The sequence below is a fragment of the Castor canadensis genome, chromosome 15 (assembly GCF_047511655.1).
Source record: "Castor canadensis chromosome 15, mCasCan1.hap1v2, whole genome shotgun sequence".
Taxonomy (NCBI): domain Eukaryota; kingdom Metazoa; phylum Chordata; class Mammalia; order Rodentia; family Castoridae; genus Castor; species Castor canadensis.
Window position 1 is genome coordinate 48,248,731 of NC_133400.1, and position 67,165 is coordinate 48,315,895.

At 50.6% G+C, this 67,165-nt stretch overlaps 1 protein-coding gene across 1 annotated transcript; it reads left to right on the forward strand.

The window, feature by feature from the left end:
- Positions 1–11,909: 11,909 nt before the first annotated feature.
- On the forward strand, positions 11,910–40,110 carry Wnt9a (Wnt family member 9A). Its single transcript, XM_020186068.2, has 4 exons — positions 11,910–12,106; positions 33,185–33,441; positions 34,270–34,532; positions 37,130–40,110. Exons 1-4 carry the CDS (start codon positions 12,012–12,014, stop codon positions 37,610–37,612), a joined length of 1,098 nt encoding a protein of 365 aa, XP_020041657.1. The 5' UTR covers positions 11,910–12,011; the 3' UTR covers positions 37,613–40,110.
- Positions 40,111–67,165: the final 27,055 nt, after the last annotated feature.

Here is a 67,165-nt window from a genome sequence, read left to right on the forward strand (position 1 = left end):
TTTACTTTGATAAATAATGCTTTGATCACAGTCATTGATCAGAATATTTGTGCATTTCTGTTACTTTTCCAACACAGATGCCTAGAGTCAAGGTTTTGATAAAAGTTAAAACATTTCAGGTATATAGCCAGATGGCTTAAAAAATTTGTATCATTTTATTCTGCTTTCTTCTTATACTTACAAGGAGCTTTCTCACTCTGCAATTGACTGAAAAGCTTGTTTGTATTTTAATTACTTTATAGTCTTTCAAATATATCTGAAAACTGTTTATGGCATAAAGTAAGGGTGAGACTTGATTTTTCTTTCTAAAACCATTGTTTCCCTCAAAACTGTTTTAGATCAGCATCTCTCTGCTGAGCTTTTTAAAAAAACCATTTTAATTGACACATAGTAATTGTACAAATTTATGAGGTATGCTGCATTTTTTTTTTTTTTGCAGTACTGGGGGTTGAATTCAGGGCCTCACAGCAGGTGCACTACCACTTCAGCAACCCCACCAGCCCTTTTTGCAATGGTTATTTTTGAGATAGGGTCTCACATCATACTGGCCTGGACCACGATCCTCCTATTTGTGCTCCCTGAGTTGCTGGGATGATAGATGTGTGCCACTGTACCCAGCCATTGGTTGAGATGGGGCTCTCATGAACTTTTTGCCCTGGCTGGTCTCGAGCTGTGATACCTCCTGAGTAGATAGGATTACCAGCTTGAGTCACTGCACCCAGCCTCAATGATCAAATCAGGGTAGTTAGGGTAGTTGAGTTATCTCCTCAAACATGTATCATTTCTTTGTACTGGGAACACTTTAAATCCTCTCTTCTAGACACTTTAGAATATACAACAAATTGTTAACTATAGTCACAATGCTGTGCAATAGAACAACAGAACTTATTCTTTCTGCTTAACTATGTTTACATACTCAATAATCAACCTCCCTCTATCCTCCTACCCCACCTCTGGCAACCCCATTCTACTTTCTTATCCCAAAAGATCAACCTACTTTTCTTCAAACTGAAGGTTGGACCTCAGTACTTGAGAGGGGGTGCATGACAAGCATAAGATGGGTTTGTGGACCTGGGAACTCACTGGACTGGGGAAGGGGTCTCCCTAAGACAACTGCCCTTTTAGATCCCTGGTTTCCCCCCAGTTTATGCTGATGGCTCTGCGGTAGAATGTTAGTGTTGGTACAGCAGCACCCTCATGCCTACCTACCCTAGGTGAACACCTTTGCCTGCTGTGGATGTCCTAGAACATCTTTGTCATCATTCTCAGGGTATCTGTCAGGGTTTGATTGGAGATGTAAACTTCTGAAAGATATGTATATATTTATGACAGACTTAACTTCACACCATTTGGGGAGCTGCCTATATCTTAGTATGTAGGAAGCTGTGGATTTGGAAGCCATCTTAGTTCATTTTCTGTTGCTATAATTGAAAACTATGTACTAGGAAATTTATAAAGAATAGAGGTTTTACTTGACTTGTGCTCTGGAGGCTGAGAATGTGACCCTGGCATCTTGTGAGGGCCTTTTGTTGCATCACAATTTGATGGAAAGCATCACGTGGAGAAAAACAGCAGCTGCTAGAGATGGCATGCTTTTATAATGAAGTTACTCTCACCTTAAGCTATTATTCTTCAGTGTGTGGATGGGTTAACCCATTCATGACATTCATGAGGGACTCTCCTCTCAAAAATCCTGCCTCTAAATGCCATTAACATATGACTTTGGGGATTAAATTTTCAACACATGAATTTTCAGGGACACTTCCCAGCCATGGGCGGATGGGAATGGAGGGTGGAAATGAGGTGGAGCTGGAGCCCACACGGTGGGCGGGACCTGGGCATGCGCTCTCTCTCTCTCTCTCTCTCTCTCTCTCTTTTTTTTTTTGCTTCTGTTTTTTACTTACTTACTTTTATTTTTTTACATTTACTCACATGTGTATACATTGTTTGGGCCACTTCTGCCTGGTCCTCCTCCTCCCTCTAGCCTTGGCCATTAGTGAGGGACCCATGAAGGAGAGGCATTTGTGCTTTGTCCTGCATTAAATACACCCTGGCAAACCAGAGGAGAAGAGCCCTGGCATTCAGGTGGACCACACTTGCCCAGTACTGGCCATGTGGAGTCTGTGGTTCAAGTTTTGTACAGTTTCTTCTAGAAAGTAGAGATGAAAACAGATCCCAACTCATTTTATGAAGTTAAATATTCCCATGATACTAAAACAAAGACAATGCAAAAAAGGAAAACTGTAGATTAATATTCCATATGAATTTAGAAGCAAAAATACTCAACAAAATATTGGCAAATTGAATCCAACACTTTATGAAAAGAATTATGTACCTTGAACAAATAAGAGTCATTATAGGTAAGCAAAGCTGGGTCAACATTTAAAAGTCAATGTAATCCATTGTATCAACAGGTTAAGCAAGAAAAGCAAATGATCAAATTTATTGATGCATAAAAAGCATTTAAAAATCAAACATTCATGACAAAATTCTTAGCAAACTATTGATAGAGGAGAATTTCCTCTATTGAAAAGGAACATGTGAAAAACCCTTACATCATACTTAAGGGTGAAAGAGGAACATTTTTGGCAAAGGATCAAGGCAGGGATGGCAGTTCTTACTACTCTAGAACTCCAATACAGTACTGGAAGTTCTAGCCCATGTACCCAAGCAAGAAAAGAAAATAGCATCCAGCTAGAGATGAAAAAATAAAACTGTTTCTACTGGCAGATGACATGATCATCTATGTCAGAAATCCCAGCAGATCTTTGTTTTTGTTTTTTTATTTTGTCAGCACTGGGGTTGAACTGAGGGCTTCTCTACCATTTGAACTGTATCTCCAGCCCTTTTTTGCTCTGATTATTTTGGGGATAGGGTCTTGCCATTTTTCTCAGGTCAGTGGGGCCTCCTATTTTAGGCCTCCCTCTGTAGCTGGCATAACAGGAATGCCACCACACCCAGCTCTTTTCCGGTTGAGATGGGGTCTCACGAACATTTTTTGCCTGGGCTGGCTTGGAACTCTGATCCTCCTGATCTCTGCTTTCCACATAGCTTGGGATGACAGACATGTGCCACTGTGCCCAGATATTGGTCAAGATGGGGTCTCACAATCTATTTGCCTGGGCTGGCCTCAAACTGCAATCCTCCTGATCTCAGCTTCCCAAGCAGCTAGAATTACAGGCATGAGCCACTGGTGCCCAGTTCCAAGTTTAAATATTTTAAAATATTTAAAACTGGTGAGTTCCACAAGGTTGCAGGATACATGCATGATCCACAAAGCCAGGCACAGTGGTGCACACCTGTAGTTCAGGTACTTGGGAGGTTGAGGTAGGAGAATCACTTGAGCCAAGGAGTTCAAGGCCAACCTGGGCAACATAGTGGGACCTACTAAAAAAATATCAACACATGAAATTTAATAACATTTCTATATACTTGCAAAAAACATGAGGAAACTGAAATAAATGTAAGACAATTTTTAATCACACCAAAGAAGATTAAATACTTAGTTATAAACTTAATGAAACATGTATAGGATGTGTATGTTGAAATTACCAAATGATGTCAAAAGAAGTCAAAGAAAACCTGAATAAACAGACAGGCCATGTTCATGGATTGAAAGACTCAGCATATCAAAGATGCCAATTCTGTCCAAATTGATCCACTAGTTTAATGGAATACCTACCAACATTTCAGCAATTTTTTTGTAGGTACAGAAAAGTTTATTCTAAAATGTATATGGGGGGCTGGAAGCATGGCTGTAGTCATAGACTGCCTGCCTAGCATGCTCAAAGCCTTGAGTTCAAACCCTACTACCACCAAAAAAACTACCTAAAACAATCTTGAGCAAAGAATAGTAAAGTAGGAAGAATCATTCTACCTCTGATACGACTTACCACATAGATACAGAAATCAAGACACTGTAGTACTGGCCCAAGCATAGACTCATAGATCAGTGGAACAGAATAGAGAATTCAGAAATAGCCCTACTTAAATATGCATAAGTGATTTTTAAAAATAAAGCTACAAAAGCAATTTAATGGATGAAAGACAACTCTTTCAACATATGGTTTGGAAGCAAGTAGATATTCACAGGTTAAAAAAAAAAGAATTTCGAAATGAAACCTGTTAAAACTGCTCCAGGAATGTCAGGAAGGGGAATAAAGGAGAATAATGGAAGAGGTGAATGCAACTATGATATAGTGTAAGAACTTTTGTAAATGTCACAGTGTATTCCTAACCCAACAATAAGATAAATAGAAATTTAAAAAATTTTGACTTACATATTACACCTTACATAAAATTAACTCAAAATAAACCACAGACTTAACAGTAAACTTTAAAACTATAAAACTTTTATATAAAAATATTTAAAACTTTTTCTTGGCAGCACTGGGGATTGAACTCAGGGCCTCATACTTGCTAGGCAAGCACTCTTACTGCTTGAGCCACTCCACCAGCTAAAAATATTGAAAACTTTTACAAAAAAGTTTTATGTAAAATGTTTGACAATTTTTGTAATTCATGGCTAGGCAAAGAGTTCTCAGATTTGAAATCAAAAGCATGATGTAGCTGGTGGTATGGCTCAAGTGGTAAGAGTGCCTACCTTGTAAGCGTGAGGCCCTAAGTTCAAACCCCAGTGCTGCCAAAACAAAAGAAAAGCATGATCTATAAAAGGAAATATTGGTGAATGAAACCTCGTCCAATTAAAAAGGTTTTCTCTACAAAAGTTCAAGTGAAGAGGAAGGCATGTGAAGACAAGCTACACATTGGAGGGGCATATTTGCAAAGGAATTATACCTACAATGTATAAAGAACTTTCAGAACTCAATGTTAAAAAATGTAACTAGAACTAAATATATCCTCTTTAATTCTAATTAATTAGCCATTGGGGAAATGCAAGTTAAAACCACAACACACCTGTCAGAATGACTAAAATAAAGGATAAGTGACAACCCCAAAGGCTGGTGCGTATGCATAGAAATTGTATTATTCAATTTACTGCTTCTGGGAATGTAAAATGTGCCTTGTGGCAAAGCCACTCTGAAGAAAGTTTGTAGTTTCTTACAAAACTAAACCCTTATTACTATATGATTCAGCCATTGCACTCCTGGGCATTCATCCTAGAGAAGTGAAGCTTAAGTTCATTTCTCTGTATGTGAATTTTTATAGCAGTTTTTTTTTTGTATTAGCCAGAAACTGGAAACAGCCCATATGTCTTTCAATTAGGAATTGTTAAATAGATTTTGATCCATCCATAGAGTAGATGCTATGGTTTGAATGTGTCTCCAGATTTTATGTGTTGGAAACTGAGTCCCAAAGTTACACATTAATGGTCTGTGAAGGTGGGACCTTTGGGAGATGATTGGGTCTTCAGAGCTGTGGCCTCATAAATTGATTCACTTATTCATGGATTAATGGGGGATGGTGGAAGTTGCTTTGCTACAAAAGTGAGCACACTTACTCTGTCTTGCCACATGATACCCTGTACCACCTTGGGACTTTGTAAGGTCTCCATCAGCAAGAAGGCTCTCAGCAAATGCAGCCTCTCAATCATGTACCTCCAAGATTTCAGACTGTGAGTCAAAATGAACTTCTTTACCAGTCTTCTTTACCAGTGTTATTCAGTTAAGCAACAGAAAATGGACTAAGACAGTGGAATATAGTTGGCTATCTTCATCTGCAGGTTCTGCCTTCTCAGGTTCAACCAAACATGAACCAAAAACATTAGGAAAAAATGGTGTCTGTACCAAACATGTGCAGGCTTTTTTTCTTATCATTATTCCCTAAACAGTACACCATTTACATAGCATTTACACTGAGTTAGGTATTTTAAGTAATCTGGAGATGATTTACAGTAGGTATATGCAAAATACTATGACAGTTTATAGAAGGGGCTTGAGCATCTGCAAATTTTTGTGCCCATGTGGTGTCCTGGAACCAATTCCCCCACAAATAGTGAGGGACAACTATATTATGAAATAATGAAAAATAAGGAATGTTGATAAATGCAACAATTTGGGTAGATCAGAAGGGAACTATGCTGAATGAAAAAGATGATCCCAAAAGGTTATATACTGTTGATTTCCATTTATACAGTATCCTTGAAATGACAAAATGATAGATGGAGAGATTAGTGGGTGTCAAGTGTTACATAGCTATAAAAGGGCAGCATGAGGAATCCTTCAGTGATGGAAATGTTGAATATCTTGACTGTAGTGGTGGACACATGCACTTCTGTGTATGATAAAATTGTATAGAACCAAATATATCACACACAAATGAGTCCATGTAGTAAGTCACTGGATTGCATCCAGGTCAACTTTCTGGCCCATATATTCTCCTGTAGTTTTGCAGGTTGTTATTGTTGGGAGAAAACAGGGAAGAGTACAAGTGATCTCTGCATTATTTCTATTCAAATCTCCACGTCACAGAGGACACAGTGGGGGTACACATATGTTGTTCTCATCATGAAGAATAAGCTCCATGTCTGTTTGGCATCTGTCCCAGGCCAGGTCCTGTTCTGGGTGCTGCCCATAGGGTGTGTGCATGCTAGACAAGATTCTGGCTGGAATGCTAGTCTGGGATAGTGACTAAGGATGATGGTCAAGAGGCTACTATGGGATGCTGGTTGGGATGCTGGCTCCTTCTCTCACTGACCAGCAGGGGGCAGCCTGGCCATGCAAGGACTGGGGCTCTGTTGCATTGTCTTGATTGGGCTCAGCTTCCCAGGCTTGGCTGTGTGAGTCTTGGGGTTCCCTCCCCCTCCCCCTCCCTTCCTCCCTCCTTCTCTCTTTGTCTCTCTTCCTGTCATGGCCCAGGAACTCATTCCGCCCATGACTGGCAGTGTGGATGGGTTCATTTCTCCTTTCACTTTTTGTATAGCTCCATTTCAAATGACTTGTGTGTTTTTTTCTTCTCCCCCAGGAAGACCCCCTCTCTGACCATCTCAATTAGACAGTATTTCTTGATAAGTGGCCCCTCATCCCACACCTCCCAGACCACCTGAAATCAGCTTCCCCTTCCCCATGCTGCACCCAGCAGCCACCTGGTACCCCGAGCAGGGACTGCTGAGCCTTCTGGACCCCAGTTGCACACACACACCCTATGTGCTGGGAAATCAAGACCCAGAGGGGCAAAAGTGAGTGGGTGTCAGCTGTGGGGAGGTGTGCTCCTGTCTTCTGTCCTCCCAGCCCCAGAGAGGCCTTTTCTCATCCATCTCTGACTGGATCTCGCTCAGTCTTGGACAACCTCCCTCTTTCTCACACTTACTCTCTATCATTCATTCATTTTCTTTCTCCCTTTCTGTCTCTTTTTTTGCACATTCTTTTTCTCTCATTCATTCTGTCTCTGCTCCTCTCATGCAGTCTCTTCCTCTCACTCATTCTGTCTCTCGGTATCTTCGTCTTCTCAGTCTCTCACTCTATTTCCCTCTGATTCTTATTCATTCTTTTTGTCTCTCTCATTCTGTTGCTCTCTCATTCATTTCCACTTCTCATTCATTCTCCCTCTCCCTCTCTCTGCCTCTGGCCCAGGAAGCAGGGACCTGAAGCAGTCACATAACTGGGCTGACAGGAAGGAGGAGGGGTAGGAGTCACCGCTGATCCTGGTTGTTGTGTACAGTGGGGTCTCCATCAGACACTGAGATGAGACCTACAAGAGAAGCCTTGGGGAAGGAGCATTGTGAGCATCCTGCTTCTTTTCTGAAGGGCCCGGGGAACTGAGCCTTTGCTTGTCATGAGTGGAGCAAATCCAACTATGTAAGTTCATTCTGTCTGATGGGGGTATTCTGGCTTTTGAGAGGGATCTCTAGTTGGGGAAGCAGGAGCCTGGAGCCACATCACACCCCACATAGCCTCCACTGCTGCCCTGAAGCATCCAAAATCCAGACCAGACCTGAAAGAGACGTCAGAGTGGGCCTGACCTAGGAGATAGGTTGCCCTTGCCAGGCCTGGTGTCCCTGGAGTACCCTCGCTACTGCAGGGGCTCATGCAATGTGCTGATCTGCTAAGGCTCCCAAAGTCTCCTGTGGCCCCCCCACCCTGCCATAAGCAACCTCAGATCATTGGAGTTGTGTGGATTCCAGAAACTCATAGGGCAGGGTCTTCATAGAGCTGGAGGTTTGCAAAGACTCAGATGTGGGGAGCACTCACAGCTGGCTACCTTTCTGTTTTTCCTTCCTGGAGGGGATTTGTTTCAGAGAATACACCCCCTCTCCAACACTGATAGCACTCTTTTGGACCTGTCTTGTCCCTTAGAAAGCATTTCTTGTTCCTCTTCTCTGAACACTGGGTGTGCAGGGCAGAGAGACTTGAGCTAAGACTGCTTTGTCACCCTATCCCTCTCACCCGACTCCCTCCTCTCCAAGCCTGTACTCTTACTGGAGGGCCATAGTGACATTGCAGCTGTCTGGGAATTGATGTTAGTTTGAGCTGGAGTCCAGTGGTACCCAAAAAACCTGCTTCTTTCTTTCCCCAATGAATAGTTACACTGGCAAAAGACCCCTGAGAGGAGGGCTTAATGGTATACATTTTGGGAAGTTACCTTTCTCAAGAGAGCCAAGTATCGCCTTCATTCAGGGGTTCTGGGTCTGTAAACTGGCTGAAGTCTGGGGATGAATTGAGAAGCTGTTTATGATTCAAGATAGACTTTTGCTTCCTTGATTGTGAACCTAGCAATATCTGGCCCAGACCCCCCACCACTTTATTTGGATGGCTTCATAGGCCTGGGTGGCTGCAGTAGGGGATGATGAACCTTCCAGTCAGGGAAGCCCTACAGCCCCACAAGATAGCCACTTGACCATTGATCACAACACAGTATTCTAGATAGAACAAAGTCAGCCTGTCCTGGAAGTTGGCCTCTTCAAACTATGTGCAAGACCAAGAGCTTATCTGCCCTGTGGCTTGGCTGGAAAAAGCTGGAAGGAGGGAGGGAGGTTTGTCTCCTTGGCCTGCTGTAATGGCCTTGGTCAGGTAAGTTTTGCCAAACCCTATGGGCTCAGTTTGTCATTCAGGGAGGCAGCCTAGTTGGTGTTTGCCAACAACTCTTCCACGGGAATTCACCTTCCACCTGTTCAGTGACCTCATGGGCACTGCATTCTGTCCAGCATTAGAAAAACCTAAGAATCCAGTGGTTTCCTACCTCTTTTCTCTCCTGTTCCATCCACACTGGCCACTTCTCTCAGCTTTTGTCACCTTTGCACTTTCCTTCAGCAGAGGCACAGGGAATGAATACACAGGTATGGCTACAACTCTGCAGAACAGGTTCCCTCTGCCCATGCTGGCACTGGGCCAATGATAGTAATTTGAGCAGGTAGGCCACTGTGCACTCTATGGATGAGTGTGAACAGGGAAGGGCAGGTGGGGCTTGGTGTGTCACTAGGGTGCAGGCTCCATAGGTACCCCAAGAGCCTGTGGGGGACAGAGGAGAGCCACCTCCCTGCTGTTGAGGAAAGCTACCACTGTCCTGGAGAAGGCATAATTCAGGCAACAGTGGGGTGAGGGCAGCCAGACGTGAAACAGAAAACTGAGGCCTAGAAGATTCATGACACAGGGAAGGAGTATGTGTCCTGAGGTCTACTTAGCATGGGAGCAACTGGTAGCATCACCTACATTTGCTACCATATCCCTAAGTATGGAGATTTGGGTGCTAGGGTGGCCCTCCCAGACCTTCAGGTATAGCTCTGGCATTTCCTTATGTTGGACATGGGTCCTGCTAACACATGCCCTGGTTCCCTAGGGTTTTTGATAGGTTACTGTTTGGAGCTGAGCCAGGGCTTCAAGTGGGGATTTGGTGGCGTCACTCAGGGCTAGTTGCTATGACATGACATAGATTTCTTCAAAGAAAGAGGAACTCTTCCTGAGCCCATAAACTAGTATGTCCTCATACCAAACGTGGTCTAGGGGTCTGGGGCTGTGACCAGAGCTCTCTGTTCAGAGCCTCCTTCCTCTTTTCTCAGGACTTACTGGGTGGCCGATGTGACAGAGCTCTACTCTCTCTGGAAGAGAGCTTTGTATTGCCCACAGCGCCTTGTGACACACATTACAATCTCACACATCATTTTTCTTGGAAGCAGCCTCATGCTTTAAACATGTCATCACTCTGGGTCTCCCGTCCCCTGCCTCCTGCAGTTGCCCCTCCAGTGCCTCTCTTCCTCAGATCTGGATCCAGACCTCCAGGTGGAAGTCTTGGAGGCTGCGCTGTGCTCTTTTCACTGCAGGAGCCCCATGAAGTGGCTGACCAAGGTGTGAGCAGAAGAGGACCTGGGCAGGGGTCCCAGTAATGGGAATGACATGAGGCTGTTCACACCCAATAGGAAGGCAGACCATGGGTTACAATGTGATATCACAACTTGGAAAGAGCCACTGCTCACTGGAGTTAGATGGGTCTTAGATGGGGAAACCAAGGCCCAGAGAGGAAGTGATTTTCCCAGGCTCTGTCTCCTCCCTGTCCCACCACACACTCAGCCACACACCCACAGTGCGCTCTTCTGGCAGGACAGGACATACTCACTTGGGTGGTCCACACACCATGGAAAAAGTGACTTGCTTGGAGAGATGCAACTTCCTATTTCCTCCTTTTCCTTGCCTGGGACTGCCCTTCCTGCGACAGGTGGCAGAATTTTCACAGCCTAACACCTCAGCCTTTCCGATGTGCTGCAGCCTTCAGACTGGAGGTCTTTGTGCCAGAATCAGACCCTCCAAGTTCAGAAAGTGCTAGTTAGTAGGTCCGTCTGCCTTCCAGGGAGCCCAGCTTGTCCTGCAGACCCAGTCTTGGAGGCTCACCAGCCGTTTACTGACTGAGCTCTGGCAGCTTGACTCCAGTGGGGGGTGTCCCTGTTCTGAAGTGGGTCTCCAGCGTGGAAGGCCAGCATATCACTGGTCTCTACATGCCTGAAACTCAATCCCTGTTCTCTAGCACCTTGTGTGGCCCAAGTTCCACTGCCCAGAGGGCTTCTAAGCATTTTCCTGGATGCTCTGGTCAATATGGTAATTTGTGTTATCGCTCTATTTTAATTCAGGTTTGACTTTCCCAACACCATCTTGCTCCAGAAGCGGATACACAGAGATGAGTCACTGGGCAGCTCTGTGCTTCCAGCCACACAGGGGCACCTTCATCGCAAGGAGTCCCCTTCATTGTCATCCTTAATGAATGGCGAGGATTTGGGTTCTGGGGACGAGGTTGCTTGGTGGTCAGCGCTGTTAGTGACTCCAGCCTCAAGCTATCCTTCCTCAGTTCAGGGATGGGAAGACAGAACTCCCACGCATCTTTAGTTTCCCTCTTTGAGGGGTCCGGTTTGTTTCCTCTTCTCACCATCCTTCCCGAGGAGCAGCCCCAGAGCCCCAGTTCCTAGCAGACAGCAGGGGTCCTTGTCGCGACACCCCCGCACGTCCTGGACTCCTGCTCCCGCGCTGCAACGCAGCGGCCGATGTGCCTCCTCCCCCAACCCAGCCACCACTCCGACGGCACAGGCGCTCAAATTCCCTACACAGCCGCGCCCGGCTCCGCCTTTCCCTGTCCGAGCACTCTAGCACCGGACTGTAAACACCCCGCCCCAAATCCTCCTGGAGGCTCCACCAACGCTCCCGCCCCACCCCCGGCCGTCTTGCACCGACTGTAGATAACTCGCACGGGCTCCTACTCTACACAGGCGCTGAGCCCCCAGCTTCCTGCAGGTCCCTTCGGCCGCCCAGATTCTGGCTCCTCAACGTCCTCCCACTCCGGTTGCCCCCGCCTCCAGTCCCACAGCTCTTGGGCGCCCACCCCCCTTTCACCCGCGGGCGCCCCAGACCCGCCCCGGGAGCTGCGGGCCTGGAGCTGCGGCGGGCGGGGCGCGCAGCTCGGATTTCGGCCCGCCCCCGGCGCCGGCGTGACCCCTCCTCCCGGGCGCGGGGCGGGCCCGGCCCAGCTGGTCGGCGCGCGGCCGCTGCTGCGGGCGCTATAAGAGGGCGGCGGCCGCGGCGCGCCCTGCGCGGAGCTGGGAGCGCGATGGTCAGCCGCCGCGGCGCGGCAAGATGCTGGATGGGTCCCTGCTGGCGCGCTGGCTAGCTGCGGCCTTCGGGCTGACGCTGCTGCTCGCCGCGCTGCGCCCTTCGTCCGCCTACTTCGGGTAGGTGCCCTGGGCGGGCAGCCGCGCGCGGGCGGGCCAGGGCAGCGGGACCGGGGCGGAGGCGCGGGCGCCCCGAGTCCCGGGGACAGCGCCCGCCAGTTGCTCGGTCGACGTTCGGCTTGGCCGCCCGGTTGCCTGGAGCTGTTTGTTTGCGGCGCGCGCGTCGCTCTGTCCGCGGGTCGATGTCCCCGGCTTTGCGCTTGGGGTAGAGAGGCCGGCATATTCTACGGGCTTGCGCGGGGCTGTGGTCCTTCGTGACTGCACAGTCGTCGTGGTTGCCCCCGCCTTAGGCCGCCGTGTTTCTGCCAAAAGACTGGAGCCTCCCCGTCCCTTGCCCATCCACCCCCCTTCTCTCCTGGAGAAGTTAATTTAACAACAACAGAAAAATACGTACAAAATCCAGATGTTCCTCGCATTGAGCCCCAAAGGGCGGGGGGACCCTCCAAACTGGAGAATTTTTAAATTTTTTATTCTTTGCGCTTTGCTTCTGGTGCCTGCGGGGTTCCTCAGAAGCGCGTCTGTGAGACTTGGCTAGGGCAGTGGTCGCCACTGTCCCGCGGGGTCACTGCCTGCGCTCGCTTGTTTCTGCGCTAGTAGTTTGCGTTTTGTTGGCGCGTCTGTCTCCGTTCGTCCTTCCCTCTCTCCTCCGGCTTTCCCAGGTTTGGGATGCCCAAACCCAATGACCTTTAAAGGAACCCTGCCCGTTGTTTGAGTACTCCGAGGTCCAGGGTGGCACCTTGGAAGGCAGCACCCCAGCTTTCTCCACTTTCCCTCCCAACCCCAGGCGCCTCCTCTGGGAGTCCTGACAGAACCTTCGGGTCCCAGCCCGGATTTAGGGCGCCCTGGGCCGCTGGCTGGGCCGCCGCCCTCGGCCAGTCACCGTCACCGTCACCTGTTCCCTTGCCCCTGGCCCGGGCGCCCAGAGCGCAGCGGCCTGGCCGGCAGAGGGCCCCGTTGGTCTAGGAATCTGGCACCCGCCAGGGCAGGGAGAGGCTGACTGGACTGAGGAGCCCTGCAGGTGTATCCTGTTCTCAAAGAAAATAAAATATTTTCATGGGAAACTTTCCCTTTGTGTTTTTCTTTCTCCTTCTTTCTTCTTTGGTCCTTTCTCTTGAATTGTCTTCCAGGGTCAGCTGGGTTTCTGGGTTCCTGGGAAACCCCAACTTTGGCCTTCTTCTGTCTCCCACTATGTGCCAGGCCCTAAGGCCTGGGCTGGCATGCCACTGCACGCCATCTGTGCAGCTCTGAGCCTCACCCGCTGGGCAGGAGGGAGGGCCTGAGGATGGCTGTCTGGCTACAGGTCCACGGTGAGTCACAGCCCGGGCATCAGCCAGCTGTGCCTTCCTCTCACTCGTCCCAGCCAAGAGGCTCTACTCATCAGGCTTCTGACACACCCTGGGCTTGTCTGGGCGGTCACTTTGTACCACCTGGGATCTGCCACTGGCCTTGTGGTCCCCAAACTCAGATCCTAGGGGAGATGAGGGGGCCGGGTTGTGACCATTTCTTTCTGTGAATTGTCTGTCTCTGTGCTATGTATCTCTGGAAAGTCTTTGTGCTTTGCTGTTTTAGATGTGTGTATGTATGTGTGTGTGTGTGTGTGTGTGTGTGTGTGTGTGTGTCTGTGTGTGTGTGTGTGTGTGTGTGTGTGAGAGAGAGAGAGAGAGAGAGAGAGAGAGAGAGAGAGAGAGAGAGAGAGTGTAGGGAATATGCATCCTTCAGTTCACTGGTAGGAATAAGTCCTAGCTTGCTGGCTCTGTGTGTAGTCAGGGCTTCAATGCTGTCAATGCTGCTGTGGCCCTGTCAGTCCCCTGCCCAGCTCAAGAAGGCTAAGTGCTGCCTGCTAGTACAACTCTCTTTGTAACTGCCCTGTAAGGGTGTGCTGCCCTGGAGACAACCAGCTCTACCAAGAATGGACTAGTGGGTGCCTCTCAAAACTAGGGGTTGAGGTGGGAAAGCTTGGGGAAGGCTAAGTGACTTGGGTTCCCCTGGAGTTGATTCCTGGGGTGGGGGGGCATGCAAGATATGCCTTAGACTGTTCCGTGTCCAGAAGTCCTGCTCCTGGCCCAGCCAAGGAAGGAAGTCAGCCCCAAAGCCCCGAAAGGCCAGGCAAGCTGGCAGCTGGGGCAGCTGAGCAGGGGGGTCTGCTGTTCATGTAGGGTGTGCTAGGGCATCCTTCCACAGCCTGATTGGAGAGGGAGAAGGAACTGGAATCTAGGGCTCTCCTCTCCCTTCCCCCTCTCCAAAGCTCTGCCTGGCACGGAGGCTCCCAGGCAGGAACGCGGCTCCAGTTACAGCCCAGGAACCCAGAGAGGAGAGGCAGGCCCCGGGGAGGGTCACGTGGCTGCAGGAGCCCTCCCTACCCCCTCCCTGAGCTGCAACCCAACCCTGCCCGCTCAGGCCGCTCTTCCCTTCTAGAGGCCTCTGGTCACCCTGCCACTGGACCCCTCCAGGCTGGCAGCCAGCCATGGGGAAGGGGCTCCTCTCTCTTCCTCCCTTGGCCTAGCTCTACATCCTGGCCTGATCAGCAGGTGGCATTTCCTTCTGGTTCTCCCTGGCTGCTGACTGCTTGTGTTCCTGGTGCTTGGCTGACAGGCCAGATATGAGCAGGAAGGGGCCAGCTGGAGGTCACATGTGGGTTGGGGTTATAGACCCAGGCCTTACCCTAGAGACTGTAAGGGTTGATTTCAAACTTTGGCTTCCTCACACCCTGTCCTTCTCTGGCAGTTCAAAGGTGAGAGGATGGATCTGAAGGACGGAGCAGCAGAAGTCTGGAACAAGTGTCTGGGTTTGTTTGTCTTTTGGCATTTAGAAGGGAGGCCCCAGACCCTGGTGGGGGTTGGAGGATAAAGGTCAAAGGACTGCTTGTGACTGGGCCTAGGCACTGCACTTGCAGCCCTTTTCTTAGGAATTTCATGCAGCAGTGAGCTAGCCCTAGAGAGGCTCTTGGGAGGCCTGGGGCTCCCAAATTGGTTTCTTTAAATGACTAGGAAGGCGTGTTGTAAACCCCGAGACTGTTTTCATTTTTCTGTTATGGCCATATGCATTTCACATCACTCAAGAAACATTTGCAGGTCTGTTTAAACAGGTCTGAAAGGCAAGCTTTGGGTACTTTGTGCCACTGTGGATTGTTTGGGGCTGAGATGTGTCAGGGCCTGCAGAAGCCCTCTTTTTCTTATTGCATATAACTCACATCCTGTGAAATTCCCCCAGCTCAGTGGATTTTGTGTATTCACAAGACTGCATAGCCATTACCACTATCTAATTCCAGAACATTTTCCTCACCCCAGAAACCTCATACCCGCTAAGCAGTCACTCCCCATTCCTCCTCCCTACAGCCCCTGGCAACCACTAATCTTTCTGTCTCCATGGATTTTCCTATTCTGGACATTTCATATAAATGGAATCATATACTATGTAGCCTTTTGTGTCTGGCTTCTTTCACTTGGCATCATGTTTTTGAGGTTCATCCATTTTGTACCATGAATCAGTGTTTCATTCATTTTCATGATTGAATTATAACTCAATTGGATGACTATACTACATAGGGTTTTTAAAAAATCTATTTATTGGTTGATGAACTTTTGGATTGTTTCCACTGTTTGGTTATTTCATTTGTTGCTGTAAACCTTGCTGGTGCATAAGTTTTTTTTTTTTCTTGTAGATATGTATAGATGTGTATTTTTGATTCTTTGGGAATAAATACCTAGAAGTGGAATTTCTGGGTCCTATGATAAATCTGTGTTTAACTTTATTTATTTATTTTTTTGGGCAATACTGGGGCTTTGGGCTTGTGATATAGGCACTCTATGGTTTGAGCCATATCTCCAACCCTATGTTAACTTTTGAGGGTCTGCCAAACTCTTTTTCCAAGTAGCTGCACCATTACATTTCCACTGGCAACGTACAAGGTTTCCAGTTTCTCCGCATTCTCACCAACACTTAATAAAATTCTAGCAATGTAAAGTAGTCTCATTGTGGTTTTGATTTGCATTTATCTGATGTCGAGCATCTTTTTGTGGACTTTTAGCCATTTGTATATATTATTTGGAGAAGCATCTATCTTTTGCCCATTTTTAAAGTCAGGATACTTGTCTTTTGTTGTTGAGTGGTAAGAGCTCTTTACATATTGTGGATCTGTCCTTAGAGGAGAACTTTATCTCTTGACCAGTCAGGAGACAGGCTTTCATTCCTATCACAGAAGTGGTAGCATCCTACAAGTGAGCTTTCTTGTGCCTGGACCCCAGTCACACAGCTTATGTGCATGTGCCCTGTTTATGAGAGCCTTTGTGGGGTCTTATTCTGGGTGCTTAGGGGTCTTGAAGAAGAAGACCCTCTGGTCTTCCTGGGTCAAACAGGGCATGAAACTGGCATACTCCTTGTCCCTACCATTGTGTCTCTGTGTGCAATCCTAGGGTCTGGTGGAGGATGATACTCTGTGGTCATGTGCGTAGGTCCAATAACTGCTGGGACAAGGGCACCCATCTGACCCCTGGAGTGATCAGAGAATACTGGGAAGAGTCTCAGGGGAGGAAGGTGGGACTGAATGTACAGAATCACCACTGTGGCTGGACAGAGAGCTTGTTCTTGGGCAATCAATGCTGGCGAAGGGCTGGCAGAGGAGGGTGTCAGGGCCTGATTGTACTATGAGCTGAATGGGCAGGAGTTGGGGATGTCAAGAGGAGGTTTGCGCAGACTGTAAGGTCAGGCCTGGATTAGAAGTGGCTCGTATAGTTGTGGGCAGCTACTGTCTGTGGAGACCTGTCAGCTCTGGACTCTCCAAGAAGCCTGTGGATCCTGGTGCTTGGAAGGTCAGAAGGGTGTGGAGCCAATGGTGCCAATGGTGAGGTGAGGACCCAGGCAGTGGGGCTCATGCAGGACAGTGGAGGCAGCAGGCAGGTCAACCATGGAGGCCTCTTGCAAGAGGCCCTGTATTTGAGATCTGGACAGTAAGCATAGGGAGACCAGGGGTGGGTCAGAGGGGGAGGGCTTGCTGGGCTTGGAGGGATGCAGCTGGGGCTGGCATGCCTGTATGATTCCTAGGAATGCTGGTGACCAGCTTCTGTGAGTGGGCCCATGAGGGCAGGCGGGGAAGGCAAGTGGGAAGAACTCAGAGCAGGGGCTGGTTCATTCTCCTTCTTTTCTCTGCACTAGGCCATCTTATACCTGCCCCTGCATCTCTGTCTATAGGCCTCTGAAGTTGGCATGGGATGGAGGTCACTCAGACCCCTGATTTGGGGTCCACAGGCTCCCTTGAGGGGATGGAGAGCCATGTGGTAGGATTTGAGGTGAGGCGGAAGCAGCCACCACCTGGCCCCCCTCAGCTGTGTGAGCAGATGTCCTGTCCACAGCCGGTGGCTGTCTGGACAGGGAGACAGCTGGCCTAATCTCACTCCTGTCCTTGTCACACACTCTGCCTCCTGCTGCTGTGGCTTTGGTGCCCACACTGGCAAGTCCTTGTGGGTGCCAGGCAGCACCTGGGTGGCCCAAGCCTGTAGCACCTCCTGCCTGTGTCTGCCTCCCCCTGCCCTGCTGCCAGTTCCTGGGGTTTGGCCATCGTGAGTGAGGCATTCTTGGAAAGAATGCACAAGTAAAGATTTTTCCCAAGGAGGCCCTGAACCCCAGGGAGGGTGATGAACTGATAAGGGGTGGGCGGAGGGAGGCAGCAAGGCCTGCCAGGCTCCTCATTGCTGGCTGCGGAAAAGCGACACCTGTTGACAGGCCTCCGGCACTCGCCCCTCTTAATCTCAGCCTGCCAGGCACCCGGCTGCTTTTGTGCATTGTGCTGGAGGTGGGGGTGCTCTGTGGTGCCCAGCAGGCTGCTGCAGGTTTGGGACGAGGCCCTGCTGGAAGCCAGGGCAGTTCCTGGCATGAGCTCTTGGGTGACTGTGGATGAATCTAGGCCCCTGAAAGCACACGAGGTAGCTTGCTTGGGTGATGTCCTTCTGGCTAGGAGTCAAACTATAATGGTGTCAGGGTAAAGGGAAGCCATACTGCCTGTCCAGGCCTTACCTATCCTGTAGGGTCTACCTGGGTTGCCATCTCTTCTGGTTAACCTCATAACAGCTCAGATCTGTTGCTCTTTCCCTATTAGATCAATTCTGGGGCAGGCAGAAGGGTCCCCGTGGGTCTCCTTATCTTCCACACTGTGCATTCTCTGCTAAAGGCACCTAGGAGCCTGAATCTTTTATGTGTGTGTGTGTGTGGGGCGGGTCCCGCTGCCACCTTTGGGGTCCATGTGCTCATTCATCTTACAGCCTAGCCTAACCCACCTCCCTTGCTAGGGCCCTGACTTTAGCTGGCTATGTTCACACCTGCTGGATGTGGCTCACTAGAGGCCTGGCAGTCTGCTCTGATCTTGTGCCTTTCCATTCCCCCAAACCTCCACTCTCACCCCCACCCCTGCCTTGACTGCTAGACTGTCTACCTTTTGGTGTGTGGACTGTGGACCAGATGTAGTATGCCCAAGACCACCATGAGGGAGGCCCCTGAATGTGTGGATGGGTATGTGTGAGCAGCTGTGCAGTGCATGGCACCACGTGGGGGTGACCTGAAAGTACACCTGTTGGCCAGTCTGGGCCCAGTGGCAGGTGTCTGGAGACACCTCACTGTATCCGCTGATCTTGGTGGCACTAGGCTGTTCTGAGACGGGCCTGGCCCTCCTCGTGAGGTCCCTGCTGGCCCAGGCACACCCACAGGAGGAAACCCAGCCGCCCAGCTGGCAGCCCAGCACCTTGGGCCCGGCAGACGGACAAGGCAATGGAAAAGGCAAGCCGCAAGCTGCGTTTGTTTTTCTTAGCGATACCTGAGGTCGAAGCAGCCAGGGGAAGTGGGCTGGAGGTCTGGCCCAGCACAAGATGCTGCCAGACACTCCTAGAGCCTGAGAATGTCAGAATTGGCTCCATCCTGGCAGATAGGAATGTAGAGTCTGTAGCTCCCATGGCCACAAGTCTTCTGGTCACAGCCCCAATGTGCTACTGGACACCTAGGGCAAAGCCATCTCTAGGGAAGAAATGCCTCATGGTATCATACTGTTGATCACCAAGGGCCCCACAGTGATACTTGACTTTCCTACCTGCTACCAGCCTTGGGGGTCTTCAGCTAGCCCTCTGTGAGCTGTGGGTGCTAAGATGGCTGGGTACCCATTTTCTCCCTGGGGGTCCAGTGCACTGCCTTAGGGCTTAGAGACCACCATGGTAAGGTCACACCCGTGGTAGATGGGGTCATTTGTGTTAGGCTCAAGGATATCAGGTCTACTGGGTAGCACCTTGGGTCTTGGGGGTAGTGGCTGGATGTGGTTATTCCTCTGTCCAGCTGACCTCCAGGAACCTGGCATCCCTGAGGGCAGCAGGCAAGCAAGTGAGGGAGGCAAGCTGGGCCGCACTCCATTGAGGCTTCTTAGAGTGATCCCTCCCTGGCATGCATCTCCAGCCTCATTCTGGACATTTCTGGGCACTAGGTGACATTGCATCCCCAAAAGACATGGACGTGTTCCATTTGGAAACTGGGCCTGAGCAGAGTTCAGTTGCAGACAACAGGGAAGACAGAGGGTTAATCTCAGCCCTGGTTTCTCAGTGCTGGAATTTGTTTTGATTTTGTTTCACACAGAAATTAAACGCTGTCTGGCAGAGTTGAGGTTTCCTCAGCAGGGCACTGTGGCTTTTGGAACTGCACCCTTGGCTCCCTCCACCCTGGCCTGAGGAGAGCTGGTTCCCAAACAGGGTGGCTGAGGGGGTGACAGGGACTGCTAGTGGGAGGAAGGGCCTCTCTATATAGGGGCTACATGTCTGCCTGCTTTATTAGTGGAAGGAGCTTGTGGCTCTGGTGATAGGGCATACTGCCTGCATAGGTAGGATGGCTCTGGGGTGGGCCAGTTTGGACTGTTCAGGGACACTGTGACTCTCCAGATCTTGCCTGAAGACAAGGATCACCTTGTTGGTGCTCAGAGGAGGCACCTTGGTGATAAGAAGCCACAGCATAACAGTCTCCAGTCTAACCCTTGGAGCCAGGAGCAGTCTCTAGACTTGACTCTGTCCCACTCCCTGCAGGGCTGGAATGGGGTCTCTGCTAAGCTTGTACAGATCTATCTGGGGGTGGAGTTCTCAGTTGCCCGCCTCTCTACACAGGCTTCAAGGGGCCAGTGTTGACCACTCTAGGGCTCAGGGAAGTGGTCCTATGACCCTTTCCATGACACCTCTCAGAGTCACAGACCAGAGCTATGCATGAACTTTGCAGGCTGGAACTGTCTATGTGCCATCTCTATGACAGCCCTGGCCATGTGTGGCTGTTGGCTCCACTATGCTAGAACCTTCTTCCTTCTTTCTAGCTGGTCTCACATCTTCTGGCATGGCTGAGATGTGAATGATGGGGAAGGAGTGGGAGCCAACTTGAGGAAGCCTGGGGTACTGAGTGTTGTGGGCATCCCTTGGAGACCACACTAGGCTCCTCAACAGGAAAGCAACTTTGAGTCAGCACTGGTTGTGGGCCAGGCTGGGGTCTGTGGCTGGATCCAAGTTTGGGTTTACCTTTGAGGAGCTGGTTCCAGTCTGGCCTCTCTATCATGGGCTGCATGGCCCTGGCCAAATCACTTAAGTCTCTGATCCTTGATGTCCAGCCAGTGTGTGGAGGTACTAACACTACCAGGTAGCTAATAATGACATGAAGATAATGAGGACATTCTTGCGTGTAGGTACCCTATTTGCAGTGATGGGGGCCCACTTGAGTTGGAGAGTCCTTTTGCTGGAAACAACTAAAGCTAGATATATATGAGTTTGCATGTATACATATACATGTACATTTTTATGAGCTTATGATGGATTTGTGTGGATATGTATGCACTTGCATGTGTACACAAATGCATGTTTCTTTACCTATATCTCAGTGTGTGAGTTTGTAGGGGCTGGTGTATATACAAGTATGTGTGTGCGCTTTTGTGTGTGTGAATGCATGTGTCTGTGTTTGGGTATACCCATGAAGATGGACATATATATGCATATATAGATACACCTATGAGTATGGTTATATGTATTTCACTTTGAAACTGTCAAAGAGCTGATGAGATGAAGGTATGACAGGAGTCCATGGAAATAACAAGATCCTGAACAAGAAAATATGAGTGTGGTTTAGATTATCTCACAGGATGAAGGGATGGAGTGAGGCCAGGGGCTCCTCTGGTGGGAACACTCAGAGGAGACTGTCCTATGCCAGCTGAGCACAAGACCACAGTCTCAGGAGCCCCCAGAGCAGGGCAGGGTCTCCTTATTCATGGAAATGGCCTAAGTCACTGGGGTGGACCAGGACCTCTGGCCTTGATTTGGCCTTGGGGACTCTCAGTCTGGGACTGGCATGGACACAGGAGCCCACTGGCCCACACATAGAAATTCATTGTGATAGCTGTATCGGCATTCTGGATCTGCTCTAACAGGTTGCTACAAACTGAGTGCCTTAAAGCAACAAGAATTTGTTTTCTCTTGAGTTTGGAGGCCAGAAATCTGAAACCCAGGTGATGGCTGTCCCTGAGGTTCCAGTGAGGATCCTTCCTGCCTCTGCAAGGTTCTGGAAGCCTTGGTGTTGCTAGGCTGTGGCTGCATCTCCTCTCTGTCCCTTTGTATCTTGCACACCTTTCACTGGTTTGCTGCTATCCAAGATTGTCCTGCCTTGGTATTCTTACCTGCATAATCCCTACAAGACCCTACTCCAAATAAGAGTCTTTCCTAAGGTTCTGGGTGGACCTAGATTTTGTGGGGTTACTCTTCAGCCTGCTACAGTGTTTTTATCCTCTGCTTAAATTATTCCTGTCAACAATTTCTCAAATACAGTGGCCAGCATGTGGTCAGGGATAACTAGGCATGCATAGAAGTGTGACCAGAGACCCACAGAAATATACCAGTCAATGGAGAGCCATTTGCTGTGCGTAAAGAAGGCCAAGTAAAAAAAGAAAGAAAATTTTAAAAAGAAAAGAATGACAATGAAAGTAGGTAAATTTGGAGTATCTATAAAGAAGAAGAAACCACAGAAACTGACCCAGTAAGTTTGGAAACACCAAACAGAACTGGGGGTAAAAAACGTCAGTAATAGACTGATTGAAAAGAAGATTAGAAACAGCTGAAGGGAATTAGCAAACTGGGAGAGTGGTCAGAAGAAATTATCCCGAATGTAGCATAGAGAGGCAGACAGATGGGAAACAGAGAGGGGAATGTACCTCCCTCATACAGGGAATGTCTCAGAGGTTGGGGAGAGAGCAGAATAGGACAGGGATAATATTTGAAGGGAAAGAACAAGAATTTTCTGAAACAGAATAAAACTATGAAAAAGATTCAATAAACTAGTGTCTTCCCAGAGAGAGACTAAAAATCTATTTGCTCAGGAATATAACACATTAGAATGATGGAACACTGAAGGCAAAGAGTCATAAGAGCAGTCAGAGAGCAGAATACACATGACCTTCATGGGGAGTAAGGGCTGACACTAGCTTCACAAGGCAGACATCCTTTTGATGTCCCTAGATGCAGGAAGGAATGAGGTGCCAAAGGAACAGGCTCTGTGAAGCACAGATGAGACAGTGCTGACTGGGCCCCAGGATGATGTCTTCCTGAGTCTCAAGATGAAACTAAAACATAACAGCATGTAACGTGGGTAGAGGCTATTAGCAGATGACCCAGACAGGAAAGGCACAGAATGACATCAAACTTGGGTAAGTGACAACCTCCTGTTGTAGTATTGAGGTAGCTGAAACTAGGTAAGGAAATGAGCAGAGAGAAAATTGAAAAAAAAATCCCCTAAAAGAGGTAAAAGAAAGCAAAGGAAAAAAAAAAAGCAGGATAGGCGTGCCCAACAAACTGAAACAAAACAGCAGAGACCCATATCTAGAGGGTGCAACACTCCATGTATAAGACTGAGTTGATTGGGGTATTGATTAGGTGCATGGTATAATTAGGCTCCCCATGAGAGACCCATGCAGACATAAGGATATAGAACTAGAAAAGATGAGGAGAAAATATATCAGTTTGGGGCTTAGGCAAAGTGGAACTCTAAAGAGAAAAATAAGAGGGTTGAGTGGTGACTCAGGCTCAGCCTGACTACCTGAGGCTGGGAATCAGGCTCTGTATGCTTTCCTAAGGCTGGAAACAAGGCTCTGTATGGTAACCTGGTGCTGTGACTTGGTCTCTGTATGGTAAACTAGTGATGTGACGGGCTCTATACAGCAACCTGAGGCTATGACCAAGGCAGGTTAAAAGTAATTGGAATAACAGTTGATGCCTTAAATGCATATTTTCAAGGAGTGAAGCTTGAGAGCATTGAGCAAACTCATTGGAAGCAAGAGAAAACTCTTCAAGCCAAATGCAAAGGAAACCTGGGAGATAGTCGAGATGGTGCAGATGCCATTTACCTAATAGTCAGTGCACGGGGGGCGGGTGGAAGGGGGGCTGACGGTTCCCCTGAGGAAGATCTAGGAAATGTCAGAAGTCTAAGGAAAAGGGGTTCATGGGAGTCGCCTCCTAAGAATAGACTGTGGTGCAGACACTTTAGAAAATAAGCAACAGCTCCTCAATTCCACTCCAGGGCTATACCCCAGAGTCATGGATGCACAGATCACACAAAAACATACATACCATGCGTAATTGTGGAAAACGGAAGCAACTCAAGCATCGATCCACCAGTGACTGAATAAGCACAGTGTGGTGCTTCCTTACAATGGAGGAATTCTGACACCTGCTGCAGCTTGAATCAACCTGGAGAATATTACGCTGAGTAAAATAAACAGGTCACAAAAAAATAGCTCTTGTGACTCCACTCATATGAAATATCCAAAACAGGCAGAATATTAATGGTCATGGGGACTGTAGAAGAGGGGATGGGATTGTTACTAAAGTGTATGTGGCTTCTTTTTGCAGAGGTGGAAAAAAAGTCCTAAATTTGACTGTGGTGATAGTGAATAGTGACTGTGAATACATAAGAAATCTTTGAAGGGGTGAATTTTATAGTATGTGATTTATATCTCAATAAAATTATTGAGAATGAAAAGAGAAGCAAAATTAGACTGGAATGGAAATTGTTCCATCATGAAAAACTCAGGTCTAAATGGCTCCATGGCCCGTTCTTCCAAACAGTGAAAAAGACACAATTCTACTCTGACATCAACTCTTCCAGGACATTTAAAGAACATTTAAAGAACATTTAAAGCACTAGAACTTAACAGGAAGAGCACAAGAGAAGAAATACAGACACAGGTGAAGCCCCCAGGCAAGATGTTCCTTGAGGACATCCAGCAATCTGGAGAAGGGACAAAGCCATTTTGACTAAGCTGAGTTCTCCCAGTCTCTCCAAAAATGCCAGGCTCCATGGGGCAGCAATCAGTTCCTGTAGTTCTTTGCCTTAGCAGATCAGGGGGATGAACTGTACTTCCAAAGATGCAGGGACAACATTTGACAATATGCAACATCCACTTATAATTTCAAAAGATTTTTAGTAAACTGAGAGCCAGAGGAAACTTCTTTAACCTGGTCCTGCTGTCCAGGTGTCATACTTGATGACTTGATGTTGATAGCCATCTTCCAAGTTCAGAGTAACCCAGGATGCCTGCACCCCACACTAGAAATTGGAGTGGTGCTGGCTGGCTCAGCAGATACCTGGTCTCCCTTCTGGAGTGGTCTGAAGTCTGGCTTCATGGCACATATCTCAGCTCTTCTCTTTGCGGCTATCTTCACTGGTAGGCTGTGCCTAGGTGACAGACTGTCAGAGGTTTGGAAGGGAACTGAGCAACAAGGTATTCATCCTGACTTGTTCATCTGTTGTCAGCAGGTGAGGGCTTGGCTGGGTGGTCCCGCCTGCCACCAGTGGATGGGGAAGCTCTTTGGTAGGTAAGAACTGCTGTGATGTGAGTCGGGGAGACTGAGCCTGAGGCACAGTCAATCCTGTGACATTGTGCTGATGGGTCTTGCTGTCATAGGGAGGCAAGGAAAGATGGTGTAAGGACTGAGAATGTGGGGAAAAGGAAGCTCTTGTGTGCTGTTGGTGGGAATATAATCTAGCAATCCAACCACTGGGTATATATACAAAGGAAATGAAGTCTGTATGCTGAAGAGAAACCCACATTCCATGTTCACTGCAGCACCATTCACATCAGCCAAGAAATGGAAGCAACCTAAGCATCCATCAATGGATAAATGGATAAAGACAATGTGGCACATGCACACAGTGGAATACTATTCAGTCTCCCAAAAGGAAGACCTGTTATTTGCAACAGCATAGGTGAACCTAGAGGACATTACAGTACGTGGAGTAAACCAGGCACAAAAAGACCAATACTATATGATCTCACTTATATGTGGAATCTTAACAAGTTGAATTTACAGAAGCAGAGAGCTTAATGGTTATTGGGAGTTAAGGTGAATGGGGAGCTGTTGGTTGAGGGATGCAAAATTGCAGGTAGACAATAGGAAGAGTTCTGTTACACAAAAAGTAAGTACGAGGGTAATGATAATGGATATGTTAGTTAGCTTGATTTAATCATTCCACAACATAGACATAATTAAAAATATCACGTGGACAATTATAGATATAATTATTAATATATCAATTATATATAATTATCATTTGTCAATTAAAATTTTCTAAAGAATCTAAATTCAGCTGGGTGCCAGTGGCTTACACCTGTAATTCTAGCTATTTAGGAGTCAGAGATCAGGAGGATCATGGTTTGAAGCCAGCCTGGAAGAATGGTTCACAAGACCCTATCTCGAAAAAACCCATCACAAAAAAAGGACTGGTATAGTGGCTCAAGGTGTAGGCCCTGAGTGCAAACCCTGGTACCACACATACAAAAAAAGGATCTAAATGCATCTCTTTGTGTATCATATGATCATGTACATAGAACACCTAAAAACTACTCAGAGATGAATGATGTATAGCAAGGCTTGGTTCCTAAATCAGCATGGGGATTTGGTGGCAGTTTTTGTCGACCATAAAGCTGACACACACATAAAATGAACTTTATAAAGACATTTTGTGGAATCCAGGACTGAGTCTTCCTCCAAGGAAGACCTCCAGGTGTGGAAGTGAGGAAATCTTTGGGACCTGAGTCTATTCACATCAACCACAGGGCTTGGTGCTACAGACAGGTGTTTGTCCCCAGCTGACCTGTGGGACCTGCTGGAGGAGCCCTGGGAATGCCCTAGCAAACCTCAGGTGCTGCTGGCTGGAGGGAGCTTGGAATGAGTCATCGGTGACACTGTGGATAGCCAGGCAGGAGATATGAAAGTGTTCCATAAGAAGCGTATTGGACCCCACCTAACGCTGCACATCCAAGTCAGTGCTGGCTGGGCAGGGCACAAAACAGAGGAGTTTTTGAACCATCCTTTATGATGGGCTGGGTTTTTGCTTTTTATTTAAATTGGTCGATAAAATTGTGTACAGCATTTGGAAATCTTTCCATTGTTGAGCAGACTCTTAACCAGCTGTTACCATATGCATTACCTCACATGGTTGTCACACTGGTGATGAGAAATACTTAACATCTACACTCTTGGCATCTTTCAAGAATATGACACATTGTAGTCACCATGCATACAATAGATTTCTTGAACTCATTCCTTCTACTTAACTGAACTTTTGTACCTTTTGACCATCGATGCCCCAGCCCCTGATAAACACCATCTACTCTCTACTTGGGAGTTCAACTCTTTTATCTTCCAACTATGGGTGAGATCATGCTCACTCATAGAAAGACACTGTCTTTCTGTACCTGGCTTATTTCACATAGTGTAATGACCTCCAGTTCGATCCATGTTGTCACAAACGACAGAATTTCCTCCTTTTGAAAGCTGTGTAGTATACCATGGTGTATATGTACCACAGTTAATGGATATTTAGGTTGCTTCCATGCCATGCTCTTGTGAACATGAAAGTCAGTGTCTCTTAAACATACTGATTTCATTTCCTTTGGATATATGCCCAATGGTGGAGTAGCTAGATTGTATGGTAGTTCTGTTTTCTTTTTAAGAACCTCCATACTGTTTTCCATAATGGCAGTACTAATTTATATTCCCAGTAGTGTGCAGGGGTCCCTTTTCTCTAAATCCCCACCAGTACTTGTTTAGCCTTTTTGTAATTAGTTATTCAGTGTGAGGGGTTACCTCATTGTGGTTTTGATTTGCATTTCTTGATGATCAGTTATGAAGAGCATTTTTTCATGTACCGAGTTGGCCATTTCTGTGTCACCTTTGGAGAAATGTCTCCAATCCTTAGCCATTTTTTAATTGGGTTATTTCTTGCTGTTGAGTTATTTGAGTTCTCTATGTGTTTTTGGATACTGACCCCTTGTATGGTTTGCAAATGTTTTCTCCCATTCTGTGGGTTGTCTCTTCACTCTGTTGACTGTTTCCTTTGCTTTGCAGAAGTTCTTTTTCTTGATGCAGTCCTGTTTTCTGTTTTTGTTTATGTTACCTGTGTTTGGAGATCATGTCCAGGCAAACCACTGCCAAGATCTCTGTTGTAAAGCATTTTCCCTACGTTTTCTTTGAGTAGTAACATAGTTTCAGGACTTACATTTAAGTCCTGAAATCAATTTTGAATCAATTTATTTATATGTTCTGAGATAAGGGTCCCCTGGGGTGGACTTCTAAAAAGAAATAGAAATACGAGTACTCAAAGAAGGGCGAACATGACTGTACAATCGAGTTATGAGCTTTTGGTGGATCAGAAGACAGCATAGATGCTGGGCACAGTGGCTCATACCTGTAATCCTAGCTATTCAGGAGGCAGAAATTGAGAGAATTGCAGTTAGAACCCAGCCTGGGCAAAAAAGTCTGTGGACATGGTGGTATGGGCCTGTTATCCCAGCTGCTGGAAGTTTAAATAGGAGGATCACAGTCCATGCTGGGTCAGTCATAAAGAGAGATCCAGTCTTCGAAATAACCAAAGCAAAAAGTGCTGGTGGTGTGGCTTAAGTGGTAGAGCACCTGCCTAGCAAGAATAAAGCCCTGAATTCAACCCCCCAGTACCACCAGAAAAGGAAAAAAGAAGACAGTATGGAGTGAACGAAAGACCCCTGTTCAGAAAGGAACTATCCCTTGCCTGGAGGGAGATTTGTGCCCAGTTTGGTGTTGTGCCGACTTGTGCAGTGGGCTCAGTCTGCCCTGTCTCAGGCCAGACAGCCGCTTGGGGCTGCGGTGGCAGCTGCATTGAGCCTGCAGCAGGTGCACTGTGTGGCAGGCAGCTGGTCTTGTGGGTGGGGCCTGTGCCATCTGGTGCCAGGCTACTGGGGGCACTGTCTGGGTTGCAGGACCACAGCCTTGGGGTGACAGGCCATGTGTGCAGGCACTGGCCACCCCAGGTCAGTGTTCAGGGCCAGGGTGGGCGAGAGATTTGGTGGCCAGCCTGTGCCTGTTGCTGTGTTTTTAGAGGGGCCGTTTGTGCATGGGAATGCTCACCCTAATGGAGAAGAATGTGTTTCCCCTGCCTCGGTCACCTGTCATGAATCCTTCCTTCCCTGTGTCCTGTGGATCCAAAACACCTGCAGACCATTCTGAAGACCACATGTGGGGCAAGTGGGGTGGGCAAGGGGCTGATACACATAGGGATGCTGTTTTCTCTAGTGGCTACTCACCATTCCACCAGATCCCACACATCCACCCACCTTCCTCCTTGTTTCATGCGTGATCACATAGGGAGGCTGCATCAGAAGATGTGTGAGGACTGAGGAACACAGATGCTTCTTGACTTACAGTGAGGTTCTGATCCCATAAACCCATCAGACCTCATATCCAAAATTACATTGGATATACCCAACCTTTGATCACATATGCTTAGAGACTTTTGTGAGCCTGGAGTTGGGCACAAGCATCAACACGAAGCCCGTTTTGTAACAGAGTGCTGGCTGTCTCATGGAATTTCTGGAGTACTCGTATCACACTGCAGTGTTGGTTGTTTCCCCTGAGGATTGTTGGACTGACCAGGACCTGTGACTGCTGCCACCTAGCATCACAGAAAGGACTGTGCCATATCGCACTGGCCCAGGAAAAGATAAAAAAACAAAATTCAAAGTACAATTTCTCCTGGATTTGTTTTGCTTTCATACCATTGTAAAGTTGGACCCGTATAAATCAGTGATCATCTGCATATCTGTAGCCTGTATTTTTTGGTTTTGTTTGTCTTTGAGACAGATTCTTGCTATGTAGCTTCAGGCTAGCTTTGAACTCATAGTCCAGGTTAACTGTCTCCCTTCAATTCATGATCCTTCTGCCTTAGCCTCTTGAGTGCTAGGATCATAAGCATGTGCCACACACCCAGCTATAACCTGTATTTCTAGAGAGAAGTGGTAGATGTCTTAGTTCACTCAGGCTGAACCACAGGAATATTTTGCTCACAGTTCTGGAGGCTGGAAGTCCCAGGTTAAGGTGTAGCCAATTCCATGTCTGATGAGGCTACTTTCTGGTTCATAATGGCCCTTCTGCTGTGTCCTCACTTGGAAAAAGGAGCTGGTAACTCTCTAGAGTCCCTTTTATAAGGTCAGTAATCCTATTCATAAGACTCCACCTCTTGACTTCACCTCCCAAAGGCTCACCTTCTAATACCATCACCTTGGAGGAAGTTTCAACATAAGAATTTGAGGGAGACAAATATTTGTACCATATTGATGGGTTAATTTTCAAATTCTATAGCTATGTCAATCTGGAACAACAATGATCTCATCAAACATTTTAATTTTTGCTTATCTGGTAAGTGAAACAATATATTAGTATTGTTTCCATGGGAATTTCTTGCACTAAGGTTGAGCATCCTCTTATGCATTTTAAGAGTATTTATTTCCTTTGACTTGTATGTTTATATCCTTTGTTCATTTTCAATATTTTTTTAATTGTCTTTATTTTTAACTGATAACACAAAAACAAAAATTGTACATATTAGTGGATTAACATGGAATGTTTTGATATATGCATACATTATGTGATATTTAAATCGGAGTAAACATGTGTCCTCTATAAAAATTATCAGTTCTTCATGGTGAAGACATTTAAAATTTTTCTAGTTATGCAGTGCATTATAGTTATCTCAAATAATAATGCACAGCAGAACTTCTTCCTCTTTTTGGCTTTGTCTGTTTTTAACTGATTCCTATGGCTATTCATTTATAGGAACAAATATACATCCACAGCCATACTCATAAAGTTGGTTCTTGCTCTGGAATATAAGTTGCCGACAGTTTCCCCATTATATCATTTGTCTCCTAGTCTTTTAACTCTTGTACAAAGAGTTTTCAGACCTTTTAAATGGTCAAATGTATTAATTTTCCAGAACCTTCTGGCTGCAGTCACAGAGAAAGAAGCCTTCCCTATTATGAGGTTATCTTATGAACTCTCATCATTTTTTCCAGCAATTCTGTGGGTCATTTTTGCATTTGAGGTTTATGTCCTAGGAATCTTGGGCTCTGAATGGATGGTCCAACCCTTCTTCCTAGGTCTAAGGCCTCCTCCATCAAACTTCCCAAGCCACAGCCCTATTCTCATACCCTTGCATGTCATCACTTCAGTTTCACAACTGGCACCTGCCTTAGGATAGCAACCTCCTGGGTCTAGGAGCAGGTCCAACCATGGACAGATGGTGCAGGGACAGACTGGCCCAGGTGGGGACCCTATCCTCCTCATCTCCTCATTTTCAGGGTTTGGAGGGAACCCAAGGACCTGGAGGGAGCCCCTCTCTTCAGTCTCCTCATGGGTAGAGCATGGATTGGTGTTGTCTTGACACCTCTAGGCTGGCTGGGTGTCGGGGAATATCTTGGGGCTTGGTATTCTTCTTCCTCACCTGCCTGCCTTACCCCCTACCCCACTTCTTTCTTCCTTCTCTGCCTGTCTTCTGTTCCCTCCCCCTGTCCACAGCCCTAGTCTTACTTTGTATCTAGACACTAGGCCCCCAAGGACTTTGGCCAAAGTGGGGGAGTGAAAGGCTGGGACCTTTCTAGATCCTTTGTTCTGAGCACAACTGTGACATTCCTTTCTAGGGACAGAAGTCTCTACCATGTGAGCTGCCTTTGAATTTGGGGTGTGCCTCTACCTGCCTTTGTTTTTTTCTTTGCTGGGCAGCCATTGGGTCAGGTTCTCTAGCCTCCCTGAGGGCTCTAGTCTCTGAGGGCTTCTGAGGCTTGGAACCAACTGTGGGAGCTTAGCTGCTGGACAAGGTCTGGATATCTACAAAGTGGCCCTTGAAGCTCCTGGGGGAACCCTTTGCTGAGCTCCTTTTCTGAGTCTTCTTGAAACTTTGAGATGAAATCCTTACCCTTGATGGGGTTCAGGGATTCTGTGACTGAGCCCTGGCTTTGCCTACCCCATCAACTTTCTCCTAACCCAAGAGGCCTCTAACCCTCAGAGCACCCAGTTCCCAGATGCCTTCTTCCCTGAAGCCCTGCTTGTTCCCCTCTGTACCACCAAGGCCCTGTCTGCTCCTCTATGCACCCCGATGCCCTGCCTGCTCCTCTCCCTGCACCCCCGATGCCCTGCCTGATTCCTCTCTGCACCCTTGAGGCCCTGCCCACTCCCCTATGCACCCACATGGCCCTGCCTGACTCTGCTCTGTATCCCCAAGGTCCTGCCCACTTCCTTTTGCACACCTGAGGCTCTGCCTGACTCCCCTCTGCATCCCCTGTGCAGACTGCACGCTCATCAGTAGATGCCTTTATGGCTCCCTGCATGGGGCTGGGGTGAGGGTAGCCTTCAGTAGGAGGTACTACAGATCATTCCTAGGGGAGCCTGGGCATGTGGGATACCACTGCTGTGGGATGAGGGTGGGGGTGGATTGTTTCCAGTGATGCTCTTGATAGGGGACCTCTGATCCCCGCCCACACGCAGATGGATGCCTTTCCCTTTCCAGGGTCTGAGTATGGCGCAACATACATGTGCTTTAGGCCTGGACATTTAGTTTGTCCGTCTGGGAATGCGTGGCCTGTGATTTCAAGCACAAAGCAGGCAGAACTCAAGTTGTCAGTCCTGGAATGGAGCAGGGATGTGAGGGAGGGACATGACTGAGCCCACAGGCTGGGCGCTCAGGGCTTATGCATTGAGGCTGCTTGGGTCTTGGCTCCTGTGTGGGGTGGGCCATGCTATGCCAGGTGGGGATGTAAGAGGAGCCCCCTCAAAGGTCAACTCTTAGCGTGGTTGTGTTCCCCAGGCAGGGGGTCTTGATAGGGGGTGTTCAGTGAGTCACTATCTATGGAGGGAGGTAAAAGTCTGAGGAGTGAGGAGATAGGGATCAGGTAGGCCTGAACCTGGGAGAAGGGGTACATGGCTGGGAGGTGAGGACCATGAGACCCCTGGAGCTGTGAGGCTAGGGGTACAGCTTTCTGGGGCTTGTGTGAAGAGGAGGTTGCCTGGGGACTAACTTGCCCCCCTCTCCTATAAACAAAACATGGAGGCTTGATGGGGAGAAGCAGGAGCTGCTTGCCCCCATGACCTTGCCCTGAGGGGCTGTGTGCAGTGGAGGTTGCCCCTCCAGTGGCCAACCCTGCTGAGGTCCCATCTGCATAGGCTATAGCAGGGGGAGAGAGGAGTGAGTCAGGACTCCCTCTGAGGATCATAGCACCGTGGGAACTCCCAGCTGGTGAGAGCACAGGGGGTGGTCCCCAAGCTGGGGAGGAGGGCATTGTGGTAGACGTTCCTCAGGCAGAGAGCCTGGGGCCCAGGATCTGACCCTTTTTCCCTGCTGGTAGCCTAGGCACTTGGGAGGGGAGTTGGCAGTTGGGAGGGGGAGTTTTCATTCATCTAGGCTTGCATCAGCTGGACTCCCTACGGACAGGTTAGTAGCAAGGACACCATATGGCTGCTGGATACCGTGCCCTGGGGCAGCTCTGTGAGGACCATGGGTATGCATAGGGGTCCGGTGGCATCCAGTAGCAAGCAGAGCAGCAAGGTGGGTACGAGAGCCAGCAGGGTCAGTGATTCTTTCTGGGTTCCCTGGGCTCACATGACTCTTGTCTGGTAGCCATCACCCTCTCTGTCCCAGCCCTGTGTGCTGGTTCTGCTATCCCCAGGGAGCCAGCCCCCATAGCCCTCCTTCAGGGACTAGGGTTCATTCTCACCTCTCCATCCCCAGGCTGACAGGTAGTGAGCCCCTGACCATTCTCCCACTGACCCTGGAGCCCGAGGTTGCTGCCCAGGCGCACTACAAGGCCTGTGATCGCCTGAAGCTAGAACGCAAGCAACGTCGTATGTGCCGCCGGGACCCCGGCGTGGCTGAGACACTGGTGGAGGCCGTGAGCATGAGTGCACTTGAGTGCCAGTACCAGTTCCGTTTTGAGCGCTGGAACTGCACCCTGGATGGCCGTTACCGTGCTAGCCTGCTCAAACGAGGTGAGTGTCTTGGGGTCCTGCCAGACCTGGCCAAAGAGCCCCAGACTGCAGAGGCAGTCTGCAGGCCTTGGGCACATCCCTAATGCATCTCCCTCTGGGCTGGGTCCCAGGTGACCCCACACCCTGCCAGCCCCGTTGTAGGTGGGGTCTGAAGCGGGTGGCCCCTTTCTTCCTTCCAGCCCTGCCCCTTTGGCTCTACTCCTTCTGGCCCCACCTCCCATTCCTCCCAGTTGCAAAGATGATCTGGTGGCACAGGAGCATTTGACAGGGCTTGAGGCTGTCTCAACAGCTCTCTTTTCATGCCAGGTGTCTGAGGGCCAAGAGCCTCTGTCTGGAGGAAAAATCCTCCTCTATTCTCCATCTCTTCTCCTTCTTTCTATTTAGAAGAACAGGGTCTTGTGGGAGCTTCCCCACAGCCTTGTTTAAAAATTGGGGACTCGAGAGCTGGGGGTACAATTCATCCCCAGGGTGATAGAGCGTTTGCCAGCATGAGACTTGAGGTCTAAGGGAGGACCTGCCAAGGGTCCAGTGGTGGTGGTGAGGCTGGTAGATTGGAGACCTAAATGTGATCTCTTTTACACGAGGCTAGAGTCCCAGCCATAGTGGGTTCTGAATTCTCCCCACTCCCCAACCACCTCCTGCCCTCTGGGTGTCCACAGCAGCTTATGCAGTACAGTACCCCAACACCCTGCCCCCCAGACCAGGAAAGATACCAAGAGCTGTCATCTGGAATGCACTGCTGTGGTTTGGCTACAGTGCACATGAACTGAGAGCTCCTGGGCTGACTGCCTGGTGTCCAGCATTGCTGAACCCCCACCCTTACCCCAGGCTTCAAGGAGACCGCCTTCCTCTACGCCATCTCCTCGGCTGGCCTGACACACGCGCTAGCCAAGGCGTGCAGTGCAGGACGCATGGAGCGCTGCACGTGTGATGAAGCACCTGACCTGGAGAACCGAGAGGCCTGGCAGTGGGGTGGCTGTGGAGACAACCTCAAGTACAGCAGCAAGTTTGTCAAGGAATTCTTAGGCAGGCGGTCTAGCAAGGATCTGCGAGCCCGGGTGGACTTCCACAACAACCTCGTGGGTGTGAAGGCAAGCGGGGCGGGGTGGCACTGAGCGGGGTGGCACTGAGCAGGGTGGTGGAATACAGAGCAGATGGGTTGGGCACAGGGTAGGCCAACAGGACAGGTGGGAAAGTCAGAGTGGGTGGGTTGGGTTTGTGGTGGGTAGGTGAGGCTGGGCATGGAGTGAACTGGGCAGGTGGGTGAATGAGGAAGAGAGCAGCCTAAGAAGAGACAGAGGCCACCTCCGTTGCAGCCATGCAGTGCCAGCCAGGGCCCTGGAGTCCTGTTTCCCATAAGTTTTTACTTAGAGGAAGATAGGGTCACTAGTCATGAAGAGGGGCCCCTTGATGTACTAGGGAGGGTCCTCTGCCATTCCTCCTGGAGAGGAGAAGTCAGAGGCAGGCTTGTTGCTGGTCAGGGAGGAACTGGCTGGGTCTGGGCCCTTATGTATCTGTCCCTGGTTGGTCAAGGCCCCCTGGAGGGTCTCCCCAGGTGAGCAGTTGACCCCAGAGGTTGGTGACCTATATTCCACCTGCCAAGACTGCAGGCATTCTTATCACCAAAGACCTAAGTCAAGGGTAGCACAATATGGTAGAGGGGGGGTCCCAGGGAAGAACTAGGAATACAGAACCCATTTACCCTTGTCAGGGATGCCCAATTCTGTCTCCGTGGCCCTGTCTGTAGGCAGGACTCTATTCTGAGGGACACTGACTTATTAGGATAAAGGAATTCTTTAGCGTTCTCTCTCTCTCTCTCTCTCTCTCTCTCTCTCTCTCTCTCTCTCTTTTTTTTTTGCAGTACTGGGGTTTGAACTCAGGGCCTACATCTTGAGTCACTCCACCAGCCCTTTTTTTGTGATGGGTTTTTTTCAAGATAGGGTCTGTCTCATGAACTATTTGCCCGGACTGGCTTCAAACTGCGATCCTCCTGATCTCTGCATCCTGAGTAGCTAGGATTATAGGTGTGAGCCACCGGCACCCAGTTTCCTTAGCTCTGTAGTTGGCTCTTTTAGGGGCTTGTGGGATTCAGGCATAGCTGAGCCCTGGATGAATGTGGCCTTTTGGCTCTTCATGTCACTTGCAGCCTTGAAGCTTCTGGATCTATGCTGCTGTAAGGGAGCATTCGATCCCCTAACCCTGGCTCTGGACAAAGCCTCCATTGTCTCTTACCCCATCTCTAACAATCCAAACAACCAAACACTGGCCTGAGGCTCAGACTGGGTCTTAGAAGGGCAGGGCCAATGCCTTTACCAGGAGGTGAGGGGTATTTCTTCTTCCTACCTTTGCCTGTGCTGTGGATCTCCAGTCTAGGGAAGACAGTTAGGTGCAATTAAAGTCACTCCTGCCCTGAGCTCTTCCTCATTGAGGAGTTCTGAATCCCCGACTCATTAAAGCATTGGTCTCCCCCTTTCTAATCAAGGTCCTGGTGCCTTCTTCCACTTTCCTGGGCAAGAGCTGGTGGGCAGATTAAATCCCTAAGTCCAAGCTGTTCTTTTTTCTTGTGCTTGATCCCTCCTTCCCCACCTCGCCCTTTTGTAAGTTACTAATGAAAAGTCAGAATGTGCAAAAGTGCTCTGTTAGTTTTCTGGGCCACATTTAATTAAATTTGTCCAGGTTTTTCAGCAAAGCATCATTAATAAGTGGGACTCTTAGATTGCTAGCAGAAAAGTGGGGAGGGTGGCTACATTTCTTAATCCCTCTCTAGCCCGCCCTCCTGGGGGGCTAGCTTGGTAGCTTAGGAGCCTGGCTCATGGCCTACCTGGGAAGGGGCCTTCTGTATGTTTCTGCCTCACATCCTTCTAAGATTTGAGACAATGCCTGCAGGTCCATTAGGGTGGGAGATTGCTTAGGGAAGCTAGCCTGTGTTAGCAGCTGGGGCCCAAGTCCTAGGAGAAGAAAGACTTGGGCTCCCTGGCAGTTCCCCATCCCTGGAATTTTGGTGCTCAGCCATGCCTGCTCCTACCTGTAGGGGTGAGGGTTGCAGTCCCCTATCCTCTGGAATCGGCCCTGGAAGCTCTTCTAGGTATAGTATTCTTTTTTTCTTCTTTGAAGTTCCTCTCATAGGGAGGTGTGGTTCTCTGCTTTTCCATGTGCATGTACCCTCCCCACACTAGAAGGCTTACCCATTCTAATTGATAGGGCTTGGGGTTGGGCCTACATTGTCCCCAGTACTTAGGTGTAAATGTGTTTAGTCAAGTAGCAGACCACTGGATGAGACCATACTTGTCCTTGCTTTTCCAATGAGCAATGCACTAAAACTAGACAAAGGAGATGCTGATTGTTGATGGTGGGGCAGTGATGGACATCTAGGTGCGACTGGAGTGTCTCAAAGGGGTGGAGACTGGCCTCTTCATGTAGGTGCAGGTGGACACGCTGGAGGTCTAGGTACTGGGCATAGGACCTCTTTTGGTGGGGGAGGAATTAGTGTGGGAGCCAGGGAGCTAGGGCTCCATGTTTGTTGGACAGTGGTGACCCCTGCTGGCCAGACCTGGGTTTGAGTCCTGATGGGGTGCTGTGGGGTCTTGCATTGGGGTGAGTGGTGACTCCAGCCTCTCTGGGGTCATCTGCAGAGCTGGTCTCTGGGCCTGCCTAGACTGTTCCTCATACTACCCACTCCATCCTGCAGGTGATCAAGGCTGGAGTGGAGACCACCTGCAAGTGCCATGGCGTGTCGGGCTCCTGCACAGTGCGGACCTGCTGGCGGCAGCTGGCACCCTTCCATGAAGTAGGCAAGCACCTGAAACACAAGTATGAGACTGCACTTAAAGTGGGCAGCACCACCAATGAAGCCACTGGTGAAGCAGGTGCTATCTCCCCACCGCGGGGCCGGGCTTCGGGGGCAGGCAGCAGTGACCCACTTCCCCGTACTCCAGAGCTTGTGCATCTGGATGACTCACCCAGCTTCTGCCTGGCTGGCCGCTTCTCCCCAGGTACAGCTGGCCGCAGGTGCCACCGTGAGAAGAACTGTGAGAGTATTTGCTGTGGCCGTGGCCACAACACACAGAGCCGAGTAGTGACAAGACCCTGTCAGTGCCAGGTACGCTGGTGCTGCTACGTGGAGTGCAGGCAATGCACACAGCGAGAGGAGGTCTACACCTGTAAGGGCTGAGCCCCAGACCCTGCCAGCCCTGCTTACTTGGGGTATAGGCATTGCACGCAATGTGAGGGGTCTACACCTACAAGGGCTGAGCCCCCAGACCCTGGCAGCCCTGCCACATGGGGTGTAGGCATTGCACACAGTGTGAGAGATCTGCACCTGAAAGGGCTGAGCCCCCAGGCCCTGCCAGCCCTGCCTCATGGGATGTAGGCATTGCACGCAGCACGAGGAGTCTACACCTGTAAGGGCTGAACTCCTGGGCCTGATAAACCTCTCTGTATGGGGTACAGGCATTGCACGTAGTGCCAGGGCTAAGCCCCATAGGTCCAGGCAGCCCTGCTTTGTGGGATGTAGGCATCATACACAGCACAAGGGGTCTCTATAAGGTCTGAGGGGCTCTCCTAGCACATTGGGGCCCTGGCTAATTGTCTGAGTTCGCTGTCTCCCCTCTCAAAGGCCCAGAGGTAGGTCTAGCACCTGTCTTGCCTCTTCAACCACTCTGCTTGTGCTCTGGGCCTGAGCTTTCTCCCCCTGACCCGAGAGTGTTGCAGCAATGCTTTCTGAGTTGTTTCTGTCCCTGACACCCCAGTCCCTGGAAGGGCCCTTGTCAGGTGTCCAGTCTGTTGACTGCCCCTCCCTGCCTCCGGGCTCCCTCTGAGGCTTGGAGGACAGGTGTATCTTTATGACCACGTGGCTGCCCATGGGGAATGGGCCTGGCGCAGCACCCCAGCACCAGCACTGTCTTCAGAGAGCCAAACCACTAGGAGAGTGCAGCATGCTGTGTCTCTAGGGCCTAGCCGCCCAGATTCCTGGGCTTGGAGGCACTGCCATCCCTCTCTAACATTGAGCACTTCTCTTTGGAGTGAGTATCAGTGACTTTTAAATTATTATTATTTAATATAGTAATTATTATGTCCTCTACCCCCACTGCCTCCCAGGCTGTGGCTCTTCCCCCTGACATGCCCTGGGCTGAATGGAGCTGACCTGGGAGGCTCCCTCTTCCCACCCCTCCACACTCCCTCCTACTCTGCTTGCTTTCGTTTGAAACCACTAAATCAAGTTGATGTTGGGAAAGAAATGAAGCAAGCAAACCTGGCCATAGCCCAGAGGGCTTTGGAATCCCACTCCCCCACCCCTGCTCTGCCAACAGGGACTGCTTTGCACCCTGCAGACAAATGGCCCAGCATCTGAGTTTCTGGATGCAGATTATGGGGCTAGGAGTAGATATGGTGACAGAGGCCAGGCTTACCTTCAGGGTCCATCTTCTGAGGAAGCCATGCTTGCTTGGGAGGAGGCAAGGACATGGCAGACACATGTGCTGACTTTCCAGCCATTCTATTATCTTTGCAGGGGAAGGGTGGCTACACTGACCTGGTTTGGTTTGAGTGTGTGTGTACATGTGTGAGTGTATGCGTAAGTGTGTGCATGCTGTGCTGGCATGGTCAGCATTCAGCTGGGCAATGCCCCTCCTCAGAGCACCATATGGTCACTCTTTGGCTCCCAGAGACTCCAGCCCTGGGCTCATCTGGGTAGTGACCCAGTGGGTGTGGACTAGGGTCTGGGCAGGCAGCAGGTGTGGATGCAGGAACTACTGAGCAAGGAGCTAGCCACTCAGAGCCCCAGGGGTCCAGGAAGCTGAAAGAGGACTATGTTTTTAAAAATAAAACCTATTTAAATGGATGTGGATCTCTGGTCCCTCTTGGATAGTGTAAATAGCAAAGTTTATTCTCCTGTGGTTCAGATGACCACTCACCAGGAAGTGAGTGTGGGTGGCACTGTGTGATGGCACCAAAAAGGCCAGGCTAGGGAGTTGGGTAGGCTGTTGGGTAAGAGGGCACACCCTGTTCTCCCCAGACATCTGCACCTGCTAGGGTGCTGTGACAGGACAGACCGGCCACACTCTCCTTGCAATACTGAGCTCAGTCACTGTTGGGCCTGGGGAAAGGTGTTGGGTCAGAGGAAGGATATGTATTTTTTTTAATCAAATATCACATTTAACTCTATGTCCTGAATATTCAGAACAATATTTTTTAAACAAGGCAGACTGAAAATGTCTGCTGGCTGGTTTGTTTCTATATAAATATATATTAGAATGTCTTGCTCAATGAAGAAGCAACTACTGCATGCTGGAACCTCTGTTTAATGTGCTTCTCTTTCGTGGGGCAGAGTGGAAGGAAAGTGTCCTGCTAGGCAGTGTAGAGTGAGCAGGGGTCTCTTCCCTTTCCTTGGTGTCCATGGTGTGGACCAGGCACCACTTTGCCATCTTCTCCCCGCTGGCCACCCTGGGAAGTCTGGACTCTGAGGCCTGCTTTTGGCTGGGCAAATGTGTGGGACACATGAGGGACCCGTCTTTGTGTGGAGTCTTGTGTGAGCCTATTGATTTCTCTACCTCATCTGTATAGTGAGTAGCTGTGTACCTGAGTGACTGCGGGGAATGTATTTATTTAACGGCTTTGTATAACAGAACCAGAAACAAATGGAAACACTAAATAAATGTATTTTAAATTATAGCAACCTCGGTCTGCTGCCTCCACAAGGGTTTGGGGGGCATGGGAGGAGATCAGAGAAGAAGAGGATATGGCAAGGAGGAGGACCAAGGAGGAAAAGGAAGAGGATGGGAGGAGGAGGAATAGGAATGAGTGAGATGAAGATCTGAGGAGGACAAGAAGGACGGCTGGGGAGGACGAGGAGAGTTCTGTGTGGAAGAGAAGGAGAGATGGGGAGTAGAAGGGGCAGGAGGACCTGGGGAAGAGTGAGAGGGTTTTAGGTAGAAGAAGAGTGATAGGAGAACTGGGGAGGAGGGGAATAGCTCTGTATAGAGAAGGAAGGGGGAAAGGGAGGATGGAGAAGGATGAGTACTAAGGAGAAAGGGATTGGGTGGAAGAGGAGGTCCTGGGGATGATGATTTGGGGAAGATGTGGACACAAGGTAAAGGTACTATTGCAAACCCTTGAGGTTCTGGTGTCCCCAGACTGTGTCTCTCTCTACCTCTTGAGTCCAGACTAGATAGTATCCCTAGGTCACCTTGAGGAAGCCCTGTCTAGTCCTGTGCCCTAGGGAAAGACCCTTCCCTGAGAACCTTCTCCTCAATTCTCCCCTCCCTCCCTGGCTGTGTGCTTGTAGCCTTTTCTGGGTCTGTCATTTGTCCCAGGGAACCTCCTGCCTTGTGTCTGGTGTTCTTTCTACATCATGCCCCTCTGCACTCTGTCAAGGTGGTCTTCAGGTACCCAGGCCCCCAGCCCTCCCCTCCATCTCTTGTTGGACCACACCCTGTGCCGACCCCACCCCCAACCTTGTGGCATACTCTGCTGGCACCTAACCCACCCCTAATAACTCTTCTGTCCTGTTTGTGTCTCACCCCCTCTGCCCCAGGGTCTGGCTCCCCAATAATTGCCAAGGGAGGGACTGGTCACTGAAGAGTGTGGGATTGTCTGCCTAACTGGAATACAACTCCCTTTCCAGACAGCACCTCTGAGAGGAGAGGACAGAGTGCATCCTGGTGCTGGACTCTTGCTGCAGCCTCTGGCCAGTGCCAGGCTGAAGTCCATGGGGCAGGCTGAAGTCCACGGGGCAGGCTGAAGTCCATGGGGCAGGGGCTCCTTTAGTTGCCCAGGACTGTGACAGGATGACTGAGGAATCAGGCCCCAGGTAGGGGGTAGAGAGGCAGGAGAAGAGGGGACTTGAATGGAGCTGTTCTTTCCTACGAGGGCAGCCAAAACTGAAGCTGAATCTAATCAGGAGCCAGCCTGGTAGGCAAGACCAGCCACTGTTCACAAGCTGGCCTACTCTCACTGGGCCACAGAATCCCTCAGGGAGGAGCTGTCTCTGGATACCTGATCTTCTGCCTTGGGTTCTGGTGGCCATCTGTGCAGCCCGGGTTCCCTGCATGTAGTGAATGCCTTCTGCATCCAGCTGGTCTTTTAGGATCGTGTGCACAAATGTGTGAGCATGTTACATGCATGCATGTGGCTGTGTCTGTGTGTGGTTGGGTCTGTGTATCAACAGGCATGTATATATGTTCAGAGGGGCTGTGTCTGTGTATCTGTGCCTCTGTATTTGTGCGTGTGTGAGTACCTATGTGTGTGTAGGGGCTGTGTCAGGTGTCTGTGTGCATGTTACTCTGTATGACTGTATTCATGTGTTTGTCTCTGCATGTACGCATGTGTGCACGTGTGTGCACCATGTCTGTGAGTGCATGGCATATGTATGCATGCATATGTGTGCACATGAGTTTGATGGGTACATGGTGCTGGCTGTAGCTCACTTACTTCCTGCCAGTCCTCTTGCCTTGAATAGTGGTCCATGGTGATGGAGTCTGACTCTGTCTCTGTCTGGGTTCCTCAGCTGACTAGCACTCACTAGCCCTGACCTGAGGCAGGAAGAAAGGCCTACCTTATCTGACCACTTTCACCAGGTAGGTATGGACATTTTTTTTTTAAGCTGCGGGTGCTTCCTAACCTACTTGGGTGGAGAAGAGACTCCTACGTAGTACCCAGAGGATAGGGTACTCACCCAGCACTAGCAGGGGTAAGGAGGACAGGTAAGGAATGGGCCCACAAGGCTCATAGCTACCTTGGTTAACCAGCCCCAGCAGGCTTTCACACCTGGACACACAGGTGGCCAGAGGCCAACCCAGGCTCAGCCCAGGCAGTTCCATGAAGCTGGGACAGGGCAGCTGTCTGGCTCCCCTTCCTCAGGGTAGACACGGGAGATGGCTGGGGGTTTAGGTAAGAAGGCACAAAGGTAATGTCTCAGAAAGGTCTGAATGTGAAGAGCAGCAGGAAGGAATTGGCCTTCAGGCTGACTTCAGAAACTGAGGATGAAGGTGGAGAGAAGGGGCAGAGGAAAAGGGATGAGGAGGGGAGGGAAGGAGAGAAAGGGAGGGAGAGAAGGAGAAGAGGAGGAGAAGGGAGAAGATGTAGAGGGGGAAGGGAGGAAATGGAGGAGGAGAAGGAGGGAGAGGAGGAAGTTGGACAGTAAGGCCACCCCCTTCCCCCAGTCAACCCAGGCTACAGCAGGCACTCGGTTGTCCTGGATGTGTTGTGCCATCCTGGGGACTATTAAGGGCCAACTATGTCCAGGTTGCACAGGGCAGGTGTTCCAGGCAGCAGTTGCAGTAGGGTGGAGGAATGCTAAAGGCAGGCAGTTATAAGCAGGGTAGGTGGGGGTCACTCCTAGCTGGCTGGCAACTCCAGGCCCACAGCCTCCCTGGGCAAACCCCACCCTGGGAGTCTTGCCTATCTGTGTGTGCTCCTTGTGGCTCCCCTCCACCAGTCCACCCCCTTGAACTGAGCTGACCCAACCCTACCAGGGAGGGTCCCTCCCATCCGTATGTCTCTGTGGCTCTGAACTACCCACAAAGAGCCTGAGAGGGTCTTGCTGCTGCCTTTGCAGGATGAGAAGTGTGGCTGCTGGTGCCCCACACCCCAGGGTGGTGTGGTAGCTGTTCATGCTAGGGCTCTGCCCACCTTGTCCTCTGTTAGAGACCCAGCTCCTTCCTCCACCCCACTCTCTGCCTTAATGCTTCTCCAGTGCCCCACTGGGACTTCCTCCACTGGGCCCCAACCTGCTGTCTGTCTCCTCCCCAGCAGGGTGTCTGGCCCCATGCTCTTCCAGAAGCTCCTCTCAGCCCTCTGAGCAAGGTGCCCTTCATGGCTGAGCCCAGGCTGGAGCAGAAGCCTGGGCCTCACTGGTCACCTTCTGAGAGATGGCCCTGGGTCAGACAGTACCGCAGGAAGGCCTCTGAGAGTTGTAGGTGGAGCCTTGCCGTGGGGACTGAGCTGTGTCAGTCTTGCCTGGGTTTTCCAAACCACACCTCCGGAGGTGGGGCTGGCAGTCACAGCCTCTTCTGGGCTGGGATCTCCACCCGACCAGGTGTGGGGTTGGAGTGGGGCAGCTTGGCTGGAATGTAAATGGACAGGAGTGGAGGAGGGGTCTAGCAAGTTGCCAGGGAAACAAGACCAAACAAACACTCCCTCCCCCAGCAGGCCTGGTGGGGGGCCTGTGGCAATGACCTCATCTGCCCACCCAACCCTGCTCCCAAGGCCAGGCTGAAGGTGGGGGGTCCTGGGCTGTTTGTGTTGGGCTCACATCCATGGAAACAGCTGGGGGCTGGGGGTGCAGAGCCGGTTTCTGCTGCAGTGGTAAGCCTGCAGCAGAGCCCGACCTCCCTCCTAGAGCTGGGGAGAAAGGGGCATGGAGAGCAAGAGAGGGGAGAAGGGAGGGAGAAAGGGGGAGGAGAGAAAGAGGAAAGGGAGGACAGAGGAGGGAGGTCTGGGGTGTGGAGAGACACCCTGCATGTGACAGTGGAGGGCTAGGGCCACCCCAGGGAGAAGTGCCCTGGGAGATGAGAAGAGTCCCTGTGTGAAGGGGCTCTAGACAGTAAGCAGGTAGACGAATGCTGCCAAGCTCTGAGGGCAGAGTCTGAATGGGCTGGGATGAGGCAAGGAGGCTCTGGCAAGCAGGTTCTCAGAGTAGATTTTCAGTCTAGGGTGACCTGCATCCTCCAATAGGGTCTCCCCCCAACTTTCTAAAACAATGTCTCTGCAGAAAAAGAGCACTTCACTGAACACCGGGGCTCATGCTGGTTATAGTCAGAGCTGGTCTTTCTCCCCCTACTCCTTCCCCTCTCCCCTTCCCCTCAGTACCTGTGAGAATTTGGAGACATTGGACACTATTCCCAAAGGATATTTAACATAAGGCATCCCTCACATACATCCCCATCAAATCCAGCTCCTGCAACAGCGTTTAGCTGTTTTTTGGTGTCCCCCAACCCCATTCAGATCCTCAAAAAATGTGCCCCTCTGGAGCCCTCTGATAGCATTCTGGCCAAAGAGCTGAGGTGAGTTCCTATGGAAAGAAGGTGCCTTCTCTAATGAGCTGGCAAAACTCTGCAAAGAGTATGCCCTTTTGCTCCGCATCACTTTACCCTTCCACCCTTTTCCTGTCTAGAACCCACAATCTGATGTCAGAGTCACAGCAGCCATCTTGAGGTCATGAATGTGAAGCCAAACATTAAGGATGATGGAACAAACCTAGAAAAGGTTTGTGCTCTTGCACTAACCTTTGTTTTTGGTGTGTGTGTGTGTATTTTAAAGCAAATGAACAGTGCCTCAGTGTGGCTCAGTGGTAGAGTGTGTGTTCAGCATGTGTAAGGACCCAGGTTCGATCCCCAACCCCCAAATACATAAATAAAATAAATAACAAATGAATGTCTGTTTGTTTGAGCTAGGTTTGGCTGAGTGAAGGCCTGACTCAGACGCATGGTCCACAGCAAGTGTGCCAGGCTAAAATACAGCAACATCTAAACTCAGGGATAGTCATTTCCATCCTGGCTTCCATGCCTAGCAAGTTAGTGTTCATAAGCTAAAAGTTTTCATTGACATGAAAATCATACATGCTTATGGGGGACCATGTGATATTTCAATCATACATATTGTGTAATGTTTGAATTAGGGTAAACATGTCTAATCTCAAACACTTATCATTACTTTCTGTATTTCACTTTTGATGACCGAATACTATTCCCTTTGTCTATTGATGGAAACTTAGGTCCATCAACTTGTTCCCATTTCCTGGCTACTGTGAATATTGCTGTAATGAACATGAAGTGCAGGTGTCCCTTTGACACACTGATTCATTTCCTCTGAATATATATACTCAGGAGAAGATTGCTGAACATTTTAAGGCAGGCAAATCCCATGAAAAGTCATCACCTCACACTGTTTCCTGTAAATTGTTTGAAGAAGTGCTCCGCAAACAAGGCACACACCAAGAGGAGGAATTTAGCAGGTATGAGGGCAGCGACTCCACCAGGAGAGGACACACACAAACACACCCAGAAGGAGATGAAGAAGGTGAACCTGCAAACACAAAGGAAATCAATAGCCAGGTTTCAGGGTTGGAAATCTCCCCAATATCCTGCCTGGGGCTTGGGGCAGGAGGGGAAGGAAGGTCAGCTCTGCACTTTGTTCTTCTGTCTTCTATGGCAGCATAGTTTAGAAGCAGATGCTTTGGTGTTGAAGAGATACTGAGGGACTGCAGGCTTCTCACCTGTCCACCACTGTCCTTGTCTCTTTTTTGCTTTCCTTTTCCTTTCTCTTTCTGCCTCTTGAGTTTTCTTTCTTACTTCCTTTCTTTTTTATTTCTCCTTTTATGTCTTTCTCTTCCCCCTTTTTCTCTTTACTTTTTCTTTCACTTTTCTCCTTTTGCTCATTTTCTTTCTCTTTTCTTTTTCCCTTTTTGATTATTTTTTCTTTTCCTATCTTACTTTCCCGTTCCTTTTTCCTTTTTTCAATTTGTTCTTTCTCCTTTTTTTCTTACTTTCTCTTTCTTTTTCTCCCTTTTGCTCATTTTTCTTTCTTATGTTCCTTTTCTCTTTTTTCTCTTTATCTTATTGTTTCTCCATTCCCCCTTCCTCTCCTTCCTTTTTTCTTTCCTCCCTCTTTCTCCTCTCTTTCCTTCCCCTCTACATAACTCACAGAACATTATCATATCCTCAGTTAACCCTCTTAGGAAGCACTGTAATTCAACCATAAATATGGGAGCAGTGGGAGTATGGGCTTAGCATGAATGAGATCCTGGGTTCCATCCCAAACAACACAAATACTTCTATCTGTATGTCGATGCTTAGATCCTGCAGAACACCTGGGAGACACCTGGATTGAAATGTGTTTCTGTTTAATATAATTTACTTCTGGGACAAAGAATGTGAGTTCATGTTTTACCCTCATGGTGCATTTTTATTTGGCTTGATTTTAAAAACTAAATGACATGGATCAATTTTGGTTTCTCTCTTTTTATTTTTTTTTTCAAATTTATACTCACAGAGAAGGAGGGTACATACATACCTGACCAATGGGCTTAGGGGAGTGAGACACATGAAAGACATGGCCCCATGAGGTCAGTGGACACTCCTTGGCTAGAGTGGCTCCTGCCTGGGTTGAGGAGCCAGGGTTGGGGTGGGCAGGAGCTGGGTACTTGGGGGAGAAACTAGCTGGGGAGAGGACAGGGGGAGAGAGGGTGGCTTAGTTCCAGGAGATGGATAGCCATCCATCTATCCATCCATTCACTCATCCATCCACTCGCTCATCCACTCCACCCATCCAACAAGTACTTATCAAATGCTTCCTACATGCCAGCTAATGAAGATGTTAAAATGAAGACTGTCAATGCTTGCACTAAAATTATACTTCATGGAGGAAAATGACATTTGTGCACGACTTTGTCCACTAGGACAAAGCCACCAGGAGAGTAAACCCTGCTGAGCTTGGTTATATCACCACAATGCCACAAAGACAAGAGGTTCCCAGAATCTGACCACAAAGGAGCCCCTGCCCCTGCCCAGGGAAAAACCCGAGCCATGAGAAGTGCCAGCTCTGAACAGCATGAGCTGCAACATGGGTCAGGGCATGCAGACAGCAGGTGCAAGCTGTTCTGTTGGACACACTGAGGTGAGTGTGAGGTCATAGGAGTGGGGCAGGGTACCCAGAGGGTCACACGCCTGCCCCAGGCTGAGACCTGGGGGTCTGTAAAGGCCACAGCTTAGAATTTGGGCTGCAGCTGAGGAGAGGGGCCTCATGTCCCAGGGCTGCCACACATGCTGATTCAGGCTATGAATTGCACAATGGCAGGTGATAGGTTCTCTCTTTGAGCAAATTCCATGCAGGAACCCCTGAGCTCTTTTTAACCAGACCTGACTTTCAGGCTTCCATGTTTATCTCTGCATTTTTCTTCTTAGAGATAACTTTTGCTAAGTCAGTTGAGTAAGAACCCTACCATCAATAGCCTTGGTGTATGACCCTCATTCCCCACTGCCACCAAGTGATGTCTGGTCACCATCCTATTAGGGAAATTTAGCCAGAGTCACCCCATCCTTCTCTTTGGCCATGGATCCCTACTGCCAGGCTGTGTTGGGAGTGGAACCCTCTTCTGTAAGGTCTCTTCTTCCCATTGCACTCATCCTAAATAAACTCTGATTTTACTGCTCTAATTATCTTCCAGTTCTGATTGTCCTGGTCACCAGTATCCTTCCAAAGTGTGACAGGAAACGTGACTTTATTGTGCTCTGTGTATGCACAAGTAGCTATGTGGGCTGGTCCTGTAAAAAGGACTCAGAGGGAAAAACGAGGTGAGGAATGAGATGGGAGCAACAGCCCTGTTTAGTTTAATTAATAATACACCAATGGGCATGTATGAGTCTTTTCTCCACTTTCCCTCCCTTTCCCTCCCTTCTCTTCCCTTCATCCTTCCTTCCCGACAGGGCCTCACTGTGTAGCCCTGATCTGTCTCCAAACTCAGAAATCTGCTGTTTCTGCCTCCTAGAGTGCTGGGAGCACGCACAACCATGCCCAGCTTACTTTGATACTATAACAGATACCTGAGTCTGGGTACTTGAATAAAGGAAAGAGATTTGTATAGCTCACAGTTCTGGAGGTTCAGGGTTGCAGCTCTAGTTAGGACTCCACGGTGGATGGTATAACAGTGGGGAGAGAGGGAAGGGTCAGGCTCACTCTTACAATTCCTTTCTGTCTCCAACTAACTGGGGTCCCATGAAAATGACCCTTATCCCTTCTGAGCACCACCCAATTGATCTAACCACTTCCTGCTGGAGCCTCCTCTTTTTTTTTGGTGGTATTGGGGTTTGAACTCAGGGCCACTTGCTTGCTAAGCAGGCATTCTACCACTTGAGCCATATCCCAAACCCTATGGGGCACTTCTCTTAAAGATCCCACCACCTCTTAACATTACTCCACTAAGGCCCAGGCTCCCATCATGTGAACCCTTGAGGGGCAAATCACATATAAGCCATGGCAGAGCACAAGACAACACTACCCATTGTTTGTGCAAATTCACCTAGGAAGGAACTTGGGAGAAAAGATGAGATGGGGAGAGGACATACCTCCACCACCCCCAAACTGTATTTTCGTGTGTAGGAAAACAGAGACCCTTCAGTGGTGGGTGTCCCTGCAGGAGAGAAGCCTGAGCCCAGGGAGAGGGGAGATGAGGAAGTAATGCTTTCAAGGTTGGAATTCCTAGTGAAGGGGCAGAGGAAGGAGGAGTCAGACATTGGACAGACATCAGTGGAGGGTGGGGAAGGGCATGGCAGCAACAAGGATCTGTCATGGTGAGACACAAGTCAGCTGACCCATCATCTGAGGGCCCAGCTGTGCACGTCACACAAGTAAGGTGAGCTTTGGCCAAGTGGGACCACTAGGGGAGGAGTTCAGAAAGTTATGGGGTCTCCTGGAGAAACTGTAGCAGTGGGCGTGGATGGGCAAGGGGCTGGTGGACAGAGAGGAAGGGTTGTCACAGTCAAACGGTCCCAGCAGCTCCAGCAGGGACAGATCTAGGTACATGGTGTTTCTGAGGAGCTGCTGGCTTGGCTACAGAGGGGAAGAGAAGTGAGGTGACACAGGCAGGCCATGGGCCAGCAAGTGGCTGGAGAAGGACTTCATCCTCCAAAGATGGAGAACAGAAAGGAGCCCTGGAGACCCCTGTTCTGCCCATGGGCATGGACATTCTCTGGAGGCAAGCCCACCCCCAGACACATCCTCTGTTCAGTGCTGAGCTGAGCTAGAGTTCAGAGGCTTCAAGCAAGGCATACAACTATAGCCTCTTGGCCCTGCATGGAAGTGCATCAGCCTCCATATTAAACCCCTGTCTACTTAAAGTGGCCAGGACACCAGCACCCCCTGCTGAGCGAGGGGGTGCCACAACAGATTTCTCTTGCCCAGCTGGGAGTTCTGGGTGCTGGAATGCCCAGAACATGCCTGGTGGGCGTAGAGCCCGACATGGCACAGTGCAAACAGTTGCTTGGAGGAGGGACAGATGAAGCTGAGACAAGGCTAGGAGAACTGGCTCCCATGATGAAGCTGATGCTGGTGAGGGGCCATGTGGCTAAGGGTGCTGCTGAACCAAATGCTTCCTGTAGGACCCACTGCTGCTGGGAATCCCACATCCCCAACACCTGGCACAGGGCCTGGAAGCTTCTGGCCCAGGCAGCTGATAACTCCAAATTATGGTTTGAATATGAACTGTCCCCCATGACCTCATGTGTTGAATGCTTGGTCCTCAGCTGGTGGCACTATTTTGGGAGGTTCTGGAAACTTTAGGTAGTGGGCCTAAAATACTTCCTAGAGGAAGTATGTCACTGAGGATGTATTTTTGTCCTCACCCTTGGCTTTCTGTCCACAATGAGGAGAAGAACCTCCTCTGTCACGTGCTCCTGCAGCCATGGTGTTCTACCCAAGCATATGGGGCCAAAGTGACTGTGGCAGGAAACTTCTGAAACCATGAGCCAGAATAAACCCTTCCTCCCCTTTGCATAGTTATGCAAACATAACTAATATACTCCCCTTCCCTCAGGTCCACCCTGCCCACACGTTCTCCAGGGACCGGACATCGAGGGACCCCTCAATAGCAAGTGGGAGACCTTGCTCCATCAGGGAAAGGGTCTTGGTCTTGGGCAGGGCCTGGAGCCTGACACATGGCAGTGTCTTATTTGCCAAAACCCCCATTCCCCGGGTCTCCCTGTGATGTCTGGAGTCAGGCCTGGGTAAGGGGACTCTCAGCAGAGGTCATTCGGCTGGGCCACCCCAGGCCCCAGAGAGGATTAGAGCTTTTGAAGGTCACACAGCAAGCAGAAGAGAGTGATGAGCTGCCCCTATCCCAACCCAGCCTATGGTTCAGGGCCTCTGGATGTTGGTAACTGTCATTGATAGTGTCCACTGCTGGTGACATTTATGGTGCCCTGGGGATGTTTTCCATGCCAAATAGCTCAGCAGGGCTCGCATATTGAGGATGAATGCGTGAAATTCAGGACAGCACAGGGGCTGTAAAGGTTTTATTATGAGGCGCCTGGGCTGCATGGTCCATGGAGTGGAGCAGGGCAGCTTCCTAGGCCTCCCCACTGGCCCCACTGTGGTCTGATTTCTGCCACCCCCAGCCCCCAGCCACCACCTTGGTCTGATTTCTGCCACCCCCAGCCCCCAGCCACCACCTTGGTCTGATTTCTGCCAAGTGTGTGACTTGTGACTGGTTGTGCTGGGATAGTGGGAGTGAGTTTCTTAACTTGGCATCTCAGCTGCTTTCAAAAGTGCACTAATATGCAGTGGTGCTCAATGTGTGCTCTATGTCAAACCACTGGAAAGAAGACAAGCAGGCCCTGTCCCTCCTGCTGCGGGCCAGCTGGGTGAACTCCTCCTCAGAAGGTTCCTGAAGGAAAAGGCTGTCCACAAGAGGGTGGTGGTTGATTCTGTTTGGGGAGCAGTGCTGACATGGTGGGGATGAGGTCCTGGGAGGGACCAGTGCTCAGGACAGAGTACAGAATCCTGGGGGGACAAAGAGGAGGTGAGAGGGACAGCTATGGAGAATGGGAGGGACTGGGCTCCTTCAAGTCCTAGAGATGGCCAAGGAGTACAGTGGGGGTCTGGTCCAAGAGCCCAGGGTGCGGGGCTCTGGAGTCCTTTAGGGGTCTCTCAGAGATGTCTAGGCTGGTCTTTCAGCCCTAGGGATGAGGTTGACTGGCTTTATCTGGGGCTGTGTCATTTGAGGGCTAGGAGGGATTGCCTTCTACCACCACTGGCCTCTTGCTGCAAGCCTCATGAAGGGCTAGCTCTGGGCCCTGTATCAAAGTACACCAGGGAAGGGTAGCTGCACACTGGGCTGGACAGAGCTGGCAATCAAACCACAAATCATGAGCAGCACTTTCATACTTAGAGAATGTCCTGTCTACTGTGAGGGGCCTGCTCTCCTGCCCTACCCAGGGATGGCAACACCTGCAGTCATGGATCCCTACCTGGGCAGAGACATAAGTCACAGTGACTCCAGGTCTCCACCCAGGGCCACAGAAATATGGCCTCCATAAGCCCCAGCTGTTCCTCTGGACTGCCTCCTTGGCTGTCCCCCTGGATGTCTCCTGGATGTCCCCCTAGCTGACTACCGGCTGTGTCTCTGACTGAAACTCTGGATAACACCTTGAGTGACATGGCTGACCCATGGGCTATAGAGCAGACTGGCCCCTGACTGAACTCTTGACTGATCCCAACTGACCCTAGCTACCTAAGCCAGCCCTGCCACTGTCCTCAAGCCCCAGTGGTATCTGAATTCTATGCTGAGCCCCACAGGGGCCTGCATGAAGCGGGACGCAAACCTGATCCTGTCTGCAACCTGGACACTTCCAAAAATAGAGGGAAAGGCCTGATGGACCCCAAGAAGACAGATCTTGGTCAGGGTAGGCAAGGGTTCTCATCTCTGTGACAGGAAGGAAGGATGAGGGGTCAGACCTGCAGGCTCTGGGATCAGCATGTCCAGAGCACCCAGCAGGACTGTGCCCACCTGATTCTAGGGCAGGCTGTGTCCCCAGACTCCAGGGAGGGCCTGGGCTATTAGAAGCAGTCCTGGTTCTGGAGTCTCCAAGTTCAAAAGCCAGGGTTCTGAGCCACCTCTTAGGTCTGAGCCCCAGGCCTGTAGTTGTGAGGGCAGAAAGCCAAACCTGCATCTCAGCTTGGGGCTCTTTCTTGGCTCCCTCTGGTTGCTATAATCCTTATTGCAGCACAGGTCTGCTGGTCACACAACAGGCACCTTCCTGCCCTCACCATCCTCTGGCTCCAGGGTGGTGATGAGCCCCTTAAAGGAGGATCTTAGAGGCCCCATGCTTATCTGGCCTTTCTGCAGGGCACTTTCCTCATCTGTCCCCATCTGCCCTGGTCCCTGGGGCCCCTGGACTAGGACCAGGACCCCTCCCTCTCTGGTTGCATGGGTGGCTGGCTTACTTCCTAGACATGTGAGTAGGGAAACTGAGGCCTGGTGGTGGAACCAGCATGACAGCCCCACTCCCATCCCACTGTGGGCCTCTGCACAGGGGTCTGGTTTAAGTCCCATGAGGCTTCTGGTTCTTTTAATTAATTTTTTTTTGAGACAGGGTCTCACTATGTAGCCTAGGTTGGCCTCAAACTCACAATTCTACTGCCTTAGCTTCTTGAGTGCTGGGATCAGAGGAATGTATCACCACACTTTAACTTTAAAATAGGGTTTTTTTTCTGTTTTGTTTTATTTTGCAGTGCTGGGGATTAAATGCAGGGCCTTGGGTATATTAAGGGTTCTACCACTCAACTATAACCCTACCCTTTTCTCACCTCTTCGTCACCCTAGCCTGGCCAGTCTCCCTCCTTACTGCCTACCAGACACTTCCTAGCCTACTGGAGCCACAGCCCAATAGGCTGACCCAGAGACAGAGAGACAGACAGATATAAAGTCAGATAGGCAGAGACAGAGGCAAAGATATGTAAAGAGAGACAGAGAGACAGGGAATGACTGAGAGAGACAGAAATAGGGATTGAGAGGGACAGAGATAGACAAAGAGACAGAGAGATGGAGACATAGAGACTGGGAGAAACAGAGACAGAATGACAAAGAGATAGAGACTGAGAGGCAGACAGAGACAAAGATACAGTGAGAAATCAAGAGACAGAGAGGCAGACAGAGAGAGAGAGAGACTGAGACAGGCCCTGGGGATGGAGGGTCAGAGGTAAACTGCCCACCTCATCTCACCCAGGGTCTTCTACCCCCACTTGAACCTCCTTTTCCATTTCTCATGGGTGCTGGAGTGAGGTCTCAGGCTGGAGGATAGGGAGTAGCTTTGTCTCCTCTTGGCCCCTTTTGTTGAATGTCTCTCTGGTTCCCACACAGCCTCCCTGAGTGTCTGTACCCTTAAGCTGGTTCCTGTTGTCTCACCTCCACCCAGCCTTCTCTCTGAAACCCAAACTCAGAAACCTGGGTGCAATGGCCTCTTGATGGGTCAGCCTGCCCCTCTATGCTTTGTCCACTGTGGCCAGTGACCAGACCATCCTTAGGACCACACCCTGCCAAGATTCAAGAGCCCTGTCTGGGCCCTCCAGGCTTCACATCTGCCTGTCAAAGTCCCAGGACTGCAGTGTGTCACCACTTCCTGTGGCAGCCTTCTGGAATTGCTTGCCAGGGCTGAGAGGACAAGGACAAGGACATTTCAGTCCTCTGCAGGGTGCCCTCAGGGAGGATACTCTTTGGGAGAGGGGGTCCTTCAGAGGTCAGGGTGAACTGACCAGGGAGCATTCAGGGCACCTCTCCGGCTAGGGCTTGGATACAAAGGGGAAGCCTCATTCACCCTTTTGCAGCCTGAGAGGGACAGCAGTTAGGGCTGTGTGCTAGGACTCAGGGGGAGGCCAGGAGCAGACGGGGGAGACTCAGAGGCCCCATAGGCCACACGCCATTCTGCACAGTTCCAGGGTCAAGGGTGGGGGAATATTTATGTAAATACAGTGCACTGCTGGATTCTAGCTAGATGAAATCATGCTCTTCTGGCGTGGGGTCTGGGGAGTTGGCCAAGAGGACTGGGCAGGCCTGGGGCTGCACCAGGTCGTCAGTGAGGGGAGCTCTACAAGCAGAGGCACTGGAGCCCTAGAGCTGCTGCAGCAACCAGAAATGCAATCATCAGCCAGGGAAGTAGGCAGGATGGCTGGGGGAGTCTCTGCCAGAGTCTCTGCTGCCCTGGGTAGGCCAGCTGAGCTCTTGTAGGATTTGGTCCACTGGACTGTGATGTGGAAGAAGAGGCATGCATACAGATAGTGCTCCATAACTGCATCAGGACCAAGGGGAGTTCTGTGGTTGACTTGATTTCTGGATTGTCACCCCTAGAAGGAGGGCCCTGACATGGGCAAAGACACTGGAGTTATAGCACTGAGGGCTGGGTATAGCTCCAGGGCCCTCTGAGTCCTCCTAGCTAGGTCCCCAGACCTGTATGGAGTATCGTAACTTTTGTGCCCAAGGATACTGTGAGAGGACATGTGGGGACACATCAGAGCACGAAGATGCTGTGGACACTGAGTTTGGGCTGATTTTCTCAGCAGGACTGTGACCTGGCCATTTGGCTCAGGGGGGCATTCTCTTCCTGGCCTGGTCTGTCATGGTGGGCAGAAGTGGAGGTGCAGTGGGCATGTTGTAGGCTGGTTCTTGTGACTGTTGCTCTGGACCTTGCTCCCTCTTTGGAGCAATTAGCCTTTCCAGGGTGCCTGAAGATTGCTCTCTGTTGCAGTGCTCTGGGTGGGACAGATGTGGCCTTGCCACCAACCTCCCTGATGACTGGGCTCACATTCCTGGCCCTGGGTGAAAGCAGCGTGGCAAAACAGAGTGGCATGTGAACTGCTGCCTGCACTCTCCACCCCTCACCAATGCAGAGGCAAACAGCTGGGGACAGGAGTCAGAGAGGGAGGTGTGTGTATGTGTGCATATATGTGTGTTTGTGTGTATGTGCATGTGTGTGTACATCTGCACTGGTGTGTAGAGATAGAGAAGTGGAGAGAAAGACATCCAAAGTCACAGAGACAGGAGGCAGAGACATGAATGCAGAAAGACAAGGACAAGAGACAGAGTGAGGGAGACAGACACAGATAGAGATAGGGAGACAGAAAAAGAGAATGATACAAGGACAGGAGACAGAGACAGGAAGACAGAGAGGAGACAGAGGGACTGAAAGATGGAAAGAAAATGAAGGACAGACAGATACAGATCCATTCATATTTGGGTCTTTACTTTCCCCTATAGCTCTTGTCGAGTGGGATCTTTGCATGATCCTGGTAGGTCCGTTGTACCCAAAAATCCCCCATGGCAGGGCCTGGTCTGGATACTTTGTCTCTGCAGCAGTCAATCACACATCTTGCTCTGAGGCCAGCCCATTCCAGGTCATTCTGTCCCTGGTGGAGTCCTTGTGGACATGGAGTTGTTGGAAGACTTCAGAGGCAATAGGCCTGCCTGCCTGCCTGGGTGAAACATGACGAGAAGGAAGGCCATGTGATTTGCTCTGGCCTCTGGCCTTATTCTCCTCTTCTGACCTGGGATACAAACATGAGATCTAGCAGGCAACAGCCATCATCAGACCATGAGGGACTGACCAAGAGGGAAAAGCTTAGACCAGCCCTGAGCTGTGCCCCTGGAGGGGATTCCAGCAGCAGTCCAGTGTGTTGCTCTGGGTGTGGACTGCACATCACCCTTGAGGGGAGCTCATCCCCCCTTCCACCAGTGGAGGCAGAATCTTCCTCTTAACAAAGTCTTCCAGGATAGGCTCAGAGATGGCTCAAGTCCGGGGGAACATGGAGGGAGGACACTCTGTGGAGACCCTATGTCCTCTACCAGTCAGAGGTTGTGCTTCCCCCAGCAGTAACCAGACCTGTACATACAGGGGTTCTGCTCCTGGGCTCTCCTGCTCCCTGGGACTGAGGCGTCTCTTTCTGGCATTCTCTTCTCCTTTGGAAAAATCTGATATGGTGCAAGGAATTCTACTCTCCAGATGGCGTCTAAAAGGGACAGGTTTAGTTTTCTAAGGTTCTGGATAAGAATGTCTGAGATGCGGCAGAAGATAAGGCTGTCCCTTCATCTTGTTCTTGAGTTTTGTTCTTACTGTTGCCAAGCACAGCTCTGAGTATTGAGAAGAGGGTGGGGAGGGGCAGCTGGGGCAGAAAAGTCAGCAATCCCACACTCGAGGACCCAGGATTGTGTTAGGAGGGGCAAATATTTGGGGAGCTCCTACATGCTGCCAACCCATGGGTGCTTCTTCAAAGGCTTGGGGAGTCTTTTTGCACCCCCAGAGTCTTGGCTCTGTTGGTGGGTCTTGGAAGTGAAGGTCAGGGGAAGTCTATAGGAAGAACACCAAGAGTTAGGGCCAGGCAAGCCAGAGGTCTGGTTAGGTTTGTGGAGGTCAATATAGGGAAGGGAAGCCTCAGAGAGCCCCAAATGCCTGACAGAGGAACCTCTAGCCCCCCACCTCCTGCACCTACTACAAAGAAGCTTCACTTGTCTTTCCCAGGTTCCCTTTCTGACTGGACAGTTCAGGTTCCTTTGTTTCTTCTAGAAGTCTCTCTTGTGCTGCAAAGGCTGAGGAATACACACCCTAGCCTGCATGGCTTTGGCCTACATGGGCAGCCTTCACCCTATGTCTATGTATTAGGGGCTGCAGGGCCTCCTCCAATTCACTTCCTTTCTCCTGGCTGCTTGGGCTCAGGACCTGGAAGGGCTGCAGCCAAAGCTCCCAGGAAGGGTAGCTGGACACCTTTGGGTGCAGCCCCTGAGCTGAGGGTGAGCAGATCAATGCCACCAGCATATTAGATGTGCCCCTCCCTCCTGCAGCATCAAATCCCAGCTTAGTAAAGGGCTGGAGCATTCCCTGGAAGGGTGAGTGCATTGCTAGAAGGGGTGCAGACCCTGAAACCAGGCTAACTCTGCAGAGATCTCCCACTTCCAACTGCTCTCTGCTCTGACCCTCTCAGACTCCTTGCTCCTGGGCCCTCAGAAGGCTTGCTCAAGAATTGCTCTTGGAGGCTCTTTCTCAGTGGGCCAAGAGACCCCAGATGATCCCTGGGTGGCTGCAGGTGGGATGTTGATTGGGCCATCCTAGCCTCCTTCTGGTCCCCCTGCCCTCCCCAGACCCAGATGCTGCCATGTGTCAATGCCACCTAAGCTTCCTGAAAATTGCTCCAGATGGTCCCACGGCCCTGCCTAGGCCTAGCCCCAAAGATTTGCCCCTTGGTCACCTCCTGAGTCTCCCCAGGTCCCTGGGACCTCGTGATGGGTTTCCTGTCTCACCTGGACTACCTGATGTCTGAGCCACATATGTCTTCTGGAGGCCTCTCCCTATCTCCTTTTGGACTGTCTGGGGCCAGAGACAGGCTCTGAGCTCAGGCTGGGGCTGTGACAGAGAGAGGTCAAGGGATCTGGCCTGGGGCAGGTCTTAGGAGGCTGTAGCAGGGAGGGCTCCTTTGAGTGTGTCCAGCATGTGGGAAGTAGCCCCATGGGAACCATTAGCCATTAAGGATTAGAAGCTGCTTTATGCTGATCTTTAATGTAATGGTTCTCTTGTAGACTTCCAAAGCCTGAAGAAGAGAGAAACCACGCAATTGGGGCCCTCCTGCCAGCATCTACTGCCTCCCTCGCTCCACCCTCCCTCTCCCTTCGGCAAATTCCCGGAATTCCTTCCCAATCCCCTTGCTGGAGTGAGTGAGATCTGGATGGCTGCACTTCTCTCACCACCATCTGTCTGGGTTAGAGCCTCCAGGCTGGACCCTGCAGGCAGGGGTTCTCAGAGTCTCCCGCAGCCTCTGACTGCCCAAGGTTCTTAGCGCTCTTGGGGCTGCAGGATCCTTAGCCTTTGCATCAGGGTCTTGATGGGAAAGTAGCTGGGCACTTGAGGAAGCTGGGCTGGGACTCTGTCAGGAGGACCTGTGGGGCCAGTCTCATACCCCAGGCATCCCTGGGCTCTGGAGTTTCTGAGGACATGCATTAGGGTCCTAGAGCAGAGAGTTAGGGAGAGAAAGAGAAAAACACAGACAGAGTAAGATAGGAACAGAGACACAAAGAAAGCCAGGGAGAAACAGAGGAGGAGACTGATAGGGGCAGATGGAAAGCAGAGAGATAAGAATTGACAGAGACAGAGAGAAACAACAGATAAAAGATGAGAAGAGAAACAGGGAAAAACAGAAAGAGACAGAGACCAGGAGATAGAAAGACAAAAATTGAGACTGAGAGACAGAGAGATAGACAGGAGAAACAGAAACAGTAATAGAAAGAGATAGGAAGAGACAGAGAAGAGAGACAGACACAGAGAGGGAGACAGATAGGGATAGACAGAGACAGAGGAAGACAAAAAAACAAATTAAAGATAAGTGGAGGCCCAAGAAGACAGAAAAAGACACAGACTGAGAAAAATACAGAGAGACAGAGGGAGACAGAAACAGAGATGGCGACTAAGACAGAGAGACAGAGACAAAGAGACTAGAGAGGTGAGAGGGAGGGGTTGGAGCCTTTCACACACCACCCACCATTGCTGTCACAGACTCCCAGTACCCACCCTGGGAAGGGAGTGTTCTGGAATAGTGGGTGTGCCCTGAACTGTGGCTGAAGCTTTCGGGACTCCTGGCTCCATAGACAGAGAACTTCAAACGTCACCATGACCCTCTAAGCCTGTCCTCTGGGGCCCTGCTGAACCCATGCTTAAAATCACTCCTGGGCTCATGAACAGCTGTGTTGTGACACTCATCTGCCCAGTCCCCATCCCCACAGTCCTGTCCAAGGCCCTTCTGCTGTCTGGGCAGCCTAATGAGGGAGTACCTACCCCTGAGATGAAAGCTCAGGTGACAAATGGGTCAGGGACTGTGGGAGGCTCACTGTGGTGTCTCCCTAGGTCCCCCAGTCCTACTAGGCAAATTGTCCCTGAAGCTGGCCTTCTGGAACCTCAGCTTCTCCTCCTACACCACAGGTTTGGGGAAGCAGAGGAGCAGGACCCTCACGTGCAGCCATGCTTCAGGCTTCTGGCTCACTGCTGACCAGTGGAGGGCAAGAATGCAGCCTCCATGGAGGCCCGGGGCTAGAGAGTGGGCTGGAGCTTTGAAGGGAGACCTGCCCAGCCTCTTCTGCAGTAAGCTCAACCCACCCTGCTTCTTCTACAGTCTCCATCCTTGACTACACCCTAAGCCTCAGTGGCACTTCAGGACCACACTTCCCAGGCCATAGCCCTGACCATTGCCCAGGGAGGGCCTCCTTCTCAGATCTCCTCTACTCCCATGGGATCCAGGCCAAGTCCTTAACCTTGGAAGTGCCCTTGTGATGTGTAAGTGCTGAATGCCCGTGGGGATTCCCATGTAAGTAGCACCTTAAAATTCAGTGGCTTCTTAATGGTCCATTCTGTTGCCCATGGAGGGCTTGAACATCTGGCCCACGCTAACCAGGCAGTTCTTCTTTGCCAGCCTGGGAGGACTTCTGAGGAGTCCCCAGAGGGAAAGGGAACAAGGGCTTGAGGCCTTTCCAGGCAAAGCAGGTCCAGCAGGCTGGTTCTCCAGGCTGCTCTTTACTGGCTCTTTGGCCTGGGCAACTAGGCTGAACAAATGGTGAAACAAGCCTGGAGATACAGCACCTGTCAGAACAAGCAGAAAAGACTGACTTCTGGAGCTGCTGGGTGCACTAGGCCCTGCTGTCCCCAGGGCTGTTGCAAGGTCCTGCCTGTTTGGAAGCCTCCACCCATAGATACCATGGGTTGGCCATAGAAGGGGACTCCACCAGTCTCCTGCCTTCCCCTTCCATGCACCTCAGCCCCACTTTGTAGGACCACCAGCCTAGGGCCCCTACACACACTTTGCTACCTCACAGGGTCATCTCCTTCCCCTTTCCTACCACTAAGCCTACAAGGCTACTCCAACTGAGGCCCTCGCTTTGGGACACAGACTGATCACTCATTACTGTAGGGATAGCTGAGGCTATGGGTCCAGCATTATAGGGAAGTGTCTCTGAAGGGGCCCAGCAAAGACACAGAGGAGAGGCCTGTATCAAGGATCCAGAAGGCACAGTTCTGGAAGTGACCTATGACCAGCACTCCACCTGGCTGCATCTTTACAGCCAGCCTGATGGGGAGGGGTCCCAGAGAAGCCCATAACCCACACATGACTAGAAGCCCCTAGGTCCCACCAGGACTGAGCAGTTGGAGATGTCCTCTTGTCCAGCAAGTGGGTCTGAGCTGTTTCTTCATGTACCTGTATACCAACCTGCAGCAGACCCTGTCTTCTGTCCACTGTCCTCCTGGCTGCAGAGGTCTACCCTGGTGGGACAGCTCTGGATAGCCACCTCAGTTTTCATGCATCCAGCCTGACATCCCCTGGTGTGCTGCAGGGTGAGGCTTGTTATTGAGACATTCGGGTCTACTAGCTGCTGCCAGGGGCCTCCGTCTTGCAGAAGATTTCATGTCTATTCCCCAGCCTCAGTTTCTCCAGCTGTGAAAAGAAGAAATCCTAAAGTTTTTTAAACTTGAAAATAGAAGCATGCCGCTATCCAGAGGAGCTGGGTATGAGTGGGGGGGATGTTTGTTACACAACAGTCGATAATACATCCTCATTGTTGTCCCTTACCACGGGGACATCTGCAGCTTCCCCACCCCACCCCCACCTGCCCTCACCTCTGCAGCCTGGTCGCCAATGCAAGTGCTGTGGTCCACAGTGACAAGGCTCTTGGGACAGGCTCAGTCTCTCTGCATCCCCAGACTGTCTCCTTCAGCCTGTCTGTGAAATTCTATGCTCCCCGGGTCAGACAGCAGCTGTGGTATAAGTAGGAAGGATGCGCAAAGACCCTATCGGGCATCCCTCTCAAAGGACAGCTTTTGTGGTCCCTCTAAGCTGCAGGAGTTCTGCCAACATCATCCAGAAGTATGCCTCCCACCTGACCCTGCATGCTTCAGCCTCTAACTGACTCGGCTCCCATAAGGACCCAGGCCCAGAAGAAACTTTCCCACTCCTCTGGCTCCCCAGTTGCACTCAGCTGCAAGTGCAACTACTGAAACGTGTGTTATTTCACCTGCTGGATTCCAGCATTCCAGTGCAGGGCTGGGGAAGGTCATAAAAACGTTGCGGTAACCTATATATTATTTTTATGCCGGTGCTTAACACGGTGTCTTTGACACATGTGGGGGAGACCTGTCATAAATCAAGCATGGGGTCCACCCATGTACCCATGCAGGGGGTCACCCGGCCTCTCACATGTGTGTGCAAGCCCCAGCAGCCACCCTCCCGGGGACTGAGCTGCAGACTGGTCTGGGGTCCAGCTGCTGGCTGCGGCCCTTGCCTCCCACAAAGCTTCCTTGAGAGCTGGGAAGAGGAGAGAGGCCAGGCTGGGAAAGCCCAGGCCAGAAACACGCAGGCAAGCTCATGTTAGATTTAGCAGCCACAAGTTCATGTGTATCCACGTGAGTGTGCACAGGTGTGCATGAGTGTACTTGTGTGTACATGACTGGGCTTTTGTGAATAGCTGTGTTTATGTGTGGGCCCATGTGTGCATAAGTGGGCTTGTGTGTGCATATATGTGCTTGTGGGTATGTTTGAGTATGCTTGTGTATATGTGTGTGTGTGTGCGTGTGTATACAGTTGTGCTCCTGAGTGATATGTGCATCAGTCAGAGACCTGGCTCTCCTGTACACTCTGGCATGGTCCCTGAGCTCTGCCTGCTTTACTATATACTGGATAGGCCAGGACTTTTTTCTTGCCCCCCCTGGTCCTGGACTCTTGAACTTCTGAGAGGCTGAGGTCTTTCTCTTTGGACAGAGAGATGGATGGCACCATATTGAAGCTCCAGGAGTGCCCTTGGTCCACCCTTTAGGCTGAGGGGCAAGATGCAGTCAAGGATGTCCTCACCGGCTCTTGGGCCTCAGTTTCCCCATGTACATGCAGGGGCTGTCCCTGGTGTTAGGTGGGCCAACGGGGCAATGGAGCTAGTAATGCCCCCCTTGGAGTACCTTATCACTTGAGCCACACCTCCAGCATCCTTGGAATACCTTATCTCTGGCTGGTGGACAGGAATGGATTGGTGGCCCTCTGGACATGTGGCCTCCCAGGGCAAGTCACCAGGTTATCAAGAGGGCCTTCTACAAGATGGGTCAAGGAACCCTACAGAATCTGTAGGTGGCTTCTAGATCCCATTTCTCTGGTCTGAGGCCCCTGTTCAGGCCATGTATGCTGCTGTAGGGGCACAGGGCTTCCTGGTGTTGGTACAGGAACACCATCTTCTCTCTGCTGTGGAAGCAGGGAGCCTCCACTCTGGTGAGGATACAAGTGGACAGTCAGTCCCTGCAACTGGCCCTAAACATTGAACTCCAGAACCTGGTAGGCAATAAGGCAGCTATCCATGTCTTTGTGTACATGTATGTCCATACATGCCTCAGTGGGCCTGGGCTAGCTAACCAATGGCAGATCATGTCCTCTGGGACCCCAGAAAGACACCCATTGAAGGACTTTAAGTGCATGTGTTCTTATTGCATAACAAACCACCCTGAATCTTAGTGGCTGAATCTAGTAATCAACAATTGTTAATAATCAACAATCACCTGTTTGCTGCCTTTGTGTTCTCATGGGTCAGGACGTGGGGATGGCTATCTATCTGGGTGGGTGACTCTCCCAAGATAGCTAGAAGAACATTCCTCTGAAGATCAGAGGGATCTGGAAGAATAGCCTTCTGAGAGGTTGTGGGGATGCCTGCCCTTTTGGGGCCAGCTGTTGACTGGGGACCCGTTTCTCTGCGTGTGTGTTTCTCCACAGCATCATTTGAGTATCCTCACAGCATGGTGGCTGGTGAGGTACAGGATGAAGGCTGAATCTGAGATGCACATGTCACTTCTGCTGTGGGTCTCATGGGCCACCCCTGACTCCAGGCAAGTTGTAGTTTCCAAGCAAAAGCTTCGTTGCCTCTGAGTTCCAACCCCCACCCTAGGATGGACCTAGGGGCCAGGCAAGACAAGCAGTGGAGAGGTATGCCTTGGGGACCTCTCTTGGCTCAGGGCCTCCAGCATGGCGTAGAGGTCCAGACCCATTGCTATGGAAGATGGATCAGTCCAGGCCAGAGACTGTGGGGAAGGATATTGCATATTCACGCCTTGGAGATAACCCCCAGTTGCTTTGTGGGGCAGGAGTCCTCATAACCCTATCCCTCCCTCTTCTTCTTCTTCTCTGGTACACTGATCTCCAAGATTCCAGCAGGCCACACTGCCCTTCCCTGGAGGCTGTCCCTGATGAAGCAGTGCTCCTTCTGAGTACTGTAATTGTGTCCTTACAGGATATGGCCAAAGAGAGGATGGGCTGAGAGTCTGGGACAAGGAAGAAGGACCCTCCTCAGTGGTGGGTGCATGGGAGGATCAGTGGGGAGCTGAGACGGCTGACCTCCCAGGAATTCTTAGGGGAATATAGCCAGAGTAGAGGATGAGGGTTTTGATGGGCCGGATCAGGAGAGGACAGAGCAGGAAAAGGAGGAAGCATCCCGTGGGCAGCTTTCAGTGCCCTAGGTGAGGGGTGTCTGGTGGGGAGAGAGTGGAGTGGAGTCTATGAGAGGGAGTGGCCAGGGTAGGGTGGCCACTGGGTGGGCTGTAGCTGAATTGGGAGGTCCCAAGGAGGGAAGTGGCTAGCTGTGAGTGAAGATCTTTGACTCAGGAGAAAGAGAGTCCTAAGAGGAAATCCAGCTTCTGATTAAGCTGGCTAGAGAGTAGCCAGGCAGCTCCAGCCTAGACACCTATCCCCTTGGTTCTGCTTTCCCAGGGTGAGGCAAACACTTCTGAGCTGCCTCAAGAGGGGCCTGCAGGTGAGAGTAGGGGTGGAGAGGAAGGGGCAGTGGGCTGTCTGGTCATGGGAACCTTTGTATGGGAGATACCTAGTGGGCTGCAAGTGCCTGGGAGCAGCCCTACCTTCCCAGGTTCCTGGGTACTGGCTACACAGGTCGGGGGTACACCACACAGGCTGATTGGCACTATCTGTGGCCAGGAATGAGGCGAGGAGGTACTATCAGGGCTGGCAGAAGGACAGCCCCTGCAGGAGGTAGCAGCGGCAGTGGAGAGGATACCTGATAATCCTGCCCTGATGCACTGTCCCTGGTCAAGAGCTGGGAGAGAGAGCAAGCCTTGGACCCCCACCCACCAGGCCTCTTCTCTAGGCCTTCCATACCTGGGCCCTGGGCTCCTGGGCTATTGGCTATATGGGCATGGACATCTGAAGCCTGGGACTGTTGTGTGGGCATGGTGGGGGTGGCAGGTCTCCCGGACCCTGCTGGGAGGGGCTGGGCAGGACCTGCTCACAGGAGATTTGCAGGGTTAGTTAGGCAGCAGGTATGAGGTGGGCAGCAGAGATAAACTCTGTGAGAAAAACATAAAACAGATGAAAAATGGGCTGTATTGCAGAGCAATATGCAAGATGCTGGAGCTAAGGGGCTGGGGTCCCATGCTGCTCCCCCCGGTGGGAGGGGTCCTAAGAGCAGGACTACAGCATAATAGGCCTCATCCCTGAGGTTTTCCAGGTTTCGGCACCTCTCTGTGCAGTCGTGGACCCCCAAGCACTGGGAGCAGAGGCTACAGCTCACAGCTTGGCCAGGGGCCTTGTGCTGTGGCTCTGCCCAAGTATCCTGAGGGTCTCCAAGGACCAGCTTGGGTTCTGTCAGCCTGAGTTCCCCTCCCTTCCCTCAGGGCACTGCCTGCAGCAACACATGAACACACATACAGTGAATACATAGGTGTCCACACATTTTATAAGGACATAGGATGGAGGTGGTATCTGCCTTCCACTCCAATGCATTTTATTAAAAAAGAAGACGAGGGAAAAAGAAAGAAAAATAAATGAGAGTCTCCCACAAGGACCACACACAGTGGCTGGTGCGGCAGCCACAGGGCAGGCTAAGCCCCAGCTGGCAAGGTTGTAGCGTCACCACCACCTCCAAACCCAGACCCCCATGGCAGCAGCAGCCCAGGATGGAACTGGGGCCAGATGAGTTCTTTACATCGTCACTGTCTGCTTGCTGCCCTAGGACTGGGGACCTAGGGTCTTGTGTGGTTTGGGAGGCCTAGTGAGGCCTTGTCCTCTTGTTGTGTTTCTGGGTAGAGCCTCATTTGCCACATCCTTCACTTGGCAGCCTTGATCACCACCAGAGATCTGTGCAGCACATTGCCTTTCCTGGGTCTTTCCCTCCCAGACTCCCAACAGCAACCATGGGTGAAGGTCAGAGCCCAATCCCCACCCTATGGGGATAAGGCTCTAGCCCTTGACTCTCTGTTGCCTCTCCCTAATGCCCCTAACCAGGGCTGTGTACCTGTGGGCCTGACAGAATGCAGGAAGCCTCTCCATGGAGATGGGGAATTGGGGACCTTTCCAAGGGTGACTGGAGTGGGAAGAGAAGAATCTGGTCTGAGGGTCTGTCCCCCATCGGGTGAGAATTTGGCTTCTGGCTTTCTATGCCTTCTGGGGAGAGGGCCCATCATCACCAACTGAGGGGGTGGGCCCAGGTGGGTGGGCAGCAACCCAGAGTGCCCACCCCAAGTGTGTATGTCCCCCACGTTTGCTTCTAAAGGAGACAATCGCTGTGGACTTCATTGGAAAAAATGTTCTCATTGTGAACATAAACAGGCAGCCCTGGCCTCTGCCAGATGTTCCTGGAAAATGTTTAGGACCCCAGTCAACATATGAAATTTCCATCAAACTTTTTATTAATCAGGAGGTATTTGTTATAAGCCAACCCTGCCCAATTCCTCTGGATGTCCTAGGAGAGGCCAGGGACCCTCTGGGACCTGTCCAGAGCCTGGTCTCCTGTCTCCCCACCTGACCTCAGCAGGGAAGAGCTCAAGGACCAGAAGCCAGTGGGGACCAGCCACAGAGCCAAGCATGTCCCTTGGTGGCCAGGGCCACTGCAGCCTGTGAGTGACCGGGATCCTTCCCACGCTCTGAGGCAGCCTTCTCCCACTCCTGTCCCTCCCCGGGCTGGGTCTGCAAGTCTGTAGCTGGGCCAGCTGCTTTCAGAGCCTCTGGACAGCCCAGCAGTGATCTCTTTTATGGGGTGGGAGACTCATAAAGGACCAAGAGCCCCACTTAGGATCTGAGAAGCTTGGCTTGCTCCACAGCCCAGAGAGGAGGGGCAGGTTAGAGTCCTGAGGAAAGATGCCTAGGGGTATTGGGGGGGAGACCTGGGGAAAAGAGAGGGAGGAGGGGAGGCCTGGGATAAGGAGAGGCCTGGGGAGGGAGGCTTGGAGAGTGGAGGCCCAGGGCTGGGGAGGCTTGAAGAGGAGAGGCATGGAGAGGGGAAGTCTAGAGAGGGAAGTCCTGGTGAGGGGGGTGGCGCTAAGGAGGGGATCTAGAGAGGGCAGGCCTAGAGAGGGGAGGCCTGGAGAGGAGACACCTGGTGAGGGGAGAGTCCTGGAGCTGGAGTCGGGTGAGAGGGGAGACCTGAGGAGGAGAAAGATCGGGGGAGGGAAGGGAGAGGCCTAGGAAGGGAAGAGGCCTGGGGATGGGGAGGCCTATAGAGGGGAGGCCTGGGGAGGGGAGAGGCCTGAGGAGGGAGAGGTCTAGGAAGGGGAGAGGCCTGAGAAAGGAAAAGACTAAGGGGTGGTGCTGGGGAGGGGAGAGAGGAGAGGCCTAGAGAGGCCTAGAGAGGCCTGGACAGGGGAGGCTTGGGAAAGGAAGAGTCCTATGGGGGACTGGAGCCCTGGGACAGAGGAGTTAAGGGCAAAGAGTCCTACGGGAGGGTCTCCAAATCACCAGACAGTGGCTAGGCCTGTGGGCAGGAGCCCTAGACCTAATACTCTTGGAATCTTTCTTTGTATGACACCCTGATTCTGCCTGACCCCCTTTTCCTGCCTTGAAAGCTCCTCCCCAGGCCTCTGGCATGCCCTGGTCTAAATCAAGGGGAGCCTCAGCACCACTGAGCACCATGATCCATCTCTGTTGTTTCTCCTATAAATGGACAAGGGTAACCCCTATGCCCACACCATCATGATGGTCACTAGAGGAGCAGTGTGTGGGAACTCTTGGATTACTTCCTGGTTGCAGTATCAAAAGCATTGCTTTTCCAGGCAGCTCTGTTTTGGCCATTAAGCTACTAGGGCATCTGGGAATTAAGATGCTGGCCAGTGAGTGAGGGGTGGGCTTGTCCTCCATACAAATCTCACCCCAGCCTGGGCCCTTGGAAGCAGAGGGGTATGCTGGGATTTAGAGGGGAGTCTGGAGGGTGCCTAACACCAAGACTTGGGCTGGTGGGCAG

Excerpts from the sequence above, each read along its gene's own strand:
- Wnt9a (XM_020186068.2), top strand. The coding sequence starts at position 12,012 with ATGCTGGATGGGTCCCTGCTGGCGCGCTGGCTAGCTGCGGCCTTCGGG. Across the intron at positions 33,442-34,269 it reads TGCTAGCCTGCTCAAACGAG|GCTTCAAGGAGACCGCCTTC; the intron begins GTGAGTGTCTTG and ends CCCTTACCCCAG. Across the intron at positions 34,533-37,129 it reads ACAACCTCGTGGGTGTGAAG|GTGATCAAGGCTGGAGTGGA; the intron begins GCAAGCGGGGCG and ends TCCATCCTGCAG.